Raw genomic sequence first — 71,509 nt, forward strand, 5'->3', positions numbered from 1 at the left:
AGATAAACAGCAATCGCGATGCTCGAAACATCATCAATGGACGGCGTCATGAACGCGAACTCGAAGACAATTACAGGGGCGATGACAACGAAAGCTTCCCCACCTTTACAAGTCGGGTCAGAAAGACTATCCTACCTGAGAAATTCAAACCTCCGGGTATCTCCAAGTATGATGGCAAGCAAGATCCAGTTCAATGGTTATGATGCTACTCATTATCAGTTCAACCTGCAGGGGCACCAATGAAACAAAAGTCATATATTTTCCCATATGCATGGAAACCATGCCGCTAACTTGGCTCGAGTCCTTGAAGCCAAACTTGATCGACTCTTGGCAAGACCTGAAGAAGGCGTTCGCCAACAATTATGCGAGAGCAATGTAGTATCCAGGCAACAGATTTGACTTGGCACAAGTCAAGCAATGGCGAGACGAGATGCTACAAAGCTACCTGTGTTGGTTTTTCGACAAGAAAGCCACTATTGTAGACATCTCAGAAGAAGACGTAGTAGACTGCTTTCAGAATGGTCTCTACGATCACCGCATGTTCCAGGACTTCGGCAGACGGCATCCTCAAGATGTCAAGTTGCTCAAAACCATGGCACAATCTTGGGCACATGAAGAAGGCAAAGAGATTGAAAGGTTCGAGTCGAATCGCAATCGAGGCCAACACAACAACAATTAAGGCAACATATAGGACCATGACAAGAACCGTAATGGTGACCATCGAAATAACTACTCGGGAGGTCAAAACCGCAAGCACAAACCAGGCAACACTATGCAGCGATGTCGCAATCAGCCAAGAAAGGGTACAATAAACATGAAAACAAGCCTGCTTTTAGCGACTTCTGAAGAAACAATGCCCGTGCCACCCTTATCACAAACACGTTGCGATAGACTGCTACAGCCTATGCAAAGTAATGAAGGAGTTGCTAGAACCCTCGAGTACCAATGACAAGGGAAAAGCCAAGGTAGACGAAGGCGAAGATGGTGAAGGCAAGTTTCAGACCCCATCCAAGACTATCAACATCATCTTTGGTGGAGTTCCGGGTACCACCTCCAAGCAGTCTCAAAAGCTAGTACTATGGGAAATCATGTCCATTGAACCTGCTATCCCAACACCTCTTAAGTGGTCTAAGGTGCCAATTATCTTCTCCAGGAAGGATCAGTGGACAAATTTCTCAGAACTAGGACAATTCCCTCTCATCCTGGACCCGGTTGTTGCTGGCTCCAGACTTCCAAAGTACTCATCGATGGCGGCAGCGGTCTCAACATCTTGTTCACCAAAACTTTAAAGAAGATGGGTCTCAACATCACATAAATGCTTATCCCGACGAGCTCTCCGTTCTATGGGATTGTCCCAGGCAGCACGTATATACCTCTTGGACAAGTAGTTCTGCCAGTTACCTTTGGGACCAAGGAGCACTACCGAACCGAATACATCCAGTTCGAGGTAGCGGACTTTGAGACTTCTTATCATACCATCCTCGGAAGACCAGCATTGGCCAAGTTTATGGCCATCTCGCATTATGTGTACTTAGTACTCAAGATGCCAGGACCTAAGGGAGTTCTCTCCCTCCGCGGAGACTTGAAAAAATTTTACAAGTGCAACACCGAAGCCGTCGAATTGGCCGTGACTACTCAAGTGCCCAATTCAATACATTAAGTCTTCGCCGCTTCAAAGAAACTCTCCCCGACAGAACTCAAAATTCCAGAGAACAAGTCAGGGGCTACCAAGGTCAAGCCGGCAAACGATATGGACTTCAAAGCCATCGACCTCGAGACTGGTGACACCTCCAAGACATCCCTGATTGGGACAGGGCTGAATACTAAATAGGAAAGCGCGCTCGTTAGTTTCCTCTAGGCTAACTAGGATATTTTCACGTGGAAGCCAGCAGACATGCCTGGTGTGCCCTAGGAGTTGATCGAGCATTCACTTAATGTAGATCCCAAAGCTACTCCAAAGAGACAATGACTATGACGATTCGCCCAGGACAGAGGGGAAGCCATCAAGAAAGAGTTGGCAAAACTACTTGCGGCAGGTTTCATCAAAGAAGTCTTCCATCCTGAGTGGCTCGCCAATACCATCCTGGTTCGGAAGAAGAACAACAACGAATGGAGGATGTGTGTTGACTACACAGATCTCAACAGCATTGTCCAAAGGACCCTTTTGGGCTCCCAAGGATCGACAAGTCATCGACTCCACAGCTGGATGCACACTACTTTGTTTCCTAGATTGCTACTTAGGGTACCACTAGATAGCTCTCAAGGAAGAAGATCAAGCTGAGATCGTGTTCATCACGCCTTACGGAGCTTTCTGTTACATGATGATGTCCTTCGGTTTGAAGGACACAGGCGCCACCTACTAATGCGCAATCCAAATATGCTTTGAAAAATAGCTACACCGCAACATTGAGGCTTACGTGGACGACTTGGTAGTCAAAACTAGAAATCCAGATGACCTCATCGCCGACTTGGAAGAAACCTTCGCTAGTCTACGGACTTTCCGGTGGAAGCTCAACCCAACAAAGTGCGTCTTTGGTGTACCATTTGGAAAACTACTCGTGTTCATCATTAGCCACAGAGGCATTGAAGCAAACCCTGAGAGGATATCCGCCATCATCGACATGCAAGCTCCATCTAGTATCAAAGACATTCAGAAGCTGACCGGATGCATGGTGGCCCTCAACAGATTTATTTCAAGGCTTGGAGAATGAGTCCTTCCCTTTTTCAAACTACTCAAGCGGCAAGACAAGTTTCAGTGGACCGAGGAGGCAAACAAAGCCCTGCTGCAATTGAAGGATTTCTTGTCAAAACAACTGATTCTCACGGCACCCACTCCTAATGAAGACTTGCTGCTATATATCGCTGCAACTACTCATGTCGTAAGCACGGAATAGTAGTCGAGAGATCCGAACAAGGCCACTTATACAAAGTACAAAGGCCAGTTTATTTCATCAGTGAAGTACTCTCATACTGCAAGACTCGGTACCCACCGGTCTAGAAATTGCCATACTACTTACCTCACAGAAGCTGTGGCACTACTTCCAGGAACACAAGATCTCCGTTATCACCGACTACCCCCTGGGTGAGATTCTCCACAATCGAGATGCTACAAGCAGGATTTCAAATTGGGCAGTAGAACTCGGAGTGCTTTCCCTCGAATTCAAGCTAAAAACCACGATTAGATCCCAAGCTCTAGTCGACTTCATGGCAGAATGGTGGGAAAATGAACTACCAACGTCAGAAGAGCGCCTAGAGCATTGGGTGATGTATTTCGATGGGTCACTCAAGCACGAAGGTGCCAGCGCAGGAGTACTCTTGATATCACCCAAAGGCGAGCAACTCAAGTATGTTCTTCAGATCTTCTGGGAGGCATCCAATAATGAAGTAGAGTATGAAGCATTACTGCATGGGCTCCGCCTGGTGGTATCACTGGGAATCAAAAGATTACTAGTCTACGACGACTCACTAGTAGTCATCAACCAAGTCAATGACGAGTGGGATCGCAACATAGAGAATATGGATGCATATTGCAGAGAAGTACGCAAGCTTGAAAACAAATTTTCGGGTTTGGAGTTTCACCACATAGTTCGCGACAATAACGTCGCCGCAGATGTCTTGTCCAAAATGGGTTCAACCCGCACTCAAGTACCGGCAGGAGTCTTCATCCACGAACTTCGCAAGCCATCCATAGCAGAACCACCACCCGCTACAACCACCGATCGCAGTCTCAGAGCACCAGACTGGGAGGTAATGATAATTGACATGGATTGGAGAAATTCGTTCATCGACTACACAAAAGAGCAAAAACTACCCTCGGAAAAGATGGAGGTAGAGCAGGTCCTACGACGAAGCAAGAACTATGTCCTAGTCGGAGACAAGCTCTACAGATGAGGTGCATCATCAGGGGTACTCATGAAGTGTGTCACACGAGAAGACGGCAAGGACATACTAGAGGAGATACACAAAGGAATCTGCGGCAACCACGCATCCTCATGCACAATCATGGACAAAGCTTTTAGATCAGCGTTCTAATGGCCAACCGCCCTAGCAGACGCTCAAGAACTAGTCCGTCGATACCAGGATTGCCAATTTTTTGCCAAACAACAGCGCATGTCCCCGCCTACAAGTTTGTTACCATACCTCCAACGTGGCCCTTTGCATGCTGGGGGCTTGACATGATTAGTCCAGTTCCAACGGCACCCAGAGGATTCAATCGAGTACTGGTAGCCATCGGCAAGTTCACTAAGTAGATAGAGGTGAAGCTAGTAACCTACCCCAAGGCAGATAAAGTACTTAACTTTCTCGACGAGATCATCCACCGCTATGGATTCGCCAATCGAATCATCACAGACCTAGGTTCCAACTTCAACAACCATGAGTTCCAAGAGTACTATGAAAATAGCGGCAATGACGTCCATTACGTCTCCGTGGCTCATCCGAGGGCCAATGGCCAATGGCCAAGTCGAGTGTGCCAATGGGATGCTTTTGGAAGCACTGAAGAAAATATTGCACGACATTGGTAACACCAAATGAGGCAAGTGGCTCAAAGAGCTACCCAACGCTCTCTGGGGGCTATGTACTCAACTGTGCAATCCCACGAGGCAATCGTCCTATTTCCTGGTCTAAGGATCAGAATCTATCCTCCCTGCTGATGTTGCATGGAAATACCCAGTAGTCGAGCAATACGACAAAGGGGCAGCAGAGGAAACAAGGCGTCTGGATATAGACAGCCTCGAAGAATCACGCTGTGTAGTGCTCATCCAATCCGCAAGATACCTTGAAGGGCTTCGCCGCTATCATGATCGAAACATCAAAGAATGTTCTTTCAGCAGGCGATATGGTGCTTAAGCGTATTCAAGACACCAAGGGGCCGCACAAGCTTAATTCGCCATGAGAAGGGCCGCACATTGTGTCCAAGGTCACAGGCCCAGGATCTTACAAGCTACAACACCTCTCCGGTGAAGATGTCGAGAACTCGTGGAACATCGAGCATCTCTGTCATTTCTACCCCTAGTCAGAAGACTACGGGGCACTCTAAACAGGCCGCTGGCCAACATTGTAAGTTTTTTTTAGCATATTAATGCAATTATTTTTTGGCGAACATTCGACTACTCGTCCTCGCCTCAATCATGGCTCGCAAAGGCGGCCCAACAGCATCTTATATGCCATTAAGCTTTTGGGGCTGCAACATCCTAGTGCGACTTGTAATTACAAGTCCACACGAGTTATTCAACTCATCGGACGGTTCGCAAAACGAACTATCACCGCAAGAATCACCAAGTCGTATGAGATTACATAAACTACTCGTTTCGACTACTTATTTTTTGACAATTTTGTCTTGAAGACATTTTCATATTAATGAACTTTGCCGCTCCAGGATTCATAAGGTACATCAATGCCACCACTTGAAGAAGTTGGGGCAACAAATACAACAATATGCTCAACAACGACTACAAGCGGTTACAACAGAAGTCCCAGGCTTTTACAATATCACACAAAGCGTGTGTGAATAGCCCCAAGATTACTCTACACCTCGAAGCAAGAAACATCGAGGCGAGAGAAAAAAAAGGGTGCACGCAAGAAAGCTGCGCTCAAGGAAGCTGTACTTCAGTCCTTCCTCACTAGTGACCTGGATAAAGACCAGGATGCACGGTGCTCTCTCCTTACGAGAATTCTTCTAGCATCATGGCCTTCGGACTTGACCGAAGAGACTGCAGAGGGAAGGAGGATCTGGGCACTCATTAGAAGAATTCTCCTAGCATCATGAGATTCAGTGGAAGGTACCCCTAGCGAAGAGCAAAAGCCTCAAACCTAACTCGAGCCATGAGCTCTTCGAAGGTAGAAACAACCCTATTTATAGCCAAGGAAACAAGCTACCATACAAGAGTGATACACCACGCGCTCGTGACTGCACAGTAAAAGTTCCCTGAAGCTCCAGATGCCAGTACAACATCCATGTGAAGCTTATCCTTATCGTCAGGAATCAGGGCCCCATGCTCACATGCGGCTCATCCCTTTCACAACCAAATAAGGGCGTACAGTTCTCACGTGTGTCCTTCCTGAAGAAACAACAATAATGCAAGTCCTCCCGCTACGAAGAGTCAGGAAAAAAATCCCTATCGCGAGAAATCCTGGAAACACTACTCAATAATTACTACCGGATGGCTTGAGTGCCCAAGTACTCAGCAAATAACTTCCGAAGAGGCTCATAATAGTAGCCTTGTGCACAGACACTCAACTTGGTCGAACGAGCAGAATCAGGACCAAAGCTTGGGATGCACTAAACGATGCAGATAACTAAGTCAAAGAGCTCAAAGACTTAAAGTTATACACAGTTATTCTACTACAGGACTTATACTAGATAAAAGAGGAGAAGAAGATAAGACTACTAGAGATCCAAGAACTTGGCTACTTCTTCGCGATGGGGTCCATCTCATCTAGATAGCGCTGGAAAACTTTGTCAGTGCAATCCCCAGCGACCCCCTCCGCAATAGGAGATAAATCAGCCTTGGGGTAAAATGGCTTGACAAAGCGTAACACCTGCTTGGACACAGACTTCACCATGCCTGGAACATAGCCGGTGATCTTTTATGGTGCATCCCGGATCTTGTCTAGTAGTGGGCGAGGCTCCACACCTTCAACAGGGGGCTCCACCATATCCGCTATGGGCCGCGCCACCTCTGACCACCGCTGGAGTTCATCTTGCTGCACCTGGAGAGTAGTCATAGCCTCAACAAGGCCAACTTCACCATCCCGGCACATCTTGCATTCCTTCTCCAGATCATTCTCTATCTTCTCCACTTGACGCGTAAGCTTGTCATGCTGCTCTATCAACCGATAGAAGGCGTTCTGCCAATTGGTAATAGAGCTCTTTAACACAGTCTCCTGACTCTTATATTCTGAAAAAAGGAAACGAGAAGTCAAAAATAGAAGACTACAGAGAGATGGGGACCACAAATACGAGTACTCACCTTCAAGCTTATGATACAAAATCTTATTCCGGGCGACAAGGCGGTCTTTGTCATTTTGAAAATCTTGCCTCTCTGCCCGAAATGACGCGGCCGTACTATCAAACTTCATGATAAGCTGGGAAGATTGGCGTCGCTCCTCAGCCAACTACCTCTCCAACACTCGGATCCGGCGCACAACTTCGCCATGTCCCTGTAGGAATTGAGTACTCCGGCGGGATTGATTGATCAACTCCTGGCTACCAGAAATCAGTACCCGGAGAGGCTGAAAAATACAATCTAAGCAGAAGGTTAAATGAAGAATTTACCTCTGTGTACGACGCTACACGCTGGTTCATATCTCGGATGTGAGCCACCGTCTACGGATCCAGCAGCGGGCTTTCAAAGTCTGGGATTTCCTCGGGCTGCATCATATCTTCAGTGGCCGTCTCGCCCCTCAAGCCGGGCACCAAGACTAGTTCACGTCTAGAGGTCCCTGCTTCGGATGTTGCCCCTGCGGTAGTAGCCACGGCTTCTATAGTACGAGCAGCTTTGAGCTCAAGGATCCTAGGGTCAGCAACGCGAAGAGGGATTGCATCGATGACTTTTATGCCAGATGGATCCTCTAAAGGACTAGCCTCAGGAAGTACTCGGGGCAAAATGGGCTCCGGGGCTGGAACCGTCACATCCTTCAGGGAGCTGATCACATCTTGCATCAATGCCGCAACAAAGGACATCGCGCCCGCCTCTGACACCGAAGCCGGATCTCCCACTGCTGGTACCATGGTTAGATCAGGGTATGGATCTGCACCTGAGTGGCTTGCGCCATCAGTTGTTGATTCCGGATCTGACCTCCTAAGGTCCGCATCCAAAGACATTCTGCATAGAAAGGAGCATCAAGGAAATGAACAAAATCAAGTAACCAATACAAAATCAGTACTCATGACCAACAGAGTACTTACCTAGCAGATCTCCACGGCTTCAGTAACGGATCTCCCACCAAACGCATCAATTGGGGTGTGGGAGCAGTCAACCTTGGCGTGGCATGCGGCGGCACATCCTGACCCAGGCCAACCAGGGTACTCTGCCCTCGACCTCCCATGGGTACATCAGTACTCGCGGGCATCACAATAGCAGCAGGGGGCTTGTAATCATCCCTTGTGGCGGATAGTTCAGAAGGAACGACGTCAGTAGTCATCTCCATCACGTCATTAGCAACTTGCAGTACTCAAGAAGACAAGATCAGTGATCATGGCATACATATGCAATCACGTCTTCACCTTATGGTTTTTTCCTCCTTCGAAGACCATTACTGGTGGGGATGCGTTCTCTACAACAGAAAGACCACACGAACCACGCCTCTTGCCCACCGTCCGTTTCTTCTTCGGCGACGGGGCCAAGTTAGCATCAGATTCATCTTTAGCTGGGCGCTTTGATGCACCCAAAGACGTTCCAGTCTGCTCGACGACATGGAGCTGCAAAACAAAATCCTTAGCAGTGTTAGTATCAGAGCTGCTGAGGGACTCGGTCTCTTCGTCCTCCTCCTCTTCTTCCTCCTGGGTGGCCCTAGACATTCCCCCAGTCTCTGGAATTGCCGCGCGTTCTTACAATCATCGGTGCCGGGGGGAGAAGGAGGCGAAAAGAACACGAGTATATGAAGGACTGATATGATGACCAGAGGAGGGGGTGAATGGGAGCCTCAAAAATTTCTTCCAAAAACTTAGGACGCTATCCCAAAATCAAACCCCAAATCCGAACTAGCGGAAGTCGAGACATCCACGAGCCAACTAGGTGACTGGGTGTCTATGGTAATGACCAATAAACACAGCGAGATCCTCAAGAAATAATCCGGATGAAAACTATGACAGAACAACTCAAGAACAGGAACACTGCATCGGTTGGGACAGTTTGTGCGTGCTTAGGGCGGACGGTCCACCGCAAGAGGGCCGGACGATCCGGACCAGGGAGACAGTCTCTGTTAGTCTTTGGACAAAATGACGACGGTCCGCGGCAAGAGAACCGAACGGTCTAGACCAGCCGGACGGTCCGAGACCTAGGGACGGACGGTCTGCATGCTTCAAGTTAGAGTCCTCCCCAGATACTCATGAACACAAATTTTCCCGATTCACGACCAAATCAACACCAACTGCCACCAAAATCGAACCAAGGTATCACAAGGTGGTAGAGGAGCTGGGTTTAAACACCAACACGGCCTGGGGCTTTCTGCCCCCATTCATCGTTATCTTCGATCCAGTTGATCTACAGGGTGTCCTTTACCCAGAATTGTGTCAACATGTGTAAGATCATGGGGTAAAATCTTTTTTGTCCTTGGGGTTGTATGGAGATCTTGATTTGTAATCGCTGAATCTCTTGTAAGATCTATTTATTATGAATTATATCTTGATGATGCTCTTTCATGTAATGGCTGGCCAATGCTACTTTGGGTTGCTTATTTGCTTACCTAGAATGATCATCATGCCTTGTTCCTATCATCCAATAGTTGAGTACCCTTGTGTAGTGACAACATGCAAGAGGGAAAGTGTTGGGTACGGTTCACATCCACTCATGATAACACTTAGATCTAGTTCTTTCATGCATGGCAATTGCATCTACAAATGATCCTATATCCCTAGGACAAGCATTTTATCTATCTTGTTTGCATCCATACTCTCTATCTACTTTAATCTAGATCGCTTAGTTCTTTTGTTAGTTCAATCGTATCTTATACAAAGAACCTTCGATTATATAGATTAGTGCTTAGTTAAGCGTGCAAATCCACTTGTTCCACGGATTGATAAACCTTGGGGGATTACTCTAAGGGAAGAACTACAACTAATCCATGTGCTTGTGGTTCATAGATTAGCGTGCTAACTGCCATCAACAGCATTGATGCGGGTGTTGCATGCCACGCCACTAGAAGGTGCCCTCAGAATCACGTTCAGGTGTTGGCACTGTGAGGACTGGGCCAACGCAGCTACCATGGACTTCTGCCTGAAGGTTGGCCTCGTTGGGTCCCTGCTCACCTGTGGCTTTGCATCACCGCGCAGGAGATTCTAGGATCCTCTTTCAGTATCATTGGGATGGCACAGGAGACGGAGTTGAAGGCCAAACTTAAGCAGTTCTTCATCATGGTGGGATGTATCCATCTGGATCTTCTACTGGTGGAGAAGGTCACGGTGGCTCCCATCCCCGCCGACTGTTAGGACGAGCAACCCTGTTTCCGATACCGAGCTATCATTAACATTCTAGAATTCATAGACCTACGCTCGTCTGATGGATTGACTCCCGGTGGTGGCGAGGACAAGCTGCACGGGCCTACCTCCTCGGGCGGCCACGGGAGGTCGGTCGACGGCTCCACCGGTAGGCCTGGTGGTTCCTCTAGGGGGTCGGCTACTGTGTCTATGTCCACAGCGGGCCCTCACAGGGGTGCAGGTGGATCTTCAGGAAAGCTTGCTCACTATGACCACCAGGCAAGCCCACCCATTGGGGCGACTTTCGGCATCTCGGTCCATCCGCCGCCGCCACCTACGCATCTCCGGTCGTTCCCTACCTGAGGATTGCAGGGCATCCACCGCCTGGCATCTCCCCCACCGTAGCACAACAAGCTCTCTACTTCCGCTTCTCCATTTGCCTTTTCGGTTGTAGCATCAGGGTCTGTGTCGCCGATGCCTTTTTGGGAGCGATGAGGAACTTCGATCGCCTAGGTCGCATAGGTCGCACGCTCCACTTCGTCCACCTCACATGGGCCGTCTGGGCCTTCATCTCTTGAGTTGGACGTATTCCGATAGATTGAATCGGTCACGGGGTAGGGATTGGACGATCCCATGCGTTGGGAGGCTTCCATCCCCCCACACCAGGAGCACTCCCTTGACTTACCACGGGGGCCTCCTGCACTGGTCACCTGGCACTGGGAGAGGCCACGGGTGGCAATGCCGGCACAGGTCATTCCAGTGGGAGCGGTGTTCGGCAGGCTCTCTTCCACGCTCCAGGTTCCACCCCACGGGCGCTTGTCGACCGCCAGGCCGGCACTTGAGTCTGTGTTGTTTTTGGAGGTTGCCATGCCATCCGGTATCCTGGAGGGGGTGGGCGGTTGCGCCGCGGCACCATTTCTAGTTGCTGACCCCCTCCCGGTGCCCACCTCCACGGTCGCAGACCCGTCACCGCTGGTGATGTTGGGGTCGCCCATCCCACTGGGGTCTCCTTCCTCCCCCCAGGTTGCACGCTCTCCTCTGACTGTAGGCTCTCCTATTTTGGTTGTTGATCTCACTAACATCACTACCAAGATGGGCTCCTCCCTAGGTAGCTTGGGGGATTTGGTCGCTAACTTTTGTGCATCTTTGCAGAAGCAGTCTCAGGTCCCATGGCCACCTCTACTACCGAGGCCGCAGGGTCGCCGCGCCAAGGCGCTAGTGCCCAGGATGTCCGGACTGCGCCATAGTAGCCACCTAGCTGCCCTCTCCAAGGGTCGCGGGCCAAGTCCAGCCACGGCAAGCTAGAACATCATCATGTGTCGCCTTGGCCTGCAAGCGAGGGATGAGACACCGGACACCACCTCCTTCCAGGAGTACCTCCGCCTATTCGCAGTCAGCTTGTATGACAACCACTGCAGAGCTATCCAGGAACTACTTAGTGGCACATGGGGCGCAACTCTCCAGAGCTGCATCGTGGATGATGACGAGCTCAATGCTGCCACCAAGGAGTTGTTCCTAGAGGACCTGGGACCCAGGGGGGAGGGGCGGTTTATTTTGTAGTCCTTGTGTAGGTTGTTTGGGTCACTTATTTGTAAACATAATGAGTGAAAACTTAGCTATTTGGAATGTGAGAGGCCTGAACCACCGTGCCAGATGCACTGCAGTTCGGGAATTAGTATGGTCGAAAAATGTCTCCCTACTTTGTCTCCAAGAAACTAAGCTGGATGACCTAAATCGGTCATTGATTATGGATATGCTAGGCATCAATTTGACTACTTTGCTCTCCCCGCGGTCCATACTCGATGGGGTATTCCAGTGGGCTAGGATATCAATGTTTGGAGGGTATCATCCCCAACTTTGGGATCCCATTCTATATCTGTTAAGGTCACCCAACTAAATTCTCACCTACCACACTGGTGGTTAACTACGGTCTACAGACCACAGGAGGATGAGCACAAGGTCACCTTTCTTCAGGAGCTTCGTTCTACCCGCGCATCCCTGGTTGGCCCCTGGGTTCTTTGTGGGGACTTTAACTTGATTTATCAAGGTGAAGACAAAAATAATGATTGCCTTTCAAGGAGAATGATGGGTCGGTTCTGAAGGTTTTTAAATGACTTAGAGCTCACAGAACTACATCTTCATGATCACTTATTCACTTGGAGTAATGAGAGAACTCACCCCATTTTGGAACGCATTGACTAGATGTTCATGTCTACTTGCTGGGAGGGGCTGTTCCCATGTTGTTCCTTGCAAGCGCTCACGACATGGTGTTTTGCTCATGCACCGTTGCTCCTCTTGCTTGATGATGGGTTCTAACCCAAGCGATGTTTCCGCTTTGAAGATTTTTGGCCGTAGTTTGACAGCTTTCTCCAGGCGATCGAATGAACCTGGAACGAACCACGGCTAGACTCGGATCCGCTTCGCATGATCGACCATCTGCTGCGTGAAATGGAAAAAGATTTGAAGAGGTGGAGTGCTAAGGCGGTCAGGAGTATTCGAACCTAGATTCAGGTTGGGAAGGAGGTCATTTTTTGCCTGGAGTTTGCTTAGAACCATTGGTCTCTATCCATGGCTGAGCAAGCCCTTCGCCATTTCACCAAAGTTAGATATCTAGGACTTACTTCTTTGGAGCACACTATTACTTGACATCGCTCAAGTATGCGCTATTTACATGAGGGGGACGTGAATACCAACTTCTTCCATCTGCATGCCAACCATCGGCACGGGAAGAACCACATTTCATCCCTGGAGGTCACGGGGGCTATGTTGGTTAGTGAACGGCTTTCAACTACTACAACGAGATCTTGGGAACTAGCCATGACATTCCATCCCTGGAGGTCGCATGTCTCGGAGGTGGTGGAGTCTATCGAGACTCACACCCCATCGAACCACCACGCGGAGGTCCTGGCACAAGTGCGGGCACACGGTGACGAGCTGCAACAGCGGCAGCAGGACCAGCAGCTGCCTCCATCGGCGCTCCCGCAGTTCGCTCGGGCCGGACAAAACATCACCACTGCAGCGATTCTTCTGCGCAGCCTCCCCGAGCCAGTTGACCCCCAGGAGCAGGCAATCCACCGGAACCTCCAAGTGCTCATGGAAACCGCCGCCGTACAGCAGGCGGAGAGCTCCGCATCGCGATAGCGACAAGCAGCCTCTTGCCCAACCGGTGCGCTAGGGCCGCACTAGGTGAACCGCTCCATCCGCTTGCCCTTGCAGGCACGTCAGGCACGGCGTAGTGCTGCGACAGCTCCAAAGCCCGACCTGGCACCAACGCCACAGCGTCAGCCCGTGCGCGAGCGGATCAGATCGAACCATGACGCGTGCAATGTCATCCACGCGCCACGCTTGGCACGGCACGATGCCAATGTCGAATAGATGGTGTCAAGAGTGGCCAATGCAGCCCGCAACCAGTCCGACAAGGAGCGCGAAGAAGCGCGCCCTAGGCGAGGCGGCCGACCAAGCGACCGGAACGGTGACCGGAGCCCTATCCCAAACAGACCAAGACTGCGGGCCTTCGGTCGTCGCATCCAAAGAGCGCCTTTCCCACAGTGCTTCTGACCGCCCGCCAACATCACCAAGTACACTGGGGAGATGAATCCCGAAGTGTGGCTCGAAGACTTCCGGCTTGCCTGTCGAGCCGGAGGAGCCGTTGATGATTATTTCATCATCCAGTACCTTCCCATCTGCGTAGGGGAGTTCGTTCGAGCGTGGCTCGAGTTCCTTCCGCCCAACAACATCCATGATTGGGCGAAACTAAAGAAGGTCTTCGTAGGAAACTTCCAGGAGATGTACATCCACCCTGGGAACTCTTGGGACCTTAAGAGTTGCAAGCAGGAACCTAACGAGTCCCTGCGGGATTCCATCCGCATGTTCTCGAAGCAATGCAACTCCCTCCCTAACGTCGTTGACGTAGACATCATCAGTGTGTTCCTCTCCAGAACGACTTGCAAGTCCCTGGTCTACAAGCTTGGCTGCATGAAGCCTCGGACCTGCTCAACATTGCCACAAACCACGCCTCCAGCGAGAAGGCGGTCGGGGCGGTCTTTGGCGGCGATCGGGACAAGGGCATGGCCAAGCTTGAGGATCAGGACGAGGACCCCTTCGTACAGCAAGGCAAGAAGAACAAGAAGGACCGTACATGGTAGCCGGCGTGATCCGACCAAGCGCCTACCGACTGAAGGATGACGATGGCAACATCCTCAACAACACGTGGAACATTGAGCAGTTACGTAATCTCTTTCCCTAACTCGGTTCATTACCAGTCCTTTTCCATTCAACACTTACTCCTACAGCACCCCGGCCCAAGCGCTCTCGACCCGAGTCACTCGAGGGCTCCACAGGGGTGCAGCACCACTCCCTCTTTACTTTTTCCGTAACTGAAGGACCGAAAAGGCGACCAGGGGGGGGTGAACAGGAGCCTCAAATATTTTTTTTGAAATTTTAGGTTTCTGTCCCAAATTCAAACCACAAAACCGAAGCGAGCGGAAGATGAGAGATCCACGAGCCAACTGGGTGGCTAGGTGTCTATGGTGATGGCCGATAACACAACGGGACTCTCAAGAAGCAACTGGAAGTAAACTCCAAAGATCCAGAAAGCAAACTCCAAAGATCTGAGTCAAAACAGGACTCAAACTGCTCCTATTGGAAGTTCTGATACCTATCGGAAGTACCGGGGATCTCCCGACAAGAGTTCTCTGTCGTTTCAGCAATTTTCCCTTTGGAACTTCCGACAGCACAAAAATCAGTCTTCGTGAGGAGAGAAGAAAAATCCAAAACTCGATCAAACGACCTCCAAAAATCACGAAATTTTAACCATAGTTTCCTAACAACATAGCAAACATGTTCCAAAGGATCTCCTCAAAAAGATCAGCCAATCAAAGGGAATTAAATATCTTGTGAGGAATGCCGGTTTTTCAACCCTAGAGCTTGAATCATCTCGATCTATGAACTCATGAGGTTTCAATCAAATCCCTTTGGTGGAAAGGTTCCACTCACATCCTAGTTCATTTCCAAAAGACTGGTTTGACTCAAGAATTCCCAGAAATCACGAATCAACCAAAAACGTGAGAGGGAGAAAAAAAGGAGAAAACAAGAACGCGAAGAACACAAGCAAGAATCATAAATCCAACCGGGATAGGACAAGATGGTGCGAAATAGATCATTGGATTACTTCACTATGTCCGGTTACAAGCCACTCCTTAGCACAATCAAAGATAGGATGGTGAAAAGATCAAACAAAGATCCCTCCTCTCTCTCTCTCCCTCTCTCCCTCAAAGGCTCTCACAAGCAAAATGAGAAAACCCCCACCTATCTAGCCCAAAGAGATGGCTGCCCCAACAGCCCTCTCCTCAATTATATAGGCACTTGGCTATTTCCCAAGTTGTCCTTACATGAAGCATACAACTCCAAACCCCCTATGGGCAAAACCGTCCAGCTTTTTCTTCGTTCATCAGATGGACCCGGTGCCTTTACGACTTAGCTTCACCTTAACGCAAGCTTCATGATGGTGCCACGCGTCCTCCGACTTGACACCGTTCGGCTGCATCGGACTCGCCCCTGGTTTTGAGGTCAAACCAGTCAAACCCTCTTGCACACCCTGCAAGGCATGACTCACCGATGTCAACGCGTGTCTAGCCTCCACCAAGCCTTCGACACCTCCAAGTCTTTCGCTCCCGACTCCCGGGCCGCCTACTCGACTTGCCTCCATCCTGCTTGACTCAACCAACGCCGTCTCCATAATCGTCCATGTTCTCTTGCTCTTCCGTGCACCATGTGGATCGCCCATGACTCCACCCGGACTCCTTGGGTCCCTTGGTCCAAGCCTACTAGTGTCCACCCTTCACTGCCCTAGTTCATCGGCATGGACCTTTCGTGCTTGACCTTTACCTTATGCCGTCGACCGCCACATTACATTCTACATCTGCACATCACAAGCCAAGAGACACAACACACAACATATAGTTTAGATAAACACCACAACACAACGCACTCAACACAACACATCCGGTTAGCCATTAGCATAATCATGCGCATATGAGATATGGACTCAACAGGTAAAGCCTCAAATCATCTAGTCAATCACTCATCACAAATAGAACAAGGCACTTCACAACTTGGTCTCACAGTAAACATGCACCTCACCTGAACGAAAGGGCATCCCGTCCTTCAGTTCACCCTAAAAGCAACTTATCCTCTAGCTTGCAGACCGATCAGACCCCGCCATGACTACAGTTACGAGTAGCTGAGCCTCGTGGGCCACACCCGGGTTCTTAAGGTTGTAGCCTACGGTCAACAAGCAGGTCTGAAAGGAAAAGGACAAAAAGTAGAAATTACTTAAGGGCAAAAACGAGGATGGGTGGGACAAGCTCCCCATCACAATCACAAACAAACTTAATTGTTCACTCGGGGGCTCACAGTCCCCCGCAAATTTCTTTCACAACAAAGAAACTAACTACCCTTATTCTACTGCTCCCCCTCGGCCGGGTCGGTTGGCGGTGCAGCCGACAAGGACGAGGGCTCCCCTATCTCAGTCAGGTCGATGCTTGGGTCGGTCGGATGGAGCGAAGGAACCCACCGTTAGAGCCTCCATCAAACCGAGGCCAGTAGGCTACTCGGGTCGGTCGGACGGTTAGGGCATCTGACAGGAGATAGGTAAAAATAGTGGAAAACTAACATGCAGGATATGCCGACCCCATCACAAACAAAGGATATGAATTCCACTCGGGCGTACCCGCTAAGGGTGCCTCAAGCCTGTCACTCGAACCGTCGAGATAAGCAACACTAGCTTAGCACCTCCGGTTGCGGAAACCGCGGATAGGGTGATGCCTGAAAGTTCGACCAAGGTAACATCACTGACCCCCTATTTACTTGCTCTGCAAACAAACACTCATTCATTCATCCATCTCATTCATGCATGTATTCATTCATGCATTCATACATTCATCCCATACATACAATCATTGCATTTCAATTGCTTTGTGTCACGTCACGAAGTAATAGCGGTTCATTCGATATGAGCTGCGACCGACCGGGGTTCGAAGGCTAGCCTGCGAAGGGCTCGAGGCCGCCTCACATCAAAAAGAGCTAGGGGGAAAATGTAGATGAATCCCTAGCAGCCTTCGCCCGACCCGCTCAGAAGCGGATGGGATCATCTCAACCTTCTCGTTTGATCCTGACCTCGAGTCATGCCCACAGAATCTCCATCGAGAGAAGGCCAGCGGGCCACCTGAGTTGGTCTCCGGAATGGCTCGGGCATCTATTAGGAGGCAGGTTAAGGAGCAATGGAATGCCACATGAGGGCTATGCCGACCCCGTTACGAACGATGGACCCGGATTCCACTCGGACATGCCCGTTAGCGAGCTCACCGAGCGCATCACTCGAGCCATCGAGGCAAGTGATGTTAGCTCAGCCCCTCCGATCAGCGAGACCGCGGACGGGGTGACGCACGAAACTCAACCGATGCCGACCAAGCCCAATGGGACTCGGGGGTTCGGGCCGCCATATCCTGACTCGGGAATACGACAGGCAACACAAGTCGCAGTCAGAACGAACACGGGCAAGCACCCCGACTCGCAAGAAGGACCACCTCATCCCGATCGACGGGGATGCCAAAGTCCGCAGCCCCAGAAAAGAGTACCTAAGTTCTTAGCCTTCGACTGACTCTCCAGTCGGTCGCAGGCTCGGGGGCTACACCCACCGGGTGTGCTCGTGCACACCCGGCAGAAACCGGACTAACAATAGATCCCCTCCTCAGGAGAAGGGTGCTAGTGTTCGCTTGACTCGCTTCCGGTCAAAGGGGTACCCAAGTGCTCAGCCTCCAACCAACTCCTCAGTCGGCCATAGGCTCGGGGGCTAGACCCACCGGGTCTGCTCGTGCAAACCCGACAGAAGGCGGACAACAAGCAAGTCCCCTCCTCGGGAGCTGGGCACCCTCTGCAACTCATCGCACCCCTACGGACCATGCTAGTCATCTCCTTAGGAGCTGGGCATCAATATCCATCTAACGTACCCCTGCGGCCTCTGCCAGTCGTCCTCTCGAGAGCTGGGCGCCTGTCCCTACTCGGGCGCTAAAACGCCTGAACCTACTCGGCCTGCTCACTTCGCAAACAAGATAAAAATGAACAACACCCCCGTGTGTTCCCCCTGATGGAACATTCCGACCGAAAGCCCCTTCACAGCTTCAACAAAGCCCCAAAGGGGCTTAGGGGCTCCTGACGGGTCCATAGACCTGGGGTCCCCAACGGGACTGCCTTCCCGCGTCACTTGGCCCAACAAAGAGCACAACCACAACGTACACCTAGGCTGGCTGGTTACGTGTGGCCAGGCCGAGGTCACGATCTGGCCACTCACCGATTCCTCTGACCAGGAAGCCTAGTCGGCACCCCGACCGAAAGGAGCTAGTCAGGGGTAGGGCCGTAGTCCGACTCCGACTGGGTTCTCCCAACTAAGTCCTCCCGACCAAGTCCCCTCGATTGGGGATGCACTGTACTGCCCGTACCGCTCCCTCCGACCGGTCGGGACCGACTGGGACAACCGACCGGGGACGCCCACCTGGTGTGGGCTCAGGGAGAAAGTGGTACAGATAACAAGGAAGCGTCCAGGTCAGCCGACCATACGCAGAATCGTACCGCGCCACACCCTGTGCACGCCTTGCACAGTGCCGCTGTAAACCTACTCGCTACGACGAAGTGGCCTGACGAGGAGAACAGGGATCGAGGATGGAGGCCATACCACACCAGACGACGTGGGCCCCGACAAGACTAGGCAGTGCCCGAACACTCACTCTCTTATCCTCTCCGACCTGTAAGGCCGTTCCCTTGTACTATAAAAGGGGACGGACCCCCCCACTCTCGGGGAGACTCTCAGACGAACATTCACACACGCACTCTTACACACTTAGCGCACGTCTGGGCTCTTGCCACTCTCTTCCACTGAGACGAGAACAAGGCCAGGACTCAGGCACCCCCCTCCCATCCTCCTCTCATTTGTACCCCCACTGCAAACTTTGAGCACCTGGGCTTAGGAATAAAGTCGACCGACTGACCCCGACTGGACGTAGGGCGTGTTGCCCGAACCAGTATACATCCTGTGTCATTGTGTGCTAGGCCATATCCGATCTAATGCACGGCAAAACTACAAATATTTACTTGTCGGTCAGATTTCGCACCGATAGTTCAGGTGGGGGACGGTCGCTCTGCTCTATTTTGGTCAAATAGATGGATCAATGGCTGTTCCATTCGGTCGCTAGCTCCTAATTTATGGGCAGCGGTCTCAACCAGAGTTAGGAACTCACGTACAGTGTAGGACGGACTACTGGATAGACGTTGATTGCGCGACATTAGGGGGGGGGGGCGCACAGTACAGCAACTGCTACAGTATATCAGAATCTGGGACCTTCCCCAGGGTTGGCTTCTATGCCCAGTCCCAGATCGGTTCATCTGGAAGTGATCCACCTCAGGTGACTTCTCTTCTGCCTCCGCTTATCGGGCCCTCTTCCTAGGTCGGTCGCCGCTGCTGGGTGCCAAGCAGCTATGGAAAGTGCAGGCACTGGGTCGATGCCTTTTTTTGGTTGGCTGGTAATCCATGGTCGTTGTTGGACTTCTAACCGGCTACGACGTCATGGGCTACGGGACAGGGATGACTGTGCCCTTTGTGCGTAGGAGGTGGAAACTCTGCACCACCTTTTTGATCGATTGTGTATATAGCCGAGAAACTTGGTTTCGTATCCTCAGTTACATCGGCATGCCTAGGTTGACACTGCAAGTAGAAATCACATTTGCAAAATGGTGGATCCAAGCATGGAAGACGGTCACGAAGATTAGACGGAAGGGATTCGATTCCCTTATATGGTTGGTCGCTTGGTCGATTTGGAAGGAGCGGCGTAGAGTTCATGAGCGCTTGGCTCTGCAGCCGGTTGCTTTGGCGTCGGTGATTTTGGAGCAGGCTAGGCTTTGGAAGCCAGCCGGTTTTGTTAGTCTAGCATCGGTTCTTCGGCCTAAGCTTCGTTAGGTCGTGTCACTTTTGTTGTGGTTTTTCGGTTCTTCGGCCTAAGCTTCGTTAGGCCGTGTCACTTTTGTTGTGGTTTTTCTTTAAGTTCCAGTTTTGTAGCCAAGTATTTGTAACCTTGTACCATTTAATGAAAAATGTGCTATGTGTTTAAAAAAACTGGAGATTCAAACAAAATGCTAGCGTCTACGGTATTCCACTGCATTTCTGATTCAATTCACAATGCAGCAAACTTGTCATCAGCATGCCGACGATGACGATGCCGGTGACTTCTCCTGCGGGCCCGCAGCTTACTTCGCTTCAGGACAGTGCTGGTGTTTCCATCGGGGTTGTTGCTTTCAACGTCACCTGGAGAACCGAGTATACAAGCAAGTGGATCCTCCATCAGGTCTCCAGATGGTCTCTGCAAGCATAATTTACGAAAAAAGTGTCATCTTGCAGTGAAATATTCGGAAACTTATATGGACAACTGGATCTAGAAAATAAGTATAGACATGTTTCTGACAAATTGTAGACTTAGTGGCAAGCTAGTAACTCACATTGTCCACAGTTGTCTCTCTAGAAACTGATCTGGCCTCATCATTGGAGTGGATAGCTTCAATTTCCTTCATTCTTTCTACAAAGGCACTGTCGGTATATGAACGGCGTGGGTGCCACCTGACAAGTGGTTGATCTTAATGCAGGTCATTGAACATATGCTCAGCAAAAAAGTGCTTTTTCACAGCTTTTACCAGGTATGCATCATCACTATGCTTAGTAAGTATTCTGTTAATGAGGCAAGTAAAAACAAGTACGATGTTAGTGAAACAAGTAATTAGTTGGAACACCTGATGCCAAAGAGAGAGAATTGCCGGTTAACAAACCAAACATGTTAGCTAGCTCCCTCTTCATGCGTCCTTCAGTGTTTAAAAGCGCTACAGGACATTCATGCAAGGTTCCACGAGACATGCCCTTTCCCATGATATAAGCGCTGCCTGAGAAGTAGAGCTTTAATAAATTCACATTTCCAATGAAAATTGATTTTTAAACACCACATGAACGTTGAAGGGTCATTGCGTTATGCGTCCAATTTTTTATGCCAAATGGTTCCATCTACTGCTATCTTTTTACTTTAATTACTGCACAAATATATTATGACTTCACGAGTGAATGCTGATAAAAATAGAAGGTACATGATTTCGGAACACAAAACTACCTTACAAAATTCGAATAAGTAACATACATTTAAATTTTAGTGTGTTCTACACACGAAATGGGTATTTTTTTTATAATGCATCAGTACTGGATGTTAATAGAAACGTCCGCTATTGAGTGTTGTGTGGTGCAGATCGTGTTGATGTCCCAATCCAACCGATCGGATGTAGTCGTTGTATTACCAAGTCTGGGTTTACTCTGCTTTTTAATATAATTCTCCTGCCCGGTTCGTTTAAAAAAAAAGAAACTGTATTCCGCTTTATAGCAGTATTATTCATCTGGGACCTACCAGCAAAGTATCAGTTAGAAATTAGAGATGTGAACAATCATTTTCCTTATTAATTGGGTTGGTTCCATTGTTAGATATTTCGTAGTCATGTTGATTCATCCATACAAAAGACATTCACTATCAACAAAGTTAAAATTATCGATTTGTCTTTCTCATCTAAATAAAGCTTGACTACGCCTTTGCATGACATAATTGTACAGGATCACTACCAGGTTCAATAGTCTTAATATTTACCAGTAGCTGCAAAAAACCTTGCGAATTCAGGAATAGGTAGAAACCCAAGTAATTTGTTTCCTGCACAACGGAATTTTGTAAGCAAGGCTTTGGTACCAACAGTAATCCTTTGCAAAGCAAATTTAACAATGATAGTTTTGCAGATTTTTTATATAACACATAATTTCATCAACAATTCAACCACAATCAAAATCTGATGACTCACTTCGTCCCTCACAACCAATAATTGCATTGATCATAAGTTATATATGGAGACACTACGGGAAACTTTAAATTTGCCGAGTGTTTACTTTTTGCCGAGTGTTTTTTTTCGGACACTCGGCAAACAAGCTCTTCGCCGAGTGCCAAGCCAAAAACACTCGGCAAAAAAAAAACACTCGGCAAATCGTGGCTTTGCCGAGTGTCAAATAAAAAACACTCGGCAAAGCCCCCTCTTTGCCGAGTGTCAAAAAAAACACTCGGCAAAGAGGGGGTTTGCCGAGTGTCAAAAAAAACACTCGGCAAATAATTTTTTTTCCTCTTTTCACCATGAAATTTTTTCTACTCCCCACATACAACATCTGGTACTCCATGTTAAAATTTGGTATATTTTTGAATTTATTTGCTATATTTAATTAATTAATTGCATTTCAAGGGAATTTTTGGTATAAGTCAAATTTGAATTGCAAGTGATTCAAATTATGGAATAAAATGAGTAGAAAAATGATATTCATGTTATTTGGACCAATTTGAGACCTGACCCATGAAATGAAAAGAAATTTCGAACATCTTGTTCAGGAAACACGATCATGAGCGTGTCGCAGTAGTATTTTTAAATTGTAAAAAAAACAATCAAAGTCTGAAAATCTTAAGATTTGTCATGATGTGATGATATAATACGTGGAGGCTGTGGAAAAAAATTGAGAAGGTTTTGCATATTTCATCATGTACGATGATTACAAACCGAAGCATCTCAGAAGAAGAATAGTAACTTTAAGAAGGATTCGATAAAATTTAGAGTCGAAGTGACGGTCGAGTTCGGTTTGACTACAAAACTTTTTGTATAGTCAGTAGAAAACCTATATTGATTTGTGTGAAAATTTGGTATTTTTTTGAAACTGTTAGATATTTTTTAAATTTTTTTTAAAAAACGTTTGCCGAGTGTCCTACGCTGGACACTCGGCAAAGAAAACTCTTTACCGAGTGTCCACGTAGGACACTCGGCAAACTATCCGCCCGGCCCCTCAATTAAATAAGTGCCTCCGGCCGGCCCTGGCCTCTCACTCTCCCAACACCCGGCGCCCTCACTCCCCTCACTGCCTCCTCTCTCCCTCCTCTCTCCCATGCCACCCCGGCGCCCCCCCGCCGCCCGCCCGGCGGCCCCGGGCCCCCCGGATCCTCCTGGCCCCCCCCGGCCCCTGGAACCTCGTCCCGCGGACCCTCGTCCCCGGTGATCCGATCCACTAAGACCAATGGCTCCCCCTGAAACAGCCGCCGTCCGCCCTCTAACCGGAACCCCCGGCTCAGGACCTTAGAAAAAAGGAAGACGTGGGGGGGCGGGGGTGGGGGCGTAGCGCCGAATACCAGTGCCCAGAACAATTTTTTGTTTTTTATTTTTTCAATAAGTGTTCGGTGCGTGATTTTTTTTTTTCAATAAGTGTTCGCCGAGTGTTTTCTGGGCACTCGGCAAAGTCTTTGCCGAGTGCCCGACACAAGACACTCGGCGAACTAGTGTTTGCCGACTCTATATTTGCCGTGTGCCGTTTGCCAAGTGTTACACTCGGCAAACGGTTCGCCGAGGGTATTCTGCCCTTCGCCGACTGCCCCTGGCACTCGGCAATTTGACTGTGTCCCGTAGTGAGACATGTGTTACTCGTTAAAGAAACATCAACTATATTGGTCAAGCCCTATCGATCACAAATTTTAACAGTATAGCCAAATTTATCATAAACATAAACTAAGCCAAAATGCTCCAGATGCAACAGATTCATCATGGCTAGTAAGCAAACATAGGGTAGGCATATACAAATATCCTTGAACGGTAATGAGAATGGAAGAATGCAGGTACCGGTAAGCACACACATATCCTTTAAAAGCTAATAGCAAAGGCAGAATATATCAATAATATTATTACCCTGATGTGCGCACTGCATAGCAGCAAAAACAACAACATTCATAGCTGAACATTTAGGATAGGAGCTTACGAAATACCGACCATAAGAAAGGAGACACCGGGTTCTTTAAAGAAGAGTCCTACCTACGTTTGAACTTTAACATTCAATAGCCTGTCTAGAAACAAGCCCCTTGACGTGTATTGTTTGCACAAGTATGGTTCTTGAATACTACAATTTTGACACAATGCCACAACTATGCTGCTGGCATGTTTTCAACACAATTTGGTGCTCCTAATTATTGACACAAAGTTATGCTTTATCAGGATTCAGGAATGGCACCCACTACATGGAGGCAGGCATGTTTTTTTTTTTGTTTCTTAATGTTCATTGTTTAACACGACCTCGAAACAGCGCATCGGATAACACTGTCAAATATGAATCGAGAGAGGGAGGAACCTAGGCTGATACCAAACCAACCCGCATAGCTGCCAAATCCTGAGAACAAAACTAAGCTCGCAGTTGGAAGGAAATTGAATTTCCGAAGCTTGGTGTCCAAAACTAAGTTCCTTCACGTACGTGACGTACCGCAGCAGCCCCTCCTCCATCGCTTCTCTAGCTGCTCGTAGGGTTGATGACTGGAGTCTGGAGATGCAGAGAGCCTTTGTTATTGGTACCGCAGTTGTTGCCTTCTTGGGCCGCAAGCATAGGCCTCCGTTGGGAGGATCTTCAAACCTTTATTAAGTAGTCATTTTGTTTTCCTAAAAAAAGTAGCCATTTTGTAAAACAAAAAGAATGGTCATTTTGTAATGTAACACTTCTATCCTTAGTACTATACACTATACACCAAAAACCTTCCATCTCAAAAACCCGGTTATACATTTGCAAGAATACAGGTGCATTTAAGAGGGTGAGTGAGCTGTTGCCGTTCATATCATTGTGTACATGACAGCAGATAAACACTTCGATTAGCTCGTGCAATTGAGCTTACTCACCCTCAGAAAATATATGCGGACAACTAATTGCTCCAGTTGGCGACCAAAATGCTACCATTTACAACATCATACCACACCTATGGTGCAACCATCACGATGCAGCAACTAAATTGTCAGCATTCTGATGGCGGTGACTTCTCTTGCGGTTTCGTGGCTCCCTTCTCTTCAGGACAGCTCTCGTGTTTTCCGAGGGATTGTGGCTTTCCATGTCCCTTATCGGAGAACCAAGCATGCAAGCCAGCGGGTCATCCATGAGCAGTGGCGGATGCAGTTCATGGACCTAGCAGGGGCTTCTTCCTCCTCCATTTTCTTCCTTCCCTTCCCTTCCCTTCTTCCTCGAAAATCATGAAAGGGCTCAAGGGGGCTCCACTGTTCTGAGAGGCGGTGTGGGGGCTTGAGCCCCGCCCGCCCCACCGCTAGATCCGCCCCTATCCATGAGGTCTCCTTGTTAGCAATTGTAGTTGTTTCTTATGTGTCGTTTTTCTTTTCCTATTTGCCCTATTCAGTTCGAGCATTGCTGGAAGACAGCATGCCCGCAGTGTCTATGGAGACCTATGGTAATAATAATAATAATGAAGTAAATGTTTAACGGTGTCTGAGACATTCAAAATTCGGTAAAGCTGGCATTCTAGATTCTGGAACACTATGGCTGCCCGAGGCTTTTCAACAAGATCATTACGTTTGATATATGGTATAGGGTATCTTTTATTGTACAACTCATTTAAGGGGAAAAACCGTGCTGCACTCACTCGTAGGTTTGATAATACTAGCTTATTCTGCTTAATAATACTAGCTTGCAACTGCAAGTGAGACAAGAGATGCCAACATCTCCAGAATTCCACCACTCCTATGCAGCAAACTACCTTCTCTTGAGGGCAGCGTTTGTGTTTCTAGGTCAGCAATTGAGATGAGAACTCAGAATAAAAGGGGTATCTTTTATATACATTACAATTCAAGTAAGAATGATGAGTTGGTTACTGGTTCTCAAAACCTGGCCTATAGGTATGTACTATAGTTTCCAATCCCCTCCAAGTCATGTCATCTACTTACTATGTTCGATATTTTTTTGGGTTTGTTTGGGTAGAAAGGGATTGGAGTGGAACGAAGGGGACTGAGTCTAAAATAAACTAAATTCCCCTCCAATCTCTCCTGTTCCTCCTCAATCCACTGCTATCCAAACAAAATCTTTACGAATTTTACAACAACCTAACCTAACTAGCGAGGTGGGAGGGGATGGCTACAAGGTTCTGTACATACTGTTGAGATTTACCAGCAGATAAGCTGAACCTCAATCCGTTGATAGGTGGAACCCCGACCAACCTAGACACTGCAACACAGGGCCAGAGAATAAATGTAAAGCATGTTTTGACAAACACAGTAAGGCGTGAAAAGCAAATTGGACGATGACAGCATGTTGTGCCTTTGCATGCCAACGGGAAACAGGGGTGGGGATCGATACTAGGCTCTACAGTGCTGAGATTTACCACCAGATATGACGTACCTTATACATAGATTGGCGAAACTCCAACGACTTTAGATGCTGTAGTTAGAATGAAATTTGCAAAATCGATACTTTTTAAACATATATGCTTGTTAACTACTATTCCCTCCGTCCCAAATTACTATTCGTTTTAACTTTTTTTTAAGGTATATAACTTTTGCTATTCGTTTTAACTTTTATTACTATTCGTTTTAATTTTTTTTGAGGTATATAACTTTTGCTATTCGTTTTAACTTTTGAGGTACATAAGAAAAGTCAAAACGAATAGTAAATTGGGACGGAGGGAATACTTGTCATCTTTTCATTTGTTGAGTGAAGAATGCAAAGATCAAGGGATACATGAGTACCTACATCGCTGTCAATGCAGCACCTGCAACCCAACATCTCTCCTCACAGGTATGCTCACACAACATTGTCACAACCTACAAATTTTGACCAGGCATAGTACTTCAATTAATCTGCTCGCACGCATGAACATCTTGTTCCAGCAATCTTATTTTCTCACAACAGGAGATTCAAACAAAATGCTAGCGTCTACGGTATTCCACTGCATTTCTGATCCAATTCACAATGCAGCAAACTTGTCATCAGCATGCCGATGATGATGCCGGTGACTTCTCCTGCGGGCTCGCAGCTCACTTCGCTTCAGGACAGTGCTGGTCTTTCCAGGGGGATTGTTGCTTTCCACGTCACCTGCAGAACCAAGTATACAAGCAAGTGGATCCTCCATCAGGTCTCCAGATGGTCTCTGCAAGCATAATTTACGAAAAAAAAAAGTGTCATCTTGCAGTGAAATGTTCAGAAACTTAAGACAGACAACTGGATCTAGAAAATAAGTATAGACATGGTATGGTACTGACAAACTGCAGACTTAGTGGTAAACTAGGAACTCACATTGTCTGCAGTTGTCTCTCCAGAAACTGATCTAGCCTCATCATTGGAGTTTATAGCTTCAATTTCCTTCAATCTTTCTACAAAGGCACTGTCGGTATATGAACGGCGTGGGTGCCACCTTAGAAGTGGTTGATCTTGATGCAGGTCATCGAACAGATGCTCCGCAAAAAAGTGTTTCTTCATAGCTTTGACCAGGTATGCATCATCACTATGCTTAGTAAGTATTCTGTTAACGAGGCAAGTAAAAAACAAGTATGATGTTAGTGAAACAAGTAATTAGTTGGAACACCTGATGCCAAAGAGAGAATTGCCGGTTAACAAACCACACATGTTAGCTAGCTCCATCTTCATGCGTCCTTCTTCAGTGTTTAAAAGCGATACAGGACATTCATGCAAGGTTCCACGATACATGGCAGTTCCCATGATATAAGCGCCGCCTGAGAAGCAGAGCTTCAATAAATTCATATTACCAATGAAAAGGATGAAAAATTGATTCTTAAACACCACATGATCATTGAAGGGTGAATGTGTCCAATATTTTATGCCAAATGGTTCTATCTACTGCTATCTTTTTTCCTTTCAACTACAGCACAAATATATTATAACTTCATGAGTGAATGGTGACAAAAATAGAAGGTACATGATTTTGGAACACAAAACTATCTTACAAATTCGAATAAGTAACATATGTTTAAATTTTGGTGTGTTCTACAACGACCAATGGGTGCGTTTTAAAATGTATTACTACTGGATGTTAATAAAATCTGTGTTCCACCTTTATAGCAGTATTATTCATGGATTCATCCGGGGCCTACCAGCACAGTATTAGTTAGAAATTAGAGATGTGAATAATCATTTTCCTTTTTAATTGGGTTGGTTTCATTGTGGATATTTCCTAATCATGTTGATTCGTCCATATGAAAGACATTTCTTATCAACGAATTAAAAATTATTGATTTGTCTTTCTCACAAAAATAATGCTTGACTATGCCTTTGCATGACATAATTGTACAGGATCACTACCAGGTTAAAGAGTCTTGAGATTTACCAGTAGCTGCACAAAACCTTGCAAATACAGGACTAGGTGGAAACCCAAGTAACTTGTTTCCTGCACAATGGAATTGTAAGCAAGGCTTTGGTACCAACAGTAATCCTCTGCACGGCAAATTTAAAAATGATAGTTCTGCAGATTTTTTTTATATAGCACATAATTACATCAACAATTCAACCATAATCAAAATCTGATGACTCACTTTGTCCCTCACAAGTCACAACCAATAATTGCATTGACCATATGTTATGGAGACATGTGGTACTCGTTAAAGAAACAGCAATTATAATGTTCAAGTCCTAGCAATCACAAATGCTAACAGTATAGCCAAATTTATCATAAACATAAACTAAGCCAAAATGCTCGACATGTAACAGATCCATCATGGTTGGTAAGCAAGCATAGGGTAGGCATATACAAATATCCTTGAACATTAATAAGAATGGAAGAATGCAAGTGCAGGGTAAGCATACACATCCTTGAAAAGCTAATAGCAAAGGCAGAATATATCAATAACATTATTACCCTGACATGCGCACTGGATAGCAACAAAAACAACAACATTCATGGCAGGACATTTAGGATAGGAGCTTATGAAATACCGACCATAAGAAAGGAATAATGTTGTTCATCAGGTAACACAAGGTTCTTTAAAAAAAAAAGTCCTATCTACACTTGAACTTTAACATTCAATGGCTTGTCTAGAAACAATTCCCTTGACCTCTTGTATTGTTTGCACAAGTATGGTTATTGAATACTACGATTGGAACATTGACACAATGCCACAACTATGCAGCTGGCATGTTTTCAACACAATTCAGTGCTCCTAATTATTGACACAAGGTTATGCTTTATCAGGATTCAGGAATGGCACCCACTACTTGGTGGCAGGCATATATTTTTGTTTCTTAATGTTCATTGTTTAACACGATCCAAAAACACCGCAGATAACATTCCCAAATATCAATCGAGAGAGGGAGGGAGGAACCTAGGCCGAGACTAAACCACCCTGCATAGCTGCCCAATCCTGAGAACAAAGCGAAGGCCGCAGTTGGAACTAAATTGGCAATCTGAAGCTTGGTGTCCTCCTCTTTGGTCAAGCCGCCCTACATCATCAGCCGCAGCATCCAACTCAGCAAATCAACAAGGACGATTTTCATTTTTGGAGTTTGTGGGGATGCCATGGAAGGGGGATTCTCGCAGGAGAGCTTACCTTGGTCCGCATGGCGTACTCCAGATCTTGTATCACTCCCTGCCTCGTTAGCAACACAAAACCCCATCAAACCCCAGCCCGAGAAGAAGCGAAAAAGATGTGAGGGAAATTGTTGGTAAACAAAAAGAGAGGAGATTTGAGGAAGAACTGTTTCACACAAAAAAGAGGGATTTTGGGAACGGCAGTGAGGCCGTTTCTGGGAGCGATCCGGCGAACCTTGCCAGGCGGGGGGCCAAAATAAAGGTCCTTTATGAGCTGCAGCAGCCCCGCCATCGCTTCTCTAGCTGCTCGTAGGGTTGGTGAGTGGTGACTGGAGTCCGGACTGGGGATGCAGAGAGCGGTGAGGGGAGGAACGGAGGAAGACGGAAGTGGATGGAGCTGCCCTGTGATTCGGGGCCTTTATTTCCACGGACCGTTCGATGCTATTGGGTCCAATTGCTTTCTGTTGCTGGACCGCAGTTGTTGCCTTCTTGGGCCGCGAGAATTGGCATCCGTTGGGCCGGATCTTCAAACCTTTATTAAGTAGCCATTCTGTTTTCCTAAAAAAACAAAGTAGCCATTCTGTAAAACTAAAAGAATGGTCATTTTGAAATGTAACTTTTCTATCCTTAGTACTATATACACTATACACCAGAACCTTGCATTTCAAAAACCCGGTTGTATACATTTGCAAGAATGCGGGTGCATTTAACAGGGTGATTGAGCAATTACCGTTCATATCATTGTGTACGTGACAGCAGATAAACACTTCAATTAGCTCGTGCACATGAGCTTACTCAACCCCCAGAAAATATATGCCGACAACTAATTGCTCCAGTTGACGACCAGAATGCTAACATTTACAACATCATACCACAGTCCACACCTATGGGCTATGGTCCAACCATCACGATGCAGCAACTAAATTGTCAGCATTCTGATGGCGATGATGGGCGGTGACTTCTCTTGCGGTTTCGTGGCTCCGTTCTCTTCAGGACAGCTCTCGTGTTTTCCGAGGGATTGTGGCTTCCCATGTCCCTTATTGGAGAACCAAGCATGCAAGCCAGCGGGTCATCCATGAGGTCTCCAAATCTCTTTAAGAGTAAATATACAGGAAAGAAACAAAGAAGAGTTATCATGCTATAAAGTATTCTGAATTTTGAACAGACAAAATGAATGGAGAAAACATAGTGATACTGGGTGCTGCCAAGCTAGGTTATGAGCAATTGTGAAAATTAGTAGAACTCACGATGTTTGCTATTGTCTGTCTTGAAGATGTTCCTGTCTCGTTGTCAGAGGTGTTAAGTTCAGCTTCTGTTTCCTTTAGCCTTTCCACAAAAGCGCTGTCAACATACCAACTGCATGGATGCCACCTGAAAAGTGGACTACTTGGTGCAGGTCATTGAACAGATGCTCAGCAAAGAATTGCTTTCTTACAGCTTCAACCAGTGGTTTGTCATCACTATGCTTAGTAAGTATTCTGTGAATGAAGCAAGTAAAGGTATTGTGTTAATGAAACAAGTAGTTAACTGAGACACCTTATGCCAAAAAGTGAACCAATTTTTGACAAACCATGCATGTTAGCGAGTTCCATCTTCATGCGGTCTTCTGGATCGTAAACTTCCAAAATGAGTTGAGCACACATACGCAAGGCTATATAATACATCAACTTTCCTGTTAGAAAAGCACCACCTGAAATACAGCTTCAGTAAATTAGCATTCCCAGTGAAAAAGATGAAATATTGCATGAGCACCATATGAACAACAAAGAGTCAATGGCTTGATGCATCCAATTATTTATAAGGTTCCCAAGGTTCGTTTTCCCTTCAATGGTCTTTTCTTCCAGACCAGAAGACAAATACTAACTTGTTTAGTTTAAATCTAAAACTTAATATAATTAACTAATATTACCATTTCCTGAATGTAAATAACTAGCTATATACTTCCTTCCAATTACAAGGTGAATATTTGACAGGTCTATACCTAGATGCCTACATGGTGAATTGTTGAGAACCTTTTTTTTTCTGAAAAGCAATTGTTGACAACTAGTTTAGCCTATGTTGGCTGCAGATATTCTTAGGGGAGAAAGCCAATGTGCTTCCCTCGAATTTAAATTTTTTTTAACATCAGACCAAAATTTATGCAATGCTTACAAGTTACAACAGTATTTGTTGGACAATAGAGTTAACTAGATTCCTTATTAATTAGGTTGGTTTCTTTGTAGATATTTATATTCTATATGCATCACATAAGAGTTTCCTATGTTTTAAGAAATGTTTTTTTAGGGGTCAACTCGAGTCATCCATGGAAGTTATTTTATTATAAATAATGTTCACACCAAAACTATTGTGACCCAGACAACTGAATTGACAGAGAAGAACTGGACACTTGGAATATGAGTCAGGTTCTGACACACATATTCAGGCCCAAGCAACATATCCTGTGTTCCAATTAAAAATATCGTTTGATCAAACTATATTTTTCCAATTTGGGCGCTTGAATCCAAGTTGGATTCCAACAACCATGTCCATATCCAAGAAACATTGAAACAAATTAGCACGCATGGATATCCTCACTGCAGACTTGCATGCTTTATTATTAATAAAATAAAGGGGATCACTACATGTTGAATAGCCATTATATTACCATAAACTCCGCCAAACCTTGACAATCGAGGCAAAGGTGGAACTGGAATCCTAAAGATAGGTATTTTAACAATGATAGTTTTGAACTTTATTTTGTACAGTATTTGATCGTATGGAAGAAACTACAAATGTGATGACTCCCTCGCAGTGTCTCTCACAAACAATTGATTGTATCAGAGGTATAACAAATGTGAATGGCCATATGTAACTTCACAAATATACAGATATGTATTTTTTACATCTATTTGAAAAAACAAGTTTTACTTGTTTACATCTATTTGAAAAAACAAGTTTTACTTGTTCTAAAAACACTACACATTTACAATATAGTTTCAAGAGCCCAGTGACAGATAGATTACTATAATAGTGTACTTTATCATATACTACGACAAAAATGCTCTACATGTAACATATTCAAGGTTGTTGATAAATGAGTAACCATGGACTAGGCATGCAAATATCTTTGAAGAATAATAACAAGGCAGAAAATAACAATTTATGAAGAACACACTTGATACAAAAATACATAATCAATGGTGCAATGCATAGTAAAGAGTTTACAAAAGAACTTTCCTAATTAGGAGAAAGGGGCAAGGAATTGTCTTCAGTACACCTACTGTTCATTAGAAGACACATGGTTTTATAGATAGTGGGAAAGGGATGCTCCTTTCCTCAAATTGCCAATAGAGACGCGTGCTACCATCTGCCAGTATAGTTCAAGCTTGACATATCCTCAAAACCGTTTTGGTTTTGTGTTATACTGAATTTTGCAACATATGACAAATGTCTAGTAAGAATCTCGATCACACATCATTGCCGTAAGTGTTAAATTTATACTAGTTACCCACACGATTTGGAAGGTACCTCCAGAAAATCACAAGCGTCAAAAATAGAGGCTAAATCTATGAAGAGGTGGGTATAGCATGCTTTCTCTTTCACTCCATACAAAGTTTTGCTCAATGTCAAAATTTCTCCTAATTCTTGCATAGGAAACGTGTTAATAGAACCACCAGTTTTGACAAAAAAATTCTTTGTTGCAAGAGACAAACAGACATCCAGAGTCCACAGTGGCCACAATAGATGAGCTGTCTAGCCAGATTGCCAACTCTTTGTGCGGTGGGATGCAAGTTGCTTCTCAATCCTGCCAGCCTGCTCGGAATAGATAGACTTAGGCATCATAAGGTGTTTGGTTACCTGGAAGGCTTCCACGAGTATGGTAGACATAAGTCCACAACCATTCTGCTGGCATAACATGAACTTTAAGCAATCTTACCACTACACACAATCAACATACCCTCTGTACTTATCAACACAGTAAACGTCCATCAGACTGGTCCTTGCAGAAACACAAAGAGCAGGTATGGACCCAGAAAATATCATAACAGAAATTAACAGCACAATAGTACAATTCACAAGATCTCCTACCCAACGGCACACTTCATGGTGTAATCAAGGAACACCCCCACCTTTTCTTATGAAGAATGTTCCTCGTGTACCACAGTATATTTCGATCAATGCATCACATTCCAGTATCAAGAAGAAGGGGGAAAGGGAGAGGCACCTACTGCCGGTCATGAACCACCCCATGAAACTGTAAATTGCGGCGCCCGTGGCGAATCCCCTTGTTGCAATCCCGCTGAAAGCCCGGAGCCTCGCCTCCTCCAATCGGGTCAAGTCTCCCTACAAGAGCAGAAGCACACCCGAACCAATCAAGAAACCGTCGCCGCCGGCGCCGCCACCACCACCATCATCAGGGGCAAGAACAAAACAGCAAATTTGGACTGGGGGTGATGCGATTCCTCGCGGAAGAGGTTACCTTAGTACGCATGGAATACTCCAGATCTTGCATCACTTCCCCCTTCCACATTAGCAACACAAAGTCACAAAATCAGTCCCATTGGGGCAAGCCGCGGCGCCAAGAACAGGGGAAAGAGAGCTTGGGAAGTCAGGAGACGGTTCTTGTTAACGAACTATCCGGCGAACCTTGCCAAGTAAGGAGCCGACGACATACTTCAGGTCCCGTAGCATCGCGACGGCCATCTCTCTCCCCCTTCGTAGGGTTTAGCGGAAAATGAAGTTGAGCTGCGGACTGCGGAGAGGAGACAGGAAGAGGATCAGAGAGGACTGAGGAGAGCACGACGAAGTGGAGCGGAGGGGCTCTTCCTTTTCCACAGACTGTTTGGGCTAAAATTATATCTGTTATTGGGCCTCGGTTGTTGGGCTAAGAGAGCAGGAGTCTCCAGGGTCCACGCATCATTTTCAGCCCAAAAATGTTTACAGAAGTCGGATTTCCTATCTATCTTCCGATGACGGATGGACAGATAACATCTGCTGGGTCCTATCTATCTTGCGATGATGGATGGACAGATAACTAAACATCTACTGTAACCTAACGGTAGCCTAATAATTAGCCCATAATAGTTCAACGAAATATTTTTTATAAAAAAGTGGGTGAATATCAAAAAAACATTGAGAAAAAAATGTTAGCGAGTGCAAAAAAAGGTTGGTGCAGGTAAAAAAAAAGTTAAGCAATAATGTTAAAAAGGTTAAGAAAAATGTTGGTATATAAAAAAATGGTTGGCCAATGTCTAGAAATGTTGGTACCAATTAAATCAGATTTTTTTAAAATGTTGATAGATGTTTAAAAACATATTATATATGGATTTAATATGGACTTTAAAGATAAGTTGTTTATATATCTTGTATCTTTCAGAAAATATAGAAGTCTGTCTTAGACTAGTTACCTTCTACTTCTATTTCCATCCCTCTTTCTACAAAGGGAAAGTTTAGATCCATAGCATCAAAAGAACCAACATTTAAATATATACCGTCAAAAGAGACCACGTTATGGGTATCTACCATCATGTTTGCCTCTGTCAGTTTTGCTGTCGTTCACCTTCTCGACGAGCTAGTGCGTTACCTGCATGCGGGTGCCGGTGCCGGTGCCGGTGCGGGAGGGGGACGACGATGCGAGAGGTGGCTCAGCGTGTAGTCATTCAGTCATTCTTCGAGCAGTGAGTAGGGCGTGTATACGGACTATAATATTGCAATAAAATTTATACTTATGCAAATGAAAATTAAAATTTTTGATATTTCATCATCCAAATATAAAAAATTACCAACACTAAAAGTTAAATTGACCAAAGATCTGAGGTTGGTTTTACTAGTTGACAATTCTCAAATCAAATAACAAGTGCCATGCTGATTGACATTAGTTGTAGTGCATACTTTCCTATCACCTAAACGTTGTTTAAAACGGTCTACTCATCGTGTAAAACTGTGTAATCACCGTTTCATGTTCACCGTTTAGACCATGTAGAACCTTTTTACCGCGTAAATGAAAATACCCCTACAACTACAATTAAGACAACCGCCCACGCAGGGGTATTTTGGTCCAATTTTTTTAGACTCATCGTACGGACACGCCACCTTCACGACTTTGCTTCGCCTCGACACCAGCTTTGTGATGATGCCACGTGCCCTCCTTCTCAAAGCTCCGGCTGCATCGGGCTCGCCCCCGGTTTTGAGGTCCAAAAATCGGGAAACCTACCTGCATGGTGGTTTTGAGGTCCATACCACCCAAACCGTCCATCTTTGCTTGACCACCACACGACCTCCTCGATATCGACGCTTGTCCAGCCTCCGCCAAGCCTTTGACTCCTCCGTCCCGCTCGACTCAACCGACGTCGTCTCCATCCTGTCATTTTCTCTTACTCTTCCGTGTACCATGAGGATCGTTGATGACTCCGCCCAGACTCATTGGGTCCCTCGGTCTAAGCCTACTCGAGTTCACCCTTCACTGCCCTTGGTCCATCGGCATGAACCTTTCGTTTGACCTTTACCGCATGCCGTCGACCGCCATGTCACATCCTATATTTGCACAAGCCAAAAGTAACATCATTCTACACAACGTTGTCAATCACTCATCATCCAAAGGTAATCAGCATTGGTCCTCAACATATCTAAGTACCAATATAATACAAAATTACTTAGAGGTATCGGAATCTATGATTTCTTTTTTCCGAGAGAGTTGTGGAAGTCCAAGCATGCATCCTTTAGCCCTTGACAATCGTGTTGCTCAGCCAGCGCAAGGATGCTTGCCACCGTTGTTGCTTCAATGTATCGGTATAAATTTTCTTCGGATACCAGCTTTAGCTTCCGGAGATCGTAAATATCCGCTGCCACGAATAAGTTCTGCCACAATATCATTACATCATCATCACTGTCATCATCATCGTTAACATAATCATGTGGCACTGAGTCGGTGTAGATGAAACTAAGCAATAACCTGAACACTCATGGTTCCATATCATCTATGCGTATGGCGCTCGCCGTTGTGCCCTCCTTCATGGGCCAAATAGCTCCGCCCTGAAGACAAGACAGGGGACCGGGCTGCCAACACAGAGCGATGTGCCATGAATGTCTCGCTGCAGACCTCAAACGTCGCGACGGCGCCATCACCGTACTGGAGGAGACTACCGAGATGCTGTTGAGTACTTGGCGGCGGTGACACCACAGCCGAAGACGATGCATGGCTCGGTGTTTGCATCCGTGATGATGACGATGTCGCACCTCACCGTGAAACTGTACTCGAATAGCTAGCTTAATTTGGTAGTAGTGGTTTCTACAAAATGCTGGCAGGGATTCATTTCTGGTTTTTGGTTCCTTTTTTTGGAGGTGTGGTGCACATACATGACATGGAGCCTCGGGTGTTCAAGGCTCTACTGTATTTCGTATACACGGACTTGTTTCCAGATATGACTGGAGAGGAAGATGATGATGATGCCATAGTTCAGCATCTGCTCGTTGCATCCGATAGGTATGGCATGGTGAGGCTGAAGTTGAAATGAGAAGTGAAATTGTGCAAGTACATTGATTTGGGCCCAGTGGCAACCATACTGACACTAGCCGAGCAGCACCACTGCTGCGGGCTCAAGGAATCATGCTTTGATTTTCTCAGCTCACCGGAAAATCTCAGGGCGTTTGTTGCCGGTGACAGCTTCCAGCATCTGAATACAAGCTGCCCCTCTATTATCACGGAGTTGATTCTCAGGTGATAATCATACATAATGATACTTAGTATTTTAGTAGTGGTTGTTTATACTTGTGAACTTATGCCATCATGTAGTTTTAGCAATGGTACGTCCTGTTTTCTACACTGCAGCTTTCAGAGGTAGGCTATTCTATCCTGGTTCTTAAGAAGATGCTGATTAAAGTGGTCTCCTTTGTCAGTGTGTTTTGTCAGCTGATTTCATCTCTACAACTCTAACAATCAATCGTGACTAGCTCTGTTATCAGCAAGAATGGTTAATAGACTGCAAATTCGCTAGTTGGCATCTTTCTTGGCAAAAGGTTGTTTGTGGATCTGTCATCTTTTCTTGGCAAAAAAAGCGAGTACTGACCTTGTGCTTTACCTCTTTGCTTGTGAAATTTCAGATTTTTTTTTTTTACCTAGCGAGATCTCTGCTTCCAGACTTAAGGGGGTGTTTGGATAGCAGGTGCTAAATTTTAGCACCTGTCACATCGGATGTTTGACACTAATTAGGAGTATTAAACATAGTCTGTTTTCATATAGTTTGATTCCACTTCATTGCTTCTCCACCTGTTAATCAAGGGCATATCTTATTATCAAGTCCCTTCCAGCTCAAAGCAGTTTACTGAATATACACTACTTAGTCTAGCAGGCCAGAAGCCAATGATTCTTTTTTTTTATTCTGCTAGGTGCAACTTGCTGGACTGTCTGGCTCAATAGGAATGATCTTGTCTTAAAAATATGATTATTGCCTCAAAGATTTTACGTCAGCATATGTCTTGTTCAACAATAACTGTAATAACTGAAGCACGTTTCTTACAAATGTTGGCCAAATAGTAGAGTTTTGCTGACTACTAGAGTTAGCTTGTGGTTTGTGTCGGTCAGATGTCAACAGAACTGCGTGATCTCTTGGTTTGTGACAATGTGACTGCTGGTAACCTGAGCAGCATGTGCTCACCATAAAACAGGGCCAGAATGCCTTAAGTCTACATGATCGCATAGCGCATACTATGTCTAGCATGCCAAGTACTGCTGGCAACTGAATTGCAGCATCAGTGTTAAGCCATAAGGAAGTCACGGAGCTACTATTCATGTCTTTTTAATTAAGGAAAATACCCGGTGTTGAACATTCGCAAAGTGAATGTCTACAATCACGGAGAAACAAAACTGGCCACAAGACCAGAAGATACACGAGCACTTGGACTCGAAGCCTCACAACGAGGAACTCAAAAAGCAAGAAAGAAAGAGACTAAGAATAGCAAGAAAGAAAGAGACTAAGAATGAAAGCTACAACTTCAAATTTCTTCTAAGTTGTTCCTTCAACCTACTATGGTCTAGTGCAGCAACAAGCTCCTTACATCTTCTATCTTCTTAGAAACTTTTTGATGTAGAGATTGTCCTATCTAATGGACACGCGCTGCTTGCTGATCTCTTGTCTTGTAGATACAGCACCGAGTCGATCTCCACCACAAACTCCACCAATCACACCTAGACCAAATCAGGCACCAAGATGACCCTGATGCCACCATCCCCAAGACTCCAAAGCGACGCCCCAAGAGGAAAGCGACGTCAAGACGCTGCCACCGCCCGAACCATCGGTTCTTTAGTTTTCACCTGGAAATGTCATGGGAGGTTGAGGTCCTCACGACAACGTCTTTAAGAAGGAAATGCACCATTGCACCGTCGTTGCCGGCAACAGTCAAAGACCGAGCCTTGTCAAAGACCGAGCAAGGCTTTCGCTTGAGAACCAACACAATCTGACGAACACTAACCACCATCTCTGCCGCTTCCCTGCAAGTCCAGTCGACCGTGATCGGCCGACCACCTCCATCAATAAGCACACACCGCCGCTAGAAGCCATCGAGGACGCGTAAATCCTCTAGCGGGGCATCGGAATCAGCCAAAGCGGGGTCGGATCCGTTGGAGTCCGGCCATCACTGCCGCCACCAAGAGCCAAACTAGGGCCCTGGCGCGCAGATCCACCAGCGGCGCGTCCACCGCCTACCGGCTGTTCGCCGCCGCCGCCATGGGGTGTCGGGGAGGAAAAGCAGGGGAGAACCCGAGTAGCCCCACCGCCGCGCCACCAACGCACTGCCAGGCGCCACCGCTGCGACCACGAGCAACATCCGCCGCCAACGTCCAAGGGTCGCCACGAGCCATTGCCGCGTAGATCTGCCGAGGAGGACCGGATCCAGCCTCAAAGGCACCGGATCTACAGCCACCACGCCGGGATAGGGGTCCGCCTGTCGGAGCCCCTCAATGGCGATGCCGAGCAAGGGGGCGAGAAGAGACCCCGCCGCCACCAGCCTCGCGACCGAGCGGACTTCCGTCAGGGCGCTCCAGTGGTGGCGAGGAAGGGAGGGGGCTTCGCGGCGCCGGCGGCCGGCTTCCGCCCGAGTCGCCCGTGAGGGGCGACGTGGGGGAGACAAGAAGGGGCTCGAAGCTAAGGGTGCGTTTGGTAACTTTGCTTATTTTTAGCACGTATCACATCGAATGTTTAGATACTAATTAGGAGTATTAAACGTAGACTATTTAGAAAACCCATTACATAAGTGGAGGCTAAACGACGAGACGAATCTATTAAACCTATTTAATCCATCATTAGCAAATGTTTACTGTAGCAACACATTGTCAAATTATGGACTAATTAGGCTTAATAGATTCGTCTATATGTGAATGCTAGTTTTGGAAGTTACCTAAATAATTCCTGCCTTGTTTACCTATTTTCTCTAAAAAGAAAGAACAAAAGGTAAGAAAAGACTCGATCTCAAAGCGAAATAACAGAGATAAAATGGAACATGTGCTTAGGATAATCCAGGTGTAGTGACACTAAGGATGTTTTTTGGCACAAAATTATTAGCCAAAAAAATGCAGAAAACTTCCTATTTGACATATAATCGTCTTGTCTCCAGATACGATGAAAATATTGAGAAGATGTCACGGCCCGTCACCTGCTTGTTATAGCCGGAGTCAAAACGCGAACAGAAATTGTGCCGGTACATTGATGTAGGCTCGGTAGCAACCATACTGACGCTAGCCGAGCAGCACCACTGCAATGGGCATTTGTCTGCATTTTCTCTGCTCCCCAGAAAATCAAAGGGCATTTGTGGCCAGTGACGGCTTCGAGCATCTCAGCACAAGCTGTCCCTCTATCACAAAGGAGTTGATTCTTCAGTGATGCTGATTTTTTGACTAATTATCAGGTGGTTTTGTTTATCATAGTTCCTATTTTCGACACCTCAGCTGTCACATATAGAAGATGGTTAAGCAGTCTCTCAGTTGTATGTGTTTTAGGATAGTTGATTGCATCTCTAGATCTCTAGTAATTGATCGATAAGGACTATATTATCAGCTAGAATGGTTAATAGACTTCAATTTGCTAGTCGACATCATATCTTTTATTGGGAAAAGGGCTGTATGTGGATCTCTCATCTTATCTTGGCAAAAAGATTAGTGTTGTCTGTGCTTTATCTATTTGCTAATAACGGCATACAAGAATTGTTTTGGTTTGTTTGATTTTGATATTACCTATGTAGATCTCTGCTTCTGCACGGCTGTACCTCGTTAACCCAGGTCCAGTGCATACTGTTTTCACAGTTTGATGCCGGTGTCAGTTCAAGGGCACATTTTGTCCTCAGATAGGTCATCAGTTCGTTGGATCTCCTTGGGGCAAAAAGAAAACAAAAGAAGACATCCTAGTATCACTTGTGTAGGCTCATGTTTCAAAGCAGATAATATGTGCAAGGTCAAATTGAAGAAAACTTGGGGATATCATGCACTATAGTCTATAGGTTTATGTTTAGGTCTGTCCCAAGTTAAAACCTCTGTAGGTTCGGAAACACCAAGCCCTCAGATCCATCCTGGCCAATCCAAAATATTGTGTAGGGCAGATTCAGAACTGACCAAGGATTGAACCATCTGCATCACCTTGCAGCTTATTCACAAGCTCCTCTTTGTAGGAACATCTAAACATTCTCATGTGTGATAGATTTAAGAACGTTATGTGTGTGCCAAGCAAAGATAATACTACAAACAGATAAGAGTACAATCTGCAGAACAATTACCGAAGAGAAACTGACCTGGATAGGAATGGTACAAAATTTATGAAACTACTGAAACTGCTGATCATACCATGTTTGCTTGTCTGACATCTAGATTTCTGTGGTGTTGACATGGAAAATGTTTTAATGCTGGATCAAGTCCCCTCCAGTTTATAACATTTAGTCTAGGACTCCAGGTGATGAAAGAAAAGGGTCAAAAATTTGGATGGACAGGCTTAAAAGGAGGCGGCCAAACACACACAAAATCGTTCCATGGACGAATAGAAGTGTCCTCAATTAAATGCGGTTTTTTGCAAAAAGACACGTTGCCAAATAAAAACAGAGAACTTCTAGGTCAGGGATGCGATGATCCCTATGAAAACATCAGGTAGCATAGCAAACCCTGGGCTAACAGAAAATGACATGAAATCACTAGGAAACATATTTAAAAAAGAATATTCTGCATCATCCAAAGAGTTATATAACAAGCACAAAACCTCTCTAGGGAGATTCAAAGCTTTTTGATTAAGAAACATTATCTTCAACTGGTACAGATGCCATCAACTAACAGAAAGGAGGCTGACAAACGAAATCAACTTTAGGATAGGCGTTGCACTGCAAGTGGAAAGCATGAACTACCATTGCCAAAACTACCATTGCAAGTGTTGGGATATGACATCTTCCTCTTCTTTTTTAACCTTAGGCAATGAGTCAGTGTACATGAAATAGAGCAAAGCCTTGAACACCTGAGCCTCCATGTCGTCTATGCGGACGACACCTGTTGTAACACTCTCCTTCATTGTGCCAAAGAGCTCCGCCTTGAAGACTGGAGATCGGGCCGCGATCACACACCGTGTGCAGCAAATGTCTGGCTGCCAACCTCAAACACCACGTCGGCACCATTCTCGTTCAGAAGCAAATCGCCAAGGTGCACGCTCAGATCTGAGGGGGGCACAGAGACAAAGGCTGGTGTAGTGGCCTTGGCAATATCCTTGGCATAGATATTGTTGATAATGACAATGTCGCACCGGACAGCAAAAGAATCATCCTTAAGATGCTCTGATTTCTCCAGGTGCTCCCTCTTGCTGAACTTTGTATACCCCGAACTTTGCTGGTACTGGAAGGTGATCACTTCTTGGGATGTCAAGGTGGTCTTCTCCACCTTATCGGCAAAACGGATTTGGTACTGCACCTTCACCTCCTTGACAACACCTTGGTCAAGCACAAGAAAAAAGGATATGTAATCTTTGGCCTCCGAATTGCGGCCGTTGGGGTAGTAGCGGATGAACCGTGACCGCCGACGGTGAAAGTGCGGGATTTGTGGAACTCGCCCGTTGGCGGACCCTTGGTGCCGGAGTAACCATCTATCCTGAGGATGTGGTACCCGCTCGCGGTGTCAGCGACGATGGCGGAGGAGCACCTCGACGGCTTGCCGCCACCGTCGGCCACAGAGGTGGACATGCCACACCGTAAATCTGTCGGGACCTCGCCGTCACCCTTTCCCTCTCCTAGTGTGATTTCGCCCCGGCGGCCGGCGCGGTGACTTGTGGTAGGGTTTTGCGCAAACTCCGACCGGAATACCGGATGAGGGGACGGGGGTCAAGATGGCAATGGGTACCCGCGACCCGATACCCGACGGGGATTTACTCCATTAGGGTCTGAATATGGACTAAATACACTACCCACGGGTACGTAAATGGACCAAACCCTTCATCCATCGGGTACGTGGGTATGGGTATGTTCCAGCAGTCCCCATACCCGTTAACCCATGGGTGAAAAAAATACCCGGCCCAAAATAAAAAAGCCCACCAGCAGCCCATGTAAAACCCTAGTTCCCCAACACCCCAACCCTCTCAGCCTCCGCCGACCGCCGCCTATCCCAATTCCTCCCACCCGCCTCCACCGCAACGTCTGGTACTCTGGTCTCCCGAGAAAAAAATAACGCCGCCGCCCGCCGCAAAAATCAACGCCCGGCGCCCGACTCCTCGTCTCGCTGGCGGCATCCAAGCGCCAGGAAGACGCCACGCCCGACCCCCCAACCCCCCTTGAGTCCTTGACGCCACGCCATGCCGGCGACGGAGCAAGAACGGTGATCCCCATTCCCCAACCCCCAGTTCCCCTTCCCCTAATTCCCTTCATATGCTTTGCACTTGCACTTGCAGGCGATGGCGCAGAGGCGCTCGGCGCTCCGCGCGACCGTGCTCCTTGCCTTTGCCTCCTTCTCCCCCGCACTATTTCACTAACCAGCTCCTTCACTCCGGCGTCAAAGGAACATCGCGGAGCTCCTGGAGGATGGTGACCACTTGAATCCACCGGATCCCGAGCTCGTCGACGCCGGCAACACTTTGAAGCTACAAGATCCGGAGGTCCAAGCTGCAGTCGCCGGCGACACTCCTACAGCGGAGCCGAAGATCGGCGCTGGTGCCGTCGCCACCAGTGCTCCTGCATCCAAGCCCAAGAACAGGAATAGCGCCGCTCCTAAAACCAAGCCCAAGAACACCACCACCAAGGAGAAGAAAAGGACCGGAGCTACTGCGGGCGTGGAGAAGATGAAGCAAAAGGACGGCCGGCCCCCTCTTTCTCCGGCTTCATCTCGGGAAGGTGCCGCTGCAACCACATCTTCAGGTGGTGTAGTAACTAATTCTCGCCCTCCTGGTGCTAGCCGCAAGTTGCTGCAGCCACTTATGTAAGTAATCCAAGAGCTACATGCCTATGCTAAGCGAGCTACATGCTTGTAATTTGATACATGACCTAAATTCCTAATTCAGTTCGTTAATACTTGTGAGTTGTGCTGCCTGAGCAGAATTTTTTTTAGGAGAACTTGAGTAACTGAATAACTGATAGTCTGATAGTTATAAATTTGAAAGAACACTAGTGTTGGTAGATGAGTTTGGTGTATATGCAGTTCTGCACAATTGCAAACATCTGTTATGTTTGATAATTGTTATCTCATTAGTTATTCGTAAGGACTAAGGATGTGGTTTGTAAAACTCATTAGTGTAGTTATTATTTGTCAACGTTAGATAAATATTTTTCAAGAACTAGCTTACTCTGCTTTACTTGTAAAACTCATTAGTCATTAGTGTAATTATTATTATTTCTTCTATTGAATGTGCCTTATTATGTGATACAGATTGAAAAAAATGAGTACTAGCAGTGAAGGTGAATGCTCACAAATTGCAGTTCAGATGTCAGAGCCTATTGAAATAGAAGATGATGAAGATCCTATTGAAGAAGATGAAGATGGTCCTGCTAGTGGTGCAAAGAGGAAGCTCACCTCAGCGGTTTGGAATGAGTTCAAGAGAGTTAGGTACATGGGCACAACAAAGGCAAAGTGCATGTATTGTTTCAAGAAGCTATCAGGTGAAACAAACCATGGAACTAAGCACTTACATGATCATTTGAAGTCGTGTACACTTAGAAAGATCAAGACAGCAGGGAATAAGAGTTTGTCACAATCCTGTTTGAGGTTTGGTTCCACAAAATCAGGTACCGTTCAAGTTGAAAACTACACATTTGACCAAGAAGTAGCTAGAAAGGAACTTGCTGCAATGATAATTCTGCATGAGTATCCTTTGAGCATGGTAGACCATGCTGGTTTTCGGAGGTTTGCAAGTGCACTTCAGCCACTATTCAAGATGGGTACTAGGAATACAATAAGGTTTGTTCCTTACTGTTTGGTCTTGCTGCCATTGTAATTTTTGTATTCATTTTTTAATATTCCTTCAAAACTTTCAGGAAGGATATTGTGATGCAATATGAGATGGAGAGGAAAAAAGCAATTGAATATATGGCTAGTATTGATTCAATGGTGGCCATAACTTCTGACTTGTGGACGTCTGACAACCAAAAAAGGGGCTATATGGCAGTCACAGCCCATTTCATTGATGAATCTTGGACTTTGAGAAACATTATCATGAGGTACATGTCCTGAAATCTATTTTTGCACATGTTTTACCGATTTTTGCACAAGTCCTACAATCTGAAATCTGATTACATACATTGTTACATGTATAGGTTCATCTATGTACCAGCTCCTCACACATCTGAAGTGATTGCTGAAGAACTATATGAGTCCTTGGTTGATTGGAACCTTGATGAGAAAATATCCACAATTACCCTTGACAACTGCACAACTAACGATGCGGCAATCCCTTATCTGGTGAGGAAGATTGGAAAAAGTAAGCTTATAAATGAAGGAAAACTACTACATATGCGTTGTTGTGCTCATATTCTTAATTTGATTGTTAAGGATGGTCTAGAACATATTAAAACTGCTATTGAGAATATCCGTGAAAGTGTGGCTTATTGGACAGCAACACCAAAAAGGATAGAGAAGTTTGAGGAGATAGCTAAGTTTGTTAAGGTTAGTTTGGATCATAAGATAAACCTTGACTGCAAGACTAGATGGAATTCAACCTTTAAGATGCTTAGTGTTGCAGTCCCCTATAAAGCTGTTTTCATTAGAGCAAGTCATGTTGATAAGCAATATACATGTTTGCCTAGTGAGGAGGAATGGAAATTTGCTGCTGATGTTGTAGAACGGCTTCGATTGTTCAATGACATAACTTTGTTGTTTTCTGGAACTGAATATGTTACTGCCAACATATACTTCATAAAAATTTGTGAGATTAGGAAGAAAATTAGACAGTGGTCAACTTGTGGCAGTACAAAGATTGAAGAGATGTCAGTTAGCATGATAGCCAAATTTGACAAATATTGGTCGGACATCCAAGGACTGATGGGTATTGCAACCCTTCTAGATCCTCGTCTCAAAAAGTTGAGCTTGCTGATGTGTTTTGAGTGGCTAACTGGTACAACTGGTTACATTTGTGAGGATAAGGTTGCTGAAATCATAGATCTGCTAACTAAATTGATGATTGAATACCATGTGGAAGAAGACTGTGACAATAGCGAATCAACAGCAACAGCACCTCCAACTGAAGACATGGAGTTCTTATCTTCATTTAGTGCAAGAGTTGCTAGTACAAGGCCATCTGCTGTGCGATTCAAATCAGAACTAGATCGCTACTTAGAAGATGAACTGGTATCTCTGGAAACTAAGGGTTTCAAGGTGCTGGATTGGTGGAAGGTGGCTGGAGTACGTTATCCAACCTTGAGAAGGATAGCAAAGGACATTTATGCAATTCCTATCACTACAGTGGCATCTGAGTCTGCATTTAGCACCAGTGGGAGAGTACTTAGCGAGCATCGCAGTAGGCTGACTTCAAAAATGATAGAGGCTCTTATGTGCTCACAAGATTGGTTGCGGAACAAGTACAAAAGTATGTCCATTCTCTTATTTTGTAGCTTGGTTGGTTCTCTTTACTTTGATTCTATCCTAATTGATGGTTTTCCTTTTTAGTTGACAACAAGGAAAAAGGAGCAGCCACCTTCTGGTCTTGCCTCCAAGATATTCAAGAGGGTCTCCAGGTGTGCACATATTTAAATGAAACTACTATTGCAATCATGCTCTTATTCTGTTATTCTGTTATTCTAGAGTCTAGACACATACTAACTCTTATTCTTGTTGTACTGCCTGCCATGCCATATTGCCATATAGGAACTTGAACTTTGAGCAAAGCAAGTTGTCTGTTGTCTCCAACTCCAAGTGAAGGAAACCAACACATCAAGTCATCAACAAGACAACAAATGACCAGCATGTTTGTTGAATTGTTGTCCTATATTTATGTACCCCAAAAAATGTAATGACTTATGACAATGACTTTGTGTGATGGTGTTTTGTGAGTATGTGACTGGTGGTTGCAGTGGAGATTACTATATGCTATTATTTGTCTAATTTTATGCGCTCTGGTACTGGTGGTTGATGTTGAACTGCTGATTTGATGTTGAACTGCTGATTTGATGTTGAACTGCTGATTAGTATTGGCGGGTATGGGTGACCCGCTGGGTATGATTTACCCGGCCGGGTATGGGTCTGGGGAAAATTCCCCACCCATAGCGGGTATGGGGATTCTGGCGATCTCAAATTTTTATGACGGGGATGGGTATGGGGTGGTCATACCCAATGGGGATTTACCCATTGCCATCTTTGGACGGGGGAGGGGAAGAGTCGGTCGCTGTCGCTGGCTTCCTTTGGACATTTTTTTTTAACTTTTTTAATTTATTTTTAAAAATAACCTTAGCCGAACTTTATTTGTAGCGCGTGACCCTTTTGCCCGCGCCAGACCGCCAGGCGCGGCAGGAAGCCTTTGCCGCGCCACATGCACTGGTGCGGCAGATCCCCTGCCACGCTGGCATGGCGACCTGCTGCGCCAGCTGGGCGCTGACGTGGGCGAGCGCTTGCCGTGCCAGTACACACGCGAGCCGGCTCCTTCCTTCCTCCCTCCCTTCTTTCTTCTTCCTCCAGACACCCGCGCCCGAGCTTCTTGCCGCCGCCGCCCGCCACCCCACCCCCAAATCCACCTAAAATCCGGCGATTTCGGTGGGGAAAAGTTGTGGATTGGTGACCGCTTTGTGTGGAAGGTATCCCCCTACGTTTTGCGTTGGTTTAGCATTGCATTTGGTAGATCGGAGGATGTTTAGGTGACTTAGGGTTAGGTTGATGATTTCAATTTTGAATGAAATGCAATGGTGTTTTGTGTTAGATGATGCGTAGTTCAGACGCAATTGAGTCTCTGCCCGCGATATTGACGTGTAGAACTTGTTGAATGCTTCGATTTAGGTATATATTCATCCAATTATGTAGTGTACATGACATGCATATTTTTGCAATATGTTCAATTAATTTGTCTCATATTTTTGTTCCTTAATATAGTTGCTATAGTTGATATGGTTAAGTGTTTGTATTTTGTAGATGGAGTGTTTGTATTTTTTCGAAATGATGTATATAGTTCGTATGGATTACGTGTGTAAAGTTTATTTGTGTATTAATTTTCTAGCACTTGATGTCTAGGTGAGATGACGTCGTTTGGTTGTGAATACAAGCGGCCTAGTGGTATGTGCGTTATGTGGGCGAGTCCAATGCTGCTGGTCCCGTACCTCCTGCCCTTCCGGTACCTCTTTGTAGATGTGGCGTGGAAGCAGAGGTGAAACAATCAAGGCATCCAAAGATAGCCGGAAGAGCCTTCTATGTGTGCAAGTGGACTTTTGATCCAATGCCTGCCGCACCTTGTGATTTCTTTCAGTGGATCGATGAACCTGGCAAATATGATCCTAGGATCCGCCTATTCCCATATCATAACACAGAGCTTAAACCATACCATCAGTTTAGGCGTTGGGTTCCTCCTCCACCAAACCCACCTAGGATGACCGAGGAGGAGAAGCAGGAGGCTGCTTGTAGGCGTGTGAGGGATCCTCCCATGTGCAAGTGTGGTGTTCCTGCTAAGCTTATGCATTCTAACTTAGGGGTTGCACCTAAGTTCACTCCATTCTTTCGATGCTCGCTAAAGACTCATGTAAGATTATTATGAGAATGTTAGTATGACGTGTAGCTAGCAGTTATAGTTTTATTGATATATGGTCACTTTTAATGTCATCACCGTTTTTTTGCAGGATGGGTGGCCGTTGTGTGATTTCAATAAGTATATATACGGCCCAAAGGCGATGTGGCCAACGGAGGAGCAAGTGCGGGAGTTCGAGAGTGGAAAGGCACCGTGGCCATGTGTGTCCTCTCCTAGTTGTAAATGCAAGTGTGGTATACTGGCAACAGAAGCTGTGGTGCCTTCTAAGCTTGGATATGGTTTGTTTTGTGGCAATGCATATGGTGATTATTGGGTGAGTAACTACTCGTCTCTTGTGTGTTATTAAAGTTGGAACTTGTTTCAAATTTGTAAGAATATGAAATTGTTGTTGCAGAAGGGAAGGACTTGTGATTGGGAAGATTTTTCTGATCGTTGTGATTTGTTATTAAAGTTGGGTAATACATCAGAACCATGGAAGTCAAGAAAACAACAAGAACTGATAGAAAAGATTCGGAAGGAGTATGATGTGCCTATCCCTGACGGTGACTTACTTTGGGGAAAAATATACCAAGATATGGTTCATGAGACTGGAGTAGAGCCTGAAGGATTTTATACGAGGGAAACTATTATTAAGTATTGGAGGCAGAACAGATCCAAGTATACATGACCTCTAACTGAAAATGAGAAGAGAGAAAATAGGAGGAAGTTGCAGGAGGAGAGGGAGTTGGAGAAACAAAGGTTGAGGGAGGATAAAGATCGCTTAGGTTATGTGGTTGATCCGCATGCGAAATACCCTAAGAGATTATGGGAAGAATATTTGCAGCAGGTTAGGATAAGAAAGAGAAGGATTGAAATGGAAGAGTTACAAGAAAAAGCGGAAGAGGCACAGATGGAGACGATGAAGGCTCTTGTTACCGATTTACCTGTTGGTAAGGTTAATGTCGATAAGAAAGGGAAGGGAGTTGTTATTGCCGTGGATGATGATGATGATGATGATGATGAATTACTATGTGAAGGTGACTCGGACTAGATGAACGTGTTGATTTAGCTGGATCATGTTTCTCTTTAGTTGTCAAAACTATGTTCATTTATGAGATAACTATGTTTATGTTTATTGTGAGAACTATGATTAGTTGTGAAAAACTATTTTCATTTGTGATAGAACTATATTTATTGTGACAATTATGATTCTTTGTTAACAAAACATGTACTATGTTATTTTCATTGAGTTTGCGTGCATGGTTGCGGTCAATGTTTGCATTTTCAGTTGGAGTCTGAGGGACAACATTCTCGAAAAAGAATACAATAGATTAGAAAATAGATTCAATTCGAAATTTCCAATTTTGTAATGGATTCAGTCATGGTCACCTTGACGTGGTGGAAGTAACGAGTCCTTTTCCTTTAGGTTCTCTCCCAAATAGTCCGAATTTTCCTCCACGGACCTAAAAGATCGACCATACGAAAAAAGAGGAAGTTTGGAAGAAAAACTGCTGCGCCACTCCGCGTGGCGCGGCAGTAGTTAGCTGCCGCGCCAAACACACACAACTTTCAGTAGGTTCTCGGGGTCTGGGCGGGGGCTGCCACGCCAGGCGGAGTGGCGCGGCAGGGGTGAGCTGCCGCGCCACACGTATACAAGTTTCAGTAGGTTTCGAGCTGTGGGTGGGGGGCTGCCGCGCCAGGCAGAGTGGCGCGGCAGGGGTGAGCTGCCACGCCACACGCGTACAATTTTCAGTAGGTTTCGGGGTCTGGGTGGGGTGCTGTCGCGCTAGGCAGAGTGGCGCGGCAGGGGTGATCTATCGCGCCAAATGCCTACAAATTTCAGTAGGTTCCGTGTGCTGGGGGCTGCCACGCCTGTCCACCTGGCGCGGCAGCGGTGAGGTGCCGTGCCAAAACCGCCCAACTTTCAGTAGGTTTTTTGGGTTGCTGACTCTTGCTGAGTCAGCTGACGCGGCAAGCACTTTCAATAGGTTTGCACAATCCAGCTAATGAAACTAAAATAGCCTTTTTTATTGTGATTTTTCTGAAACTAGTTTGAATCATGAAATTATTCCCTCTCTCCCCTAGTATGCGGTAGCCGACCAGTACGAACATTTACGAAAAAGTACACGAAGCACAAGTATGTCACGAAGCAAACATATACCATTGTACGGACAGAAATGAAACTAACATCCAACTTAGTCTTTTACACACGTGACAGTTCCAATAGTCTTGCACACATAGATAGCATAAATTGCAATATAGTTATGCAGTATTGCACACCTAGTGCACCAGACTTGAGACATGCAACATTCATTGTCGTCGCCACCGCTGAACTGGAGGGCTAAAAGGATCTCTTGGGCGACGCTCCCTCCTTGGATGCATGGGCAGCACATTGGCGCTGCCAACGTCGGTGTGATCCCGAGAACGACGCCGGCATGGCATCCGGGTACGAGGTGCAGGTTCCTATGGAATAATTGGGCAGAAAGCATGCCGGTGTATGACACTTCGAGAATTGAACTTAACAATCCAGAATTGAATTTGGGGAAACTAGTGAATGTACCTGGCTGGACTCTCCCTGCGTCTGAGTCACAGGTGGAGCATCGATCATGCTGGAAATCTCCACTTCCTCACCATATGTAGGGTTGTCATCCTCGGACTGGTTACCTTCAGAGTCCTCGCTTGCCTAAGGGGATGCAGGTGCCTTGCCTCATGACCTCCTGCTAGGACCTGCAGAAGTGGATGGTGTTGCAGCCCTGGGGGAGTCGCCAGTGGAGTCCGACGTGATCTTGAAGAAGTACCCTGGCCATTGCCCCCGTGGTGCACATCTGTGGACGACATGCAGTTCATCCTCATGACCATTCACCTGCAGCTTTTCCGAACCCTTTGCAACATGTAAGCAGCATATATTCACGACTATGATATTGATAGGGTTACGAAGGTAGTACGGGCATCAGTGGAAATTAGGTTGGGCTTGTACCTCTGCGAACTGACGAAGCACACCATCACCGGATCCGACTACGCGCTCCATGACCACGCCCGCCTCGTTTGCAAGCCTTGCAAGCTGCTGTCCCTGTACGCATAGTTTTCATCCCATTAATGATCAATGTTACGATACTATGATTACAAACTAAAATCTTACCATGTAGTCGTGGAGAGGTGCACGCTCAGGCTGTGTCCCATAGCGTGTCATCGTGTCGTACACGTCAGCTATGTCATCGGACGAGTCAGACGGTGCATCCTCAATGGGCACATTAATCCAAAATGGTTTCACTTTAGTTCTTGTCGAAGCACAGTACTATCGTATGTACTCATTGTTTGGTCCTGCTCGCCAGTACGGCCCATCTTCAGGATTGCATCTTTGCCTATTCTCCCACTGGATGAGGTACTGAGCATGCTTCACCCTCCAATCATTCTCCTTATACCTCTTCCTGTGATCGATCCTGCATCACAAATTAGTGAAGTATTAGTATAACATGTTAAGTACGTGTATCGAATGACCTCCAGTAGTTATTGATTCCTGCGTACCTGTGCAGCTGCTGCGAAGTCGATAATTCCAAAGGAGGGTACGGTTGCATCCTCCCAAACTGCCGCATCACCCTATGCGACATATGGAACTCTACGACGTAATACAAGATCATTGGAGTCATGCACCTCCACAACTCTCTGTCTCTGTAGCACGTCGGTGAAAATACGATCTAGCTTAGCTGCTGATGGTTGTACGGTTTCTATTCAACCTTCAAAAATTTGTACGCAATACTTATTTCATATGTCATTATACAAATAGAGCTTAAAAAACTCTGGTGAGCAAATTACCTAGTGCTGCGTGACAACATCCAACTCATTTGTGTAGTCCCTGCAGCGCCTATCAGGATTATCACGAACGGGCTGCACATGCTTCCACACATGATAGAATGTGGGATGAGCATCGTTTCAATGCCATGGCTGCAATTGCAAGTAAGTCCAATTGGTCATATGATACAATAGTTTTGCGAACATTAAAGCAGAAAAAGGAATTCGCCGTTGTGACTTACATCGACGCGAAGATGGCAAGGTCGACCCACGGGTATTCGCTCCCAAATCCAGATCTGCAGCATATAGGTGCACCCTCCAACATTTGAATCCCTCGCAGTGCGCCTGCAAGCCTCACATAGCTGCTTGTACAGCCAGGCGAGAACCGATGAGCCCCAACTGTAAAGGGCTATGTTGTCCCAATGCTGACCCAAAATTAGGAGAACCATCCAAGACACCGTGTTCCCGGCTGCATCAAGAAGGAGGAATGTGCTCACAAAGTGCCATAGCCAAACACGAGCGTATTGTTGCACAACCTCGTCATTTGCTCCCCGCGAGCAAACGTTGAAGTGCTCCCTCAACCATGCGGAGCTCACACCGGAGGTCTTCTTGGAGTTGTCTCCGTCCTCTGACTCTGGCGGCCTAATCCCAATATGCATTACTACCATGTCACGCCAATTCTTGTTTTGTATAATTCCCGTCACTGGATGCCCCTCAAGTGAAAGACCGAGTATCATAGCAATGTCCTGCATCATGATGGTCATCTCTCCGAACGGGAGGTTGAAAGTGTGAGTCTCTGGACGCCACCTGTCGACCATAGCAGTCAACAACGGTCCGTCCATTGGAGGGACACCTGCGACAACTTGAACCGCAATATCCAAAAATCCTGGTCTCTACAGGTACTCCGCATCACACTTATCCCACCTAAGTAGTGAGTGCACTCTAGCCCTGAGTGGTTTCAAATCCTGCAAACATTATAAGATTATTACTTACCTACAAGGAAATAGACATTGATGAAAAAGGTGGTTTCAAACAAAAATGAGAAGTCAATGCATTTGAGAATAAGGTGCTCATCAACTATACGAATAAAGGGCTACTAAAATGGTAAGTAACACAAATATGATATAAATGACATTTTCAGTATGAAATTGTTTACATTGTACACAACAAACTGCAATGGTGTTTGTCATCACTGTTTTGTAGTTGAAACTTAATGTCAGTTGAGAATTACACAAGCAAATATTAAGGACAGTCTTAGCATCAATTTATAAGAATTTCGTAACGACTATTTTCAAAATGCAAGTGAAAAAGTATGTTAAGCACTATTGCGACAAAAAAAGTATGTTAAGCACTATTGCGACAAATTAGCAAGCATTGATAAGAACAGTTCATATGAAAATCTTGCAATTCTCATCCTAAGGTATACATTCATCAGCATAAATTAGCAAGCATTGTTAAGACCTGATGTAGTACCTCCTGTAGGTCGGCGAGGTGGTGGGCGCGGTACTACAAGTCGTACGCGGACTCAAGAAGTGGGTACGCTGGGGCCGCCATCCTAAAGAAACAACAAACAAGATCGTTAGTAAAAAGCTTCATTATATGGTAAGTACAGTAATAATGATAATTTACTACTATAAAAAAATATATAATGATAACCATGCAAAATACGAGCAATGCGCCTACCCTATTGTTCGAAGAACGCGGCCTATTACTGTTCGCCCTAGATTTCGTGGCCTTAGAATTTCTATTGCGGCATGTGCAATTCCTAATGATCTTGTGGCACTTCGAGCAACGATTTTCTAACTTGTCCACATCAAAATCACCAATGCCATAATCTACAGAGAGCCTCCCTTGCGACACGTCCATGTAGCCTGTCAAACACTTCTTCTGCCTCCTTCCTACTTTATTTCTTATCAAATTAGGGTTGGGCGCTGTAACAGCTGCCAATTTAGTCATCTAAGTGACTTTGAAGAATTAAAAGCAAATTGAGAAGAAAAGAAAAAGAAATTGGCCGAAAATCAAATTCGGGTCAAATTTGGCCAAAATTTGAATTTTGAATTTGAAATTCAGAAAAATTCGGCAAAAATATGGAATGCAAGTGTAAGAGTGACTAGAACTTAAGGATCAAGAAATTGAAGCAGAGCTGGTCCAAAAATCTCTCAAAGGAATTGAAGAAAGAAAATGGAAAACTGAAGTTTACTATTCATCGTCCGAAAACAAGAATTCAGAAAAACCGCCTCAGAGTCCATTTTGGAAATTGAATTCTGACAAATTTTTCAAACAAGTGAATCAGAACAACTACACCATATCAAAGTATGGACTTTGGACTCCTAGAATTGGGTGTTGTTGGCTAGGAACAATGAAGGGAATGAATTCAAATTCAAGCTCAAAGTCAGCATCTTGTCACTGCAAACGACATCACTGAAAATGGTTAAGTCTGAAAACAGCAGCATAGGGTCGACTTTGGAGTTGATTTCAGAGCAATGTAGATCAAAAGGAGTAGGTGTTCTTGAGCAAAATGGAAACCTTGGAGATGGTAGAGCACGAATGGGAAGAAGTTGGACTGGAAAAGAAGGATTTGGATCACAAAATTCAATCACAAAGTAAGGCAAATATCACTGTTGTGTTACTGACGAACTGAATGCCGATTTCAGTCAAATTCAGGCAAACACGAGAAACAATTCAAAATTCAGCTATGTTTGATGCTTATCTCGGGTCAGAGCCAAAATAAAAAGTGAAGGGTTCAAGTTTATCTCCAACTTCGGTTAAAACACTTGGGGACCCTTGGATTGAAAATCAACCGCAATTCGAGTCTGAAGTCACGGGCGCCAGAGGTAGGAAAGAGGAGCGGTGACAGAGCGAGCTCGACGTGTCGCCGCCGCCGCTCTCGGTCGCTCGCCAGCACGACGGATAGGCCACCTCCTCACCACGCAAGCCTATGGGTAGACCACGGTGGCAACCATGCGCGCGGTAAGAAGTTTGTATATTTACCGCTCCCGCGCCGCCGTTCCACCGCCGTCTTTTTCTTACCGCCGCCGCCTTCTCTGTCAAACACCGCCACCGAGTAAAATTCCACCGCCACACCGCACCTCCCGTCGATTCCTTCCGTCCACACCTCCGCCCACATCCCACCAGCAACCCTAGCAGCTTGTCGCCTAGCTTCTTCGCTGGCACGCCTTGAACCGCCGCCGCTTCTGTCCGCCGTCGCCGTGCCTCCCGCTCACGGTGAGCACCACCTTACGCCGGTTCTCTTCTTTCTTAAGTAGTCGTAGGCAAGTCCCTAGGATGCCAGGATGGTGTAGTAGTCGTTGTTCGAGTAGTTTGTGCCGTCGTCGTGAGTAGTCGCGACCGGCCGAAGGTGTCGCCGCCCGCCGCCGTGGAGGGAGTGGCTGCGGCCGTCTCCCGAGGAGCTGTTGCCGTGCGCGGGTGCGTGGAGGCATAGAGGTGCTGTCTTGGCCTAGTCCCGCCGCCGGTAGGGCGTCGGCCGGCGAGTCGCGCCGCCCCCTGTCACGCGTGCGTTTTGGCGGGAGGAGGAAGAAGCGCCTGGAGCTTGGGCCCGCGCGGCAGTGAGAAAGGAGAGGGGAAGAGGAAGGCCGGGGAAGGGCGCGGGCGTTTTGTTGGGCCGGCGCAGCGGAGGCCTAGGAAGTCGAGGCGGTCGACCGTAAAGGAGAAAGGGGCCGGAGGCCCAGTGGGAAGCAGGCCGCGCTCGCGTAAGAAAAGAGAAAAAGAAGAGGGCCGTTGGGCCGGTGGTGGACTGAGGAAAGGAAGAATCGGCCCGATAGGCCCGTCAGAGGGAGAAAGGGCCGGTGGGTAAGTGGAACAGGAGAAAGGTGGGTCCGCACCGTGGGCCCAGCACGCGTGTGAGAGAGGGTAGAGTCGAGCTGAGTGAGAAAAGTTTTCCGGGGTGTTTTTCGGAAAAATTAGATTTCCTTTATAGAATAATTAGTTTAAATCCAGATTTCACCATTTAAATCACAGAAATTTCTAGGAGTGTCCAAAATTAGTGAAACCAATTTTGTTAGGCTTGTTTTATTTTCCTTTACGCATTAAAATTTTTACACCCTAGAAAAATAATAAAAGCTTAGGTATTTATTTAATGCCTTTCTTTTAAGGTAATTAAATAAATACTTAATCTTTATAAAATGCATAAAATATGAAATAACATTTTCATAAATACAAATTATTCTCAACTCATAGGAATATAGGTTTTAAGTTAGAAAATAATTATAACCTTTTTCCAAAAATAAAAGAAAGGCCTTAAGTAAGGTTAGGTGAGAAAATAAAATTGTGGGTTAATCTTTTTGGGTTTTTGTGTGTTGGCTTGCAACTTTATCATGATAAATTGTATAGTCCTTGTTGGCCTGCAACTTTATCATGAAGAAAAGTTGTATAGTCTTTTATTCAAAATTTTGCATTCCTAACCCCTGCATGTGTTGTGCTATAGATCCCGAAGCACCAGAAGCAGATTATTTGGAATTTTCAGAAGGATCCTCGGAACTCAAAGAAGTCTTTGAATTGGTCCCCTACGAAGCCAACCCGTCGAACAATACTAACTTTTTAAGCGAACAAGGCAAGCCCCGGTGCATCTATACCTATTTATTTTTGAGTCATTATTTCATGTGTCCAATTATCGGTTATTTGCTATATGTATGCACTACGTCTAGGAATTGCTTGAAACCTATTCTTGTGTATGATCATGCCTTGCTTAAGGACATCTTTGCCACTTGATCAACCCTTTAATAGATAACCCAAGTCTAGAATTGCTTACTTGCTTACATACTTGGTTTACCAACCTTAAGGAAAACTTTTGAGTCATACATGTTGCTTATGAAAAGATAACTTGGAAATTGAGAAGCGGACAGAAGCTAGAGATGTAGTTCTGTCTACTAGATTAATTTGGTTAAGGCCCGATTCGTTGTCTTAACCTTTGATCAAGTGATAAGCATCTGATCACTTACTGGGTATGGGACCAGTAAAGCCCAGTAGGTTAGTAAACTCTATGATCGGGAATACTTCGTACCCGCGCTTGACGTGCTGGAGATTGGCAGGGGTGTAGCCTGAAACTCACATGGTGATCGGGCCAGACGTGGGGTCTCATGTGGGGGTGCATCCCTGGGTCCGGGTAGTCTTATTCCCAATCATTGATTTTGCTAATCGAAAGGTTGTTATGTACGACCTGGACAGTCGTATAAAGCTGGTGATCAGGGTACTCTCCTGCAGGATGTAAATGGATCCGGATCGCCGCAATTCTCGGTTATGAATGCACTTGATCACTGTTGAGCATCGTAGTATGAACTCATGAAAAATATACCTTTCTGATAATGTTTGATGTATGACTTAATATCTAGTGTTGCTTTTACTTTCTGATCATCAATTAGAATGGTTAGGTAATAACTTAACCCAAATAAAAGATAAAACTAAGGTATCACTTGTAGTAAGCTTTTCGGCAAAAGTTGTATCAGCCAAGTACACCAAAAGCTATCATATTCATCCAAAGAAAGCTATTATATTGGTTAGTCAGGTAAGACTTGCTGAGTACCCCATACTCAGGGTTATCCCTTGTGGCTATCTTTCAGAAGCTCCGCAGGAGTCCACAGAGGAGGAAGCCCCGAAGCCCTAGGGTATTGTTATGAGTCTCGCAATACCCTTAAGAAAAAGTTCTTAAATGCTTATCTCCTCCTGAACTGTTTTTGTTTTAAATCTTAGAACCCCGTCTAACACTGCACGGTTAAGTTTGCTTCAATCTATGTTTTGCAATAACTCGTACCTTTTATATGTATGTAAAAATGTAATGTTGTTGATGTTATCCCATCGCGGATACTATCCTGATGTATGGCTATGAAACACAACGTGGATCTTTCGAGGAGTCCTAAGGACACTCGACGGACGACCGGACTTATACTGTTTTAAATGTGTCTTGGATAATTGTTGCGTCGGCAGCAATTAGGCGCATTTAAACCAGTTTAAGTTGGACGGTTCCGCCACAGGCACGTACCCAACCCCTTCATATGCCGGCCATTGTGACGAATCAAGGTAAGGTTGAAAGCTTGATTCCCAGTGCTCCCTAGAGTACAACAGTGACATGTACAAGGGACTTTCATAGTTAAGACCTCTTGCCTTACAAGCTGTAATGAAGTGTGAACATGGAAGGTGCAACAATTGAGGAACGTTGCAGGTGCACAAAACTTCGTTCAGATCCACTCTGTAGTGTTGGAATCCATGACTCTCACCCCCAACGTTAGTACTACCGCAACTTCTTATAGAATACACCATCCTTTTTGGCCCGTACGGTTCTGCTAAGTGGTGCACGGATCTAAGCTCAGCCTGTGATAAATATTCATCTGCAACCTTCCCAATTCTATGACCTTCATCCAACATTGCACGTGCCTTTTGCCATCGGTCCACAAAGTAGGCGTTGCATTTTTCGAATGAGTATTCAATAATTCCAGAGACAGGCCTACTTTGGATGCCTTTGAAAACAGCGTTTAGTGATTCCGAGTAGTTCGTGGTCATAATACCCCAACGCATCCCTCCCTCATCGAAAGCCTACGCCCATTTATCCTTATCCTCCATTTCACCCTTCAACCATTCTTTTGCGTCATCGTTCAAGTCCTTCACTAGATCCTCTAACTTCTCACTAAATTCTCTCTCCGTATGAACCTTGCATAAAGTCTTCAATTTTCCAATCACGCGGTCGCTCTTCTGCCGATGCGACATATTGGCAGCAAAGTGCCTCGTGCACCACCTATGCACAAGCGGTGGAAAACCATCCATGTGGTCCTTCGCACAATTTAGGAGCCCATGGTGCCTATCCGATATCATACACACTAGCCGTGAAGGTCCAAATACATGTCGCCGAACAAGTTTCATAAACCATGACCAATTCTCATTATTCTCACTCTCGGCCAAGGCAAAAGCAAGAGGCACAAGCTGCTGTTCTGGATCTACACCAACTGCCATCATTAATGTACCCTTATACTTTCCAGTTAAGAATGTACCATCCACAAGTATCACATGACGATAATGTTGAAATGCCTCACTACATTGAGGGAAGCACCAAAATACCCTTTGGAGTATATGCTTGAAAACTCCATTGTCAGGATGCATCATGCCACATGAGTCAATGAACCATTTAATCTTGGGATTGTAGTAGGCTATAGCTGTGAGTACCCTAGGAATCATACTATACGACTCCTTCTAGTCCCCCCAAAGCAGGGCAACGGCGTGTTGCTTCGCCCGCCAAGCCTTTGAATACTTGACACGGTACCCACTAAAGGCGAAGATGAACTCCATGAGGGATGGCACCGATAATGCCTAGGATACGCTGCCCAAGGTACTTTGCTGTGCACTGGACGTGCACTCGCTTTGGCTGTGACGAACGACAAGTATGCGGTTGCACAACATTTGAAATTTTCCATTATCCGGTGCTTGATATTAGCCGAGACCATACACGCCAATGGCATCCTTGCTTGCACATCACATTGTACCTTAAGTTCTTGTCAGAGTGAACTACGCTAAAAGGTCTATGTAACCTCACTGCGTAGTCAGCTAAGAAAACCTTCAGCTTCTCAAGACTATTGAACTTCATTCCCTTCTTAATCACTGGACTCTCACCAAAGGGCATCCCTTCGGAATTCACCATACTAGATTCACATATGGCTTTGTGGACCATACTGATATCCTTATCATTGGGAACAGATGGCAGTTCAACATCACGTTCTTTTAACAGCCGCAACTCGTTTTGGGTGTAAGAAAAACAATCATCCATACGACCAATACCTTCTACATCATGCACGGTTGCGGTGTTAAACTGCGGTCCATCCTCTTCATATTCTACCTCCTCATCCTCATTTTCATGCCCACCACTCTGAGATAGTGACTCCTCCTCTGCCTCAACACCTACTACCCCATCTTCCTTGAATTCACTATTTTTGGAACCCATAAAGACATTATCATCATCTATATTTGCTTCATCCCTCTCAAAAATGTTATTGGGAAAATCATCATTAGCAATAGCCAAGTCAAAAGCACATTCTGTTTCACCTAACATGTGATGCAACATTTCTGACTCCTGGGTACCATTACGATTCACTACCACCACTTCCTCCCTCAAGACGACATTTGGCCCAGGCATACGAACAATTTCAACTATAACCTCCAAACATGCAACATTTGCTTCGTGAACTACATCCTTATAGTGCTTCCAATTTGAATCGGATGCCAAGTTCATGAGAAATAATGAGCTCTAGCTTTCCCACCATCAAAACGACCTCTCAAACTCATCTCATCCACTCTACATCTATATTTCCTCATTGCACGATCAACTAAATCAGTAAAACTTGGAGGACCCTCGAAGAATTCAAATTACTCATTCATATTCTCTAACTCCCCATTTTGTTTCACAATACCACCATCAAAAATCGAACTAAACGATCCATCTACAAAATACAAACATTTCACCATGTCATATACCCTACACATTGCACATATTCAACATATCAACTCGACACATTCCACATATTGGACAAATTGCAAATAAAAAAATATACATGTCATGTACACTACACAATTGGATGAATACATACCTAAATTGAAGCATTCAACAAGTTCTACACATCAATATCGTGGGCAGAGACTCAATTGCGTCTGAACTACGCATCATTTAACACAAAACACCATTGCATTTCATTCAAAATTGAAATCATCAACCTAACCCTAAGTCACCTAAACATCCTCCGATCTACCAAATGCAACAGTAAAACACGAGAAAAAGTAGGGGGATACCTTCCACACGAAGTAGGGATCAATTTCCTCAACTTTCCCCCACCGAAATCGCCGGATTTTGGGTGGATTTGGGGGTGGGGCGGCGGGCGGCGGCAGGAAGAAACTCGGGCGCGGGTGTCTGGAGGAAGAAGAAAGGAGGGAGGAAGGAAGGAAGGAGCCGGTGCGCGTGTGTAGGTGGGGCGCTGCCGCGCCAGGCGGGCTAGCGCGGCAAGCGCCCGCCCACGTCAGCGCCCAGCTGGCGGCGCGCGTCACCGCGCCAACGTGGCAGGGGATCCGCCACGCCAGTGCATGTGGCGCGGCAGAGGCTTCCTGCCGCGCCTGGCGGTCTGGCGCGGGCAAAAGGGTTATGCGCCGCAAATAAAATTCGGCTGAGGTTATTTTTAAAAATAAATTTAAAAAAGTTATAAAAAAAATTCTCAGGCTCGGCCGCTCGGCTTTTCCTTCTGAGTTTTTTTTTTTTTTGAGAGGTTTTCCTTCTGAGTTTTGACGGGGGTGGCTTGATGGGCTGGCATTGTACAAATTACTTGTGCTACATTGAGCCTGGGTCTGGCTGGGCCCAATATTTCCGTTCTTCTTGAGCCGTAGAAAAACATTTCTTGGGTCTGCCGGGCCTTTCAGTTTGGTAGCGTAAAAACTTTGAAAACCCTCCCAACAGGAAAACATTCAGAAGCTGATGCCAATTGTTTGGTACGAAATTTAGCGTGCATCCAAAGATTCTTCTTATTTCGGTTGAATTTGTAACCACCGAAATAATTGGATTAGAGCGCCGTCTGTCTCAAACGCTTCTAGAAAATGATCAGTGCAGATGCCAATTAGGTGTCTGAGACTCCGATTCATCAGTTTTAAGTGAACAATATCAGATTGCTGATACCTCCTTAAGCGCAACATAACAGAGATAAAACCACAATTAGCACGTTGTTAAGTAACCTCCTTAAGCACAATGTACCGACAGATAAATTTCACCTAAGTTTCATCAACTTTTCTGTAAAATTATTAGGGATGATATGATTGATTTGTTTCATGAATTCCATAACAGTATATCACCTCTCCATGCTTTAAACTTCAGAACAATAATTCTATTACCAAAAAGCAGTGAAGTGAGAGAAATTCAACAAAACAGACTAATATGTTTTCTAAACGTTAGATTCAAAGCTTTTATAAAGGTTGCCACAAATTGACCTACCTTTGTAGCCCAACAATACATGATTGCAGCGAATGAGAGAAAATGGTGGTGATCCTAAAAAATGGAGGATCATCAAAATGAGAATTGAGAACAGATGGGTGGAAAGGAAAGCATTTATTGGTGACAAGCTAGCAGAGTCTAGAGTGCCATAACTTACTAGTTGCTGTTGGAATATTTGGGATGGTCAATATAATAATTCTCGAATTCCAAATAAATACCAAGGCCGTGTATGAAAAAAGGTTTGACAGAAGAGGTGGAACCTTTAGTCTGAAGGCCATATATGGCCTTATCTCGCCTGAGCTTGGGCGAAGGGCGCGAGCATATATGTGAATAGTCTATCGAAATCCGATCCTTACCTTAGGGGGAAGTGCAACTTGTTAGATGCGAGCCTAGAATCTCTAGATGCATATCTAGTCGGCATCACGATAAACATGAAGGTCTTGGGATTTCTGGTGTGAACCGAGAGCGAGAGAGAGAGAGATAGGAATACCTTCACCCCTATGGGTGGTAGCAGCGGAGCTGCTAGCCATCTCTCATTCGCGTGATGGAGTCTGCGCAAGGCAGCGACGCGTAGTGCAGTTGCGTCGCCGGCGCGGCGGCGGCAGCGGAGCTGCTGGCCATCTCTCATTCGCGTGATGGAGTCTGTGCAAGGCAGTGACGCGCAGTGCAGTTGCGTCGCCGGCTCGGCGGCGGTGGTGCTTCCCGTCGCTACTGTGCAAAACCTAGATCGGTAGGTGTGTCAGTGGGGCGACTGGCAGCGGCGAACCTCGTGAGCCGAGCTGTGGTCCCCACCCTGTTTATATAGCGCAGCGCGACAGGGGCCCACCACCCAATGCTAGGGTGGGCGCCCCCGATCAGGGCGCGGATCAGGGTCCTGATGGGCTTTTGGGCCCATTGGGGAGGAGATCAATCTAACATTCTCCCCCTTGATCTCATCATTTACTTTTAACTTTACACTTTTCGCTTTTATTAGTTTCATCATAGATTAATGTGTAGAGCATGCCTCATCGTCACAGCTTAATCGCCGATAGAATCAACAGCTACAACACACCTCTCTATTTTGAGATAATTTTGTTTCTTTTGGGCCCTTTACAATCCAGGAATCATAAGCTTTTCTTTAAACCCATGCCGGCTAAATGTTCTCTGAACAAATTGGGTGGTAAGCCTTTCGTAAGCGGATCCGCAAGCATATCCTTTGTTCTTATGTGCTCGAGACTTATAGTGCGATCCTGAATTTTATCTTTCACAACATAAAACTTTATCTCAATAGTTTTGGAAGCATTGCTTGATTTGTTGTTGTGAGCATAGAATACTGCTGGCTCATTGTCGCAGTACATTTTTAATGGTCTATGAATACAATCGACCACTCTCAATCCGGGTATAAATTTCTTTAACCACATCGCCTGCCCCGTGGCCTCATGACATGCTATAAATTCTGCATGCATCGTGGATGACGCAGTTACTTTCTGTTTTGAGCTTCTCCACGAAATAGCTCCTCCTGCGAGAGTGAACACATAACCAGACATGGATTTTCTATCATCTCTATCTCCCGCAAAGTCTGCATCTGAATACCCTTTTATCTCTAGGGAATCAGATCTCTTATATGTAAGCATGAGTTCTTTTGTGCCTTGCGCATAACGCAATGCTTTCTTTACCATCTTCCAGTGTTCTACACCTGGATTACTTTGATATCTTCCAAGAACCCTAGTGACAAAAGCTAAGTCAGGGCGAGTGCATACTGTAGGCTTCCGACAGCTGAAGCATATGGAACCGCTTTCATTTGATCGATCTCGTATTGGTTCCTAGGACATTGAAATTCCCAAAACTGTCGCCCTTGACTATGGGAGCAGGTGTGGCCTTACTCGCATGCATATTATACTTCTTTAGAATCTTTTCTAAATATGCCCTTTGTGATAATCCAAGAACCCCATTCTTTCTATGTCGGTGAATTTCTATGCCCAAAACATATGATGCTTCACCGAGATCCTTCATATCGAAGTTTGAGGACAAAAACTTCTTTGTCTCTTGCAGTAGACTGATATCGCTGCTCGCAAGTAAGATATCATCCACATACATAATTAGGAAAATATATTTTTCATTTTTGAACTTTGCATAGACGCAATTGCCCTCTATGTTCTCTTAAAACACAAATTTCTTAATTATATCATTAAACTTTAGATACCACTGTCTAGAGGCTTGCTTTAATCCATAAATGAATTTCTTTAGACGACATCTTGGTCAAGTAAACTGATATTGGCCTACGCCTTCACGGCCTCGGCGACATTATCATCAAGAACAAGATAGAGAGATATGCAATCGGTGTCCTCCGATTTCCAACCGTTGGGGTTGTACTGCACATGCCAGTTACGGCCTGCCACATAGAACCTGCAAGACTTGATGCTCCGGCCATTGACAACACTCTGCTTGGAGTGCGAGTAGCAGACGATCTTGAGCACGTGGCTTCCGCTCATGGAGCCGAAGATGATGGAGGAGGAGGAGGAGGCCGAGGTCGGTGGGGCGCCATCGCCGGTGGCTGGCGAGGATGTCGGCATAGAGTAACGTATGCGGCGTGGTGAGCGGTTGGGTGGGTGCAGAGGTGGGGGCGTCGGAGGTGGTCGAGGGTTTTGCGTGGGATCTCCCGGGGCAAAGAAGGAAAGTCTGGAGTTAGGAACAGAGGAAGCAAGTTTGACTCCCATCCGCGGTCGAATGTATGATGTGAGATGCAGATGCGACGGCTAGGTGTTGCGTAAGATTTGGTAGGATTGATTTTTCACTAATTTTTTTTTGTTCTGTTCTTTCTCAAACAAATGTAAAGTGGTATTTCTTTTTAATAAATCTCATTGATATGTCATTATTCAGGTCTCTGCATAAGGACAAGAAATTATCATAGGAAACGGATACAATCTACTTCTTATCATACTTGTCCTATTTTCTTATCATCCATCCAGACATGAATCAACCTAGTGGTAGGCACGCACGCTAGACATGTCGTGCGGTACCAGCATGGCATGTCAAACCTCTTACTAGGTCCAAGAACGGTCCTCGCAAGTCGCAATACATATGTTTATTTTTTATTGGTGCTCATTTGTCTAAAATTAATAGAGGAAACAAAGCGTATTATATAAATGTTGTAGATGAATGTCATGACTACCAATGGCTACAGATGTCCATGCAGCCCGTGGCCTGCTCGCTCGGCACGAAGATTGAAATTTTTGGCCCGGCCCGGCACGAAGGGCTCCGTGCCCATGCCAGCTCGCCCTAGTAGCTTGTGCCGGGCGTGGACCGCCACCCAACACGACAGGCGGCCTGACCTGGCACGGTTTTAGGTGGCCGGCCCGAGGAGGCCTATTAACTCCACCACAGCCCACATATAGCCACCCAGTTCTCCTATCCGATCCTCATTTCCTCATCCAATTCCTCTCGCTCCTTCATCCCTTCTCCAGCCGACAGCCGCTCCTCATCCTCCTCCATTTGTCTCTCATCCCTCCCGGTGGCCTCCCCATCCCCCTTCCCTCCGGCTAATCCTCTCGTTTGGCCTCTGCCTCCCTCAATGCTCCCCACCTCCCCGACAGTAGGTGGCAGCAACGACGAGCGGGTTGGTCGAGGTGCGGCACACAGAGGGCTGCTGCGGCCGCAGGGGGCTGCCAGGAGCAGCGATGTGCAAGATGGTAAGTGGCGGGAGCGGCACACTAGGGTAGTGATGGGGCACGGGGGCATCAGTGGTGGTGGCGGCGTACTAAGGGTAGTGATAGCAAGCCGAGGTGGTGGCGCACAGGGCAACAGTGGAGAGCTAGTAGGCAGTGCACGGGGCGGTGGCACCGATGCAGGCCGTGTGGGCCGCGTCGTGCCTTAGGCGGCCCAGTAGACTACCATGCCTCGGGCCGCCCGACAACCTATCGTGCCCATACTTGGTGTCGGTGTTTAGACCTAGCAACCTACCGAGGGGGTACCCAAGGTAGTGTTTTGTGCATGGGGCTTACCGAAGATTAGGAACTTGAAGGTGAACTCAAACACACAATTTAGGTAGGTTCGGGTCACTTATGTCGCGTAATACCCTACATCCTGTGTGTTGGTTGGTTTGTATTCATTGATGAGATGTTTGGAGGGGGTCCCTGCCTTGCCTTATATTGCTAGGGGCAGGGTTACAGGTCAGTTGTTGTACAAGGGTACTAGTAAGATTCGACTAGAGAGTCCTACTCTAATTGCTACGAGTAGTTTCCTAATCTTTAAGTAGTCCTTATCTGCCACATGGACCACGCCGTCTTGCACCGTAGTCTCCATGTCTGATACGTCTTGGTGTACATCCCTATATTGTATGACTGCCCAAGCCTCCCGGTGGGCCTATAGATGTATGGCCGACAAGCCCGAGTACTTTTTAGTCAAATGCAGCAGTCCCGAGTATTTCTGTAGACGTCGCCAATTAGTTTGTGGTGCTCCTTTTGAGTACTCCATTGGATTGAGTATTCAAATATGCTCGAGTACATGGTATTCAAGTATCCAAGTCATGGTATTCGAATATCCAAGCTATGGTATTTAAGTGACCAAGCCATGATATCTAGGATTGTTCTATGGTATTGAAGCATCCAAATGATAGAAAAAATCTAGAGATAGAATAATTCTAGACCATCCAAGTGACGGTATATTTGGTGCTTGCTTTGGATGAGTTAGAAGGAAAAATACACCATCGGATGTTCTGATGGCCCACCAAACCAAGTGTTGGACTAACCATCAAAGCAATTGGTAGAACGGGAAAAATAGGGAAAAATCTTGAGTGCACCAGATGATCCGATGGGGGTCATTTTACAAGCGTCGAAGCAATTTGCTGAGGAGGCAGAGGAAACCATATAGCACTGGATGTTCCGATGCTCTATGTAGTTAACCATCGGACGAAGCATATTTACTTTGAAATCACACAGAACGTTTTTGGCCAGAATGCCTTTAGCACCGGATGATCCGATGGCACCATCAGAGAAAGTGTCGGATCAATGACGTCAGGGGGATCCAATGGCTATGTGACGTGAATAGTCGCACCAGATGATCCGATAGGGCACTGGATAAAGTGTTGGATAAATTTCTAAGGAATTTGGGCACAGGGATTCCAACGGCTAGTTGCACCGGATGTTCCGATGCAAGCTAAAAATAGACTATCGGAACATCTGATGGTATCCTTTTTACTAGCCAGTGGAGCAACGGCTCTTTGAGCCCTTAGAGCTATTTATACCCCACCACTCACCCATTTGGAGTTGCTAGAGTGTCTAGGGATGCTTTGAAGACCCAGACTCATCAAGAACACATCCAAGCCACCAAAAGTGCTTAAGTAATTCATCAAAGGCTTAGCATAAGCTTAGGAGAGGGATTAGTGCTTGTATAGGCCTAGAGAGGAGTGAGTGCAAGGTGTGCCAACCTTATGATCAGTTTCTAGAGTGAACCATCGCTGTACAAGAGGTGTGCTGGTGCCCTGAAGCCTTGGTGGCTCACCGGCAAGTCTTCGACCCTCCGGCTTGGTATGAAGCGGCGTCGACAACCTTGTGTGGGGGACGTGGAGACCCCCTTCCTTCGTGAAGAAGCTCCTTAGTGGAAACAGCATCAAAGTGATCGAGGAACTTGTGCGTGTGCCTTAGTGGCCGAGCCTTTGTGGCAAGTCAATGGGTGCCTTGGGAGAGACTTGGTGACCGAGAAGCAATACTCTTGTGTGAGTGCTTCGACAACCTAGACTACTGGTGGCTTAGTGCCTACCGATACCACGGGAAAAATCCTTGTGTCAAGAGTCTGCTTCCTCTCATCCCCTCCTTACATTTTCACATTTCATACTTGCAACTTATGTGCCTTTACTTTCCTAGAGTAATATCTTGATAGGATTGGCTATAGGTTGCAAAACTTATTTTGGGATGAGAGTTTCATACTAGATCAACTATAGATTGCACATCTAGATAGCTTGATCTAGTTTATGTTTTGATGCAACTAGTGGAAGCCATAGGTTAAGGTTTTTAAGTTGCCTAATTCACCCCCTCCCCCTCTTAGACTACAAGCACCAATTCCTTACAGAGTCGCAAGGAGCAGGGGAAGAACTGCAAGCGTGCCTCCTAAAGCCCAAGTTGTGGTGCTTGTCTGCTGAAGCACCTAGGCGTCATCTAGGCCCTTTCGTACCTTTAGTAAGGGTGTGTTTCGGTGATAAATGACAACCTTATGCTTGTGACTAACCCGTGTGTTTTGAAGCGGATATATCATTGGTTATCTCATCACGAGTATAGTAGAATGTGGACCCCTAATTTGAATTGCAGTAACGGACATGGAGCTAATGCGACAAGGCTAAGGATCTTTCTAGAACTAAGTGTCACAAAGAGATGAAGGACACTTAGTGTAGCTCATGGACCATACTATTAAGAGGGGTTTCGGTGATAGTAGCTTGATCATGTAAAGCTAGCCATGAAAATGATGCACACTCAATACTCTTTGGCACTTGGTAGCTTAAACAACTCATGGAAGAACTCAAAAAGTGAAGAAATCGTTGAAGAACTCAAAGGAGATTGAATTGGATGAGTTATACAGATAAAGGGACCGTCGGATGATCCGACGCCCTGTTTTTTAGTTGCATTGGATAAATTTTCTGGGATTGGAATTCCTGAAGGAAGGCATCCTTTGTTTCGATGCTACCATCAGATGAATTGGTACAGAGCATCGGACAAAACATATTTTCAATTCCAGCTGATAGAAGATTTTTGAGTTTTGGGCCTTCAGCACTGATCCGACGTCCTGTGGATGACCGTCGGATGAATGCATCGAAGGAAGCATATTTTCAATTGAAGCTGACAGAAGGTTTTGAGCCAAACTCCCTTCAGCACCGGATGATCCGATGCTTAGCTCAAAAACATTGAAGCAAACACCAGAAGAACTTTTCACTGTTACTTTTCTAACGGCTAGAATTTGGTCATGTGAGTGACTGGATGTTCCGACACCCCGAGGATGGAGACCGGAACATGTGACGAGTAGCAATAACAGCAAATTCTTGTCTCATGGAAACCATGGACCTATAAAAAGTTTAAACACCAACATGACATGTATATATTTATTTGCTAGAGAAAACTAATAGTATATCAGGACATGAACAGGTGTGAGGTGCTAGGATTATAGAGAAAATTCAACTTAATTGTGTATAACAATCAATTCATACAAGTGTGAACAATTTCCCAAATCTTTCATACATAAGCCCATCAGAAGTGAGCAGTGAATGAAACGAAGTCCTACTACCTGAAACTGCTTGAACCTTTGCACTGAACAGAAGATGTCTTAAAGGAGCTAAAAGTAAAATTAATCTCTGTAACCTGAAATTGAATTAGCTCCAGCATCTTACGAATGAATGATTACAAAAACTTCGATGTTACTGTGCATGCTCTGCATATGACATTACAATAAGTCCTTATTGCACCATTGTTAAAAGTAGAAGTATTTGATACTACTAACGAACAATAACCAACAGAGGTACATCGCATACTTCTGAGACCAAGACTACAGGCATAACTACTAAAACTAATACTTGAAAGGACTGCACTATCCCACGATCCCAGCTTCCGCCACTCTACTGCCGTGCTGGGTCCAGATGATGTCAGTGATATATCAGTTATGGGAAATGCTAGTACATTTTCTTTAAATAAGCATAACTCACTCATCAAGTGTCTGTTTAATTCCGTTTGTGCCATTGTGTTCCTAATGATGAGATCTAAAAAAACAAGATCGATATATTTTGATGTTGTTTTATACGATTGGCAACTTATGGACAAACTGTATAACAACTTATTAATTAAATATGGTATTATCAGTCAACTTATATGGAGTAACTTATATAGAGAACATGTTATAACTTACATATTATATTAATTATAACTCACATAAAGTCAATGTAATAGCTTCTTCGGAGTTAATGTATCCATATATACAGAGACAAATGAGATCCTCAAATACGTAACTATATTGGATAAAAAAAATGTAGCAAGTTATGTATATAATATGTTGATAGATTTATACATAAATTGCTACACACTTCATATATAACCAGCTATTATGTACCCAATATAAGTTGCTAGAATATAAAAAATATATTAAAAATATATTCATCATGGATCTAGTTTTATAGACGTCATCAAAATGAATGCAGTGGTGCAAATGGAATCGAAAATAGACACTTGAGAAGAAAGTTATCACGCTTTAAAAGGGGAAAGGAAAATAAAAAGTACGTGAGCCGCAGCGAAACAAATGGGCCGCAGTAGGCCGCGCAGGCCGCGCACTCTGGAGCGAGCGCGATCGAGCACGCGCTAGCTTTTTCCTACTTGAAAACTTAGGCATGGCCACTATAGTTTCCTTTCTGGGTAGCTGTAATTGTCTTCACTAAAACCTTGTGCTCATGTCCCTAATTTTCTTCTCTTGTATCAAGGGTAGCAAGCTCGGATATTAACTCCTTGACAAGAGCAGGGCAGGTTTGGGTTAGATGGTCAAAGCCATAGGTCGCCATGACATCTTCCAGTGTGCCAGGGGATTTCAGAAACTCAATGCAAGCATCCTTTAGTCCCTGTCAGTTGTGTTGTTCAGCCAACACCAGTGTGGTTTTGCGGCCATGCTCACTTCTAGGTAGTTGCACAACGTCTCCTCGCAAATCAGCTTGAGCCTCTGCATGTCATACCTGTCCGCTACTTCAAGCAAATGCTGAGCCATCGCAGCCTCCTCTTGCACCTCCATCTCCGGCAACGAGTCATTGTATATGAAATGAAGCAGAATCTTGAACACCTCAGGCAAGAGATCATCAATCCGGATGCAATCCCCTGTGGCGGTGCCCTCTCTCATGGCACCAAGGAGCTCTGCCTTGAAGACCGGCGACCGCGCAGCAAGAATATGTCTCTGCCTTCGTGATGAAGTTATACACGCCCAATGGTCTGCCTTGGACCCGAAACTCGTATAGGTTTGTGGATACCGAGTGCGACGGCACCGGCTCGTCGTTCTGATCCATCAGGCTGAACTTGGCTCGCGCCTTGACTGGCTTTGTAGCACTCTCTACAAG

The 71,509-nt window shown here is 45.7% G+C and overlaps 4 protein-coding genes and 2 pseudogenes across 4 annotated transcripts in view; 1 reads left to right on the forward strand and 5 right to left on the reverse strand.

Annotated features, from left to right (window-relative positions):
* Positions 1-20,361: 20,361 nt before the first annotated feature.
* Positions 20,362-21,197, reverse strand: LOC101765421 (annotated as a pseudogene).
* A 5,522-nt stretch (positions 21,198-26,719) lies between these two features.
* On the reverse strand, positions 26,720-29,983 carry LOC101768519. The gene is made up of 7 exons (XM_004983002.2): positions 29,822-29,983; positions 29,606-29,644; positions 29,381-29,498; positions 28,390-28,449; positions 27,670-27,778; positions 27,342-27,567; positions 26,720-27,195 (listed from the first exon to the last, which is right to left on the reverse strand). The coding sequence occupies exons 1-7, from the start codon at positions 29,876-29,878 to the stop codon at positions 27,013-27,015; spliced, it is 792 nt and encodes a 263-aa protein (XP_004983059.1). The 5' UTR covers positions 29,879-29,983; the 3' UTR covers positions 26,720-27,012.
* A 244-nt stretch (positions 29,984-30,227) lies between these two features.
* Positions 30,228-34,366, reverse strand: LOC101768916. The gene is made up of 6 exons (XM_004983003.3): positions 34,213-34,366; positions 34,046-34,087; positions 33,795-33,909; positions 31,157-31,276; positions 30,834-31,064; positions 30,228-30,678 (listed from the first exon to the last, which is right to left on the reverse strand). Exons 1-5 carry the CDS (start codon positions 34,267-34,269, stop codon positions 31,018-31,020), a joined length of 381 nt encoding a protein of 126 aa, XP_004983060.1. The 5' UTR covers positions 34,270-34,366; the 3' UTR covers positions 30,228-30,678; positions 30,834-31,017.
* A 1,868-nt stretch (positions 34,367-36,234) lies between these two features.
* On the reverse strand, positions 36,235-42,762 carry LOC101765821 (annotated as a pseudogene).
* A 2,090-nt stretch (positions 42,763-44,852) lies between these two features.
* Positions 44,853-46,916, forward strand: LOC105915132 (zinc finger BED domain-containing protein RICESLEEPER 2-like). The gene is made up of 6 exons (XM_012849003.1): positions 44,853-44,962; positions 45,040-45,222; positions 45,319-45,463; positions 45,554-45,667; positions 46,667-46,734; positions 46,865-46,916. The coding sequence occupies exons 1-6, from the start codon at positions 44,853-44,855 to the stop codon at positions 46,914-46,916; spliced, it is 672 nt and encodes a 223-aa protein (XP_012704457.1).
* A 24,100-nt stretch (positions 46,917-71,016) lies between these two features.
* LOC101766646 (BTB/POZ and MATH domain-containing protein 3-like) overlaps positions 71,017-71,509 on the reverse strand; it is a 742-nt gene continuing 249 nt past the window's right edge. The window contains exons 1-2 of the mRNA XM_004986509.1: positions 71,423-71,509; positions 71,017-71,349 (exon numbers count right to left, since the gene is read on the reverse strand). The exon at positions 71,423-71,509 is cut by the window's right edge and continues 249 nt beyond it. Of these exons, the coding sequence (XP_004986566.1) occupies positions 71,017-71,349; positions 71,423-71,509 (420 nt within the window). The remainder of the gene's footprint in view (positions 71,350-71,422) is intronic.

The sequence above is a fragment of the Setaria italica genome, chromosome IX (genome assembly GCF_000263155.2).
Source record: "Setaria italica strain Yugu1 chromosome IX, Setaria_italica_v2.0, whole genome shotgun sequence".
NCBI classification, from domain to species: domain Eukaryota; kingdom Viridiplantae; phylum Streptophyta; class Magnoliopsida; order Poales; family Poaceae; genus Setaria; species Setaria italica.

What these genes read in the sequence shown, in the direction of transcription:
- LOC101768519 (XM_004983002.2), bottom strand. Translation starts at nt 29,878, where the DNA reads ATGGCGGGGCTGCTGCAGCTCATAAAGGACCTTTATTTTGGCCCCCCG. An exon ending in TTGGCCCCCCGCCTGGCAAG is followed by an intron (nt 29,645 to 29,821) that starts GTTCGCCGGATC and finishes CTAACGAGGCAG; the next exon opens with GGAGTGATACAAGATCTGGA. An exon ending in AGTACGCCATGCGGACCAAG is followed by an intron (nt 29,499 to 29,605) that starts GTAAGCTCTCCT and finishes CTGATGATGTAG; the next exon opens with GGCGGCTTGACCAAAGAGGA.
- LOC101768916 (XM_004983003.3), bottom strand. Translation starts at nt 34,269, where the DNA reads ATGGCCGTCGCGATGCTACGGGACCTGAAGTATGTCGTCGGCTCCTTA. An exon ending in TCGGCTCCTTACTTGGCAAG is followed by an intron (nt 34,088 to 34,212) that starts GTTCGCCGGATA and finishes CTAATGTGGAAG; the next exon opens with GGGGAAGTGATGCAAGATCT. An exon ending in GGGGTGGTTCATGACCGGCA is followed by an intron (nt 31,277 to 33,794) that starts GTAGGTGCCTCT and finishes GCTGTATTTCAG; the next exon opens with GTGGTGCTTTTCTAACAGGA.
- LOC105915132 (XM_012849003.1), top strand. Translation starts at nt 44,853, where the DNA reads ATGATAATTCTGCATGAGTATCCTTTGAGCATGGTAGACCATGCTGGT. An exon ending in GGTACTAGGAATACAATAAG is followed by an intron (nt 44,963 to 45,039) that starts GTTTGTTCCTTA and finishes CAAAACTTTCAG; the next exon opens with GAAGGATATTGTGATGCAAT. An exon ending in ATGCGGCAATCCCTTATCTG is followed by an intron (nt 45,464 to 45,553) that starts GTGAGGAAGATT and finishes TTGATTGTTAAG; the next exon opens with GATGGTCTAGAACATATTAA.